Source organism: Lepidochelys olivacea (assembly GCF_965140295.1).
Source record: "Lepidochelys olivacea isolate rLepOli2 genome assembly, chromosome: 28".
In the NCBI taxonomy this organism is placed as follows: Eukaryota; Metazoa; Chordata; order Testudines; family Cheloniidae; genus Lepidochelys; species Lepidochelys olivacea.
The window spans coordinates 7,228,849-7,289,796 of record NC_140438.1 but is presented as its reverse complement, the minus strand read 5'-3'; the positions used below and the strand labels follow the sequence as shown (position 1 = coordinate 7,289,796).

At 48.0% G+C, this 60,948-nt stretch overlaps 2 protein-coding genes across 5 annotated transcripts; one reads left to right on the top strand and one right to left on the bottom strand.

The window, feature by feature from the left end:
* Positions 1-2,162: 2,162 nt before the first annotated feature.
* Positions 2,163-21,243, bottom strand: LOC311514103 (uncharacterized protein). Of its 4 annotated transcripts, none has more exons than XM_084616479.1 (5): positions 21,178-21,243; positions 19,501-19,583; positions 17,692-17,818; positions 7,225-7,338; positions 2,163-6,821 (listed from the first exon to the last, which is right to left on the bottom strand). In XM_084616479.1, exons 2-5 carry the CDS (start codon positions 19,564-19,566, stop codon positions 5,098-5,100), a joined length of 2,031 nt encoding a protein of 676 aa, XP_084472605.1. In that variant the 5' UTR covers positions 19,567-19,583; positions 21,178-21,243; the 3' UTR covers positions 2,163-5,097. The 4 variants fall into 4 exon arrangements, with proteins under 4 accessions (XP_084472605.1, XP_084472604.1, XP_084472603.1 ...); XM_084616478.1 differs by lacking the exon at positions 21,178-21,243 and adding an exon at positions 19,955-20,402; XM_084616477.1 differs by lacking the exon at positions 21,178-21,243 and having other exon boundaries at positions 2,163-6,818; positions 19,501-20,400.
* A 4,745-nt stretch (positions 21,244-25,988) lies between these two features.
* On the top strand, positions 25,989-51,939 carry LOC311513978 (uncharacterized protein; the record flags this gene model as incomplete). Its single annotated transcript, XM_084616194.1, has 6 exons — positions 25,989-26,155; positions 26,732-27,065; positions 32,910-33,036; positions 33,793-33,921; positions 45,263-45,376; positions 45,746-51,939. The coding sequence occupies 6 exons, from the start codon at positions 25,989-25,991 to the stop codon at positions 47,272-47,274; spliced, it is 2,400 nt and encodes a 799-aa protein (XP_084472320.1). The 3' UTR covers positions 47,275-51,939.
* Positions 51,940-60,948: the final 9,009 nt, after the last annotated feature.

Genomic DNA, 60,948 nt, shown 5'->3' with positions numbered 1-60,948 from the left:
ATGCGTTAGATTCTGTTTTGTTTAAATGGCTGATAAAATAAGTTGTGCTGAATGGAATGTTTATTCCTGTTTTTGTGTCTTTTGGTAACTTAAGGTTTTGCCTAGATGGATTCTCTATGTTTTGAATCTGATTATCCTGTAAGGTATTTACCATCCTGACTGTACAGAGGTGATTCTTTTACTTTTTCTTTAATTAAAATTCTTCTTTTAAGAACCTGATTGCTTTTCGTTGTTCTTAAGATCCCAGGGTTTGGGTCTGTGTTCACCTATGCAAATTTGTGAGGATTTTTATCAAGCCTTCCCTAGGAAAGGGGGTGTAGTGCTTGGGGGGATATTTTGGCAGGGAGATGTTTCCAAGTGGGTACTTCCCCTGTTTTTTGTGTAACACTTTGGTGGTGGCAGCGTTTAACCTAAGATGGTAAGAATAAGCTTAGGGGATCTTTCATGCAGGTCCCCACATCTGTACCCTAGAGTTCAGAGTGGGGAAGGAACCATGACAGCACCCATGAAAAAACTGGTTGCAAAAAACCAAAACTTAAAAAACGAGAAAAGCTACTATCTTGTACCCATCACCATTTTAAATTAAGGCACCTCCTGACAGACGGGATATAAACTTTGGTTTGCAAATAAGAGAACTGGAGATTTCAGTGATTGTTGCCTTATAACTGGGTAAAATGTTACACCACATGTCTCCTTATGTAATTTTTTCTCAACAGAAATATTATTTTAAAAGCTTATCAAAAATCCATTTGAAATAGTAATAATTAAAGTCTATACTAGGTCTTTATTTTGATATACACTATTTCTCCTACATACTACCATACACCAACCCCTTTTGAGTGAGGTTTTACTTTAGAACTCCTTAATCCAAAGAGGGTAAATTACATCAAATAAACTTTATAGGATTAGTCACCTTTCATATACTACTTGGAGGGAGGCAGGAGACAGAAACATAAGAATGGCCATACTGGATTAGACGAATGGTCCATTTAGCCCAGTATCCGGTCTTCTGACATTGGCCAATGCTGGATGCTTCAGGAGGAACGTACAGGTCAATTAGCGAGTGATCCATCCCGTATCATTGACTCCTAGCATCTGGCAGTCAGAGGCTTAGCCATCTTGGCTAGTAGCCATTGATGGACCTATACTACATAAACTTAATCTACTTCTTTTCTGAACCCAGAAGAAAACCCAGAAAACTTTCAGTGTTGCAAATAAATTCATAATCAGTATAATCATAATCAGTCTCTTATTCTGCAATAAACTTTCTGTTTAATTTCATTTTCACTGGTGGTAACATATCTGAAGGCTACACAATTTTATCATCTGTGTTAGTTTTCTCTGAATCCCCTTTTCCACCAAGTAAGTCTTGTGCAAAGTTGTGTTCTGTACTAACATAGGTGCCTTCTATTTCTGGGAGCTCATTTCTCTCTGGGTCTTCGGTCATAAGTGTTGGTGGAAGTCATCTCAAATGTGTTCTCTTGAGAAACAACACTTGTATTCTATTTTCACAATTTCTGATCTTTCAAAGTTGCAGGAGATGGAGAAGTAATGCAAATTCATAGGACATGGGAGCAAAACTGAGAGCCAGAACCATGGAATCAGGACTCAACAGTCATCAGTCCTGCAGTCTGAGCTTGGGAGTCTGACATTCATTCCCTCATTGGTTAACATCACTTGCACAGCATGGAAGTGCTTCTTCTCCAACAAGACAGCCAGATAGGGATCCATGGGGAAGGGCTGTCCTCTGAAGGCATCAACTGTTTGTTTCTTTGGCTCATAAAACTCTGGATCCAAATGGTAAAGGACAACTCCCCAATATCTTACCACAACATCATTTGAACCATAATCTGCCACCGAACTAGGAGATAGTGTTCTAACATAAACAGCTTACCTGAGCCTAAAGTTACCCTAGTTTCCATCTCTGGGGTAAAAAAACTAGTCTAATCCTTAGCCATGGTCAGGGTAACTTTACTTCTCTGGAGTAGACTACTTTACCACATCACAGAAAATTTCAGTAGTCATAGAGTGAGGAATCACTTCCCCAACCAGGCATGCCCAGTTTATTTATTAATCTGGTGGCACAGATATGGGCCTGGTTCACAAGCCGTGTAAGTTACCAAAGGTGGGGTATCTATTAAAAATAGATCGACTGCTGCAGCTCACACTCACAACGGATTTTATTTTATACATATTTGCAGCATCTATAAGGTGTAAACTCAGCAAAAATACCACTTCCATTTTCTCCATCTCTACATAGGTAGGAACTGTGTTCTGAAATAATACACAATATGCACTTGATTATGAAAGAGAGATCTTCAGAAGACACCTCCTGTTAGGTCTGGGCCACAACTGCCTTGTGACCCAAATACATGGGCATTTTGCTGAGTTCCAAGTCACTTACTGTGGAGTATTGAATCCTCTAAGACAATATTGACCCAAACTATATGATCACATTGTTATTCAATTCCATTCCTTAGTTAGATGTAGAATTTTTAAAATGCTACTGTTTCTGTGGTAGCAAATCCAATAGCTTTGAGTACTCATTCCTGATGACTGAACTGCTCTTGAACTTCCTCCATGTCATAATGGAGGAGTGGAAAAATAGACATACATGAAAAGAAATTATTGTTTTAGTAAATGGTCATTTGTCTCAAACTCCACCAAAAAACTGAACTTCACCCTATCATAAAGAAACTAAAGTCCAGTTGTTATCAAATGCCCTCAGGAAAGAGAAACCCAAAACACACAAGAGAATAAGACAGTATCAGTATCATATAAAATGAAACTCCAGAACATCTTACTCTCATGATGCCAAAATTAGAACAGATTTTCCTATTGCGCTGTCCTCTGATCCATTCAAACCTTCTTCACTCAGCATCACCTCATTACTATTCTGTCATGCTAGTTACAAAGGTTTTAGAATTATCATAATGGGGAATATCAGCCAACCTTCCCACCTGGAAACAATCCCAGCTCAGCTGGAAAAATCCTGAAAGCAACTTTGCCAATAGACAGAAACAAGGATTAAAGCACAGAAAGGTTAATCTGTTTGGGATCCTTTCAAATTCCCCCTGTAGGTCTGTGACACTCATTTCCAGCCCCAACGAGTCTGATTTAGGATCAGAGCATGATACCTAAGCACAGAGAGCTGAGAACACGGCTTCATGTGACACAAAAAATAAAAGTTCTGAAGGTTTCCACAGCCTAGTCTGAGGGTTAAATGGACATGCTCTAATAGCTAGCCTCCTCAAACTGAAAAGGGCCTTGGCACCTGTCATAAATATAAAGGGAAGGGTAAACACCTTTAAATCCCTCCTGGACAGAGGAAAAACCCTTTCACCTGTAAAGGGTTAAGAAGCTAAGATAACTTCGCTGGCACCTGACCAAAATGACCAATGAGGAGACAAGATACTTTCAAACCTGGGGGGGGGGGGCAAAGGGTCCTCTCTGTCTGTGTTTTTTTTTTTTTTGCGGGGACCAGAGCAGGAATGCAGAACTCCTGTAAAGGGCTAATAAGCAATCTAGTTAGATATGCGTTAGATTCTGTTTTGTTTAAATGGCTGATAAAATAAGTTGTGCTCAATGGAATGTTTATTCCTGTTTTTGTGTCTTTTGGTAACTTAAGGTTTTGCCTAGAGGGATTCTCTATGTTTTGAATCTGATTACCCTGTAAGGTATTTACCATCCTGATTGTATAGAGGTGATTCTTTTACTTTTTCTTCAATTAAAATTCTTCTTTTAAGAACCTGATTGATTTTTCATTGTTCTTAAGATCCAAGGGTTTGGGTCTGTGTTCACCTGTGCAAATTGGTGAGGATTTTTATCAAGCCTTCCCCAGGAAAGGGGGTGTAGGTTTTGGGAGGATTTTGGAGGGAAAGACGTTTCCAAGTGGGCTCTTTCCCTGTTATATATTTGTTAGATGCTTGGTGGTGGCAGCAATAAAGTCCAGGGGCTAAAGGTAAAATAGTTTGTACCTTGGGGAAGTTTTAACCTAAGCTGGTAAAAATAAGCTTAGGGGGTTTTTCATGCAGGTCCCCACATCTGTACCCTAGAGTTCAGAGTGGGGAAGGAACCTTGATATGGGATACAGATTGATCCCCGAATTGATGCCTGTACTTCACCTCGGCAGGAAAAGTAAGCAGAGTCAACGGGGGAGCTGCCGTGGTCGACTCGCCACCGTGAGGACGGCCAGGTAAGTTGAATTAAGATACTTTGACTTCAGCTACACAAATAGCATAGCTGAAGTTGTGTATCTTAGTTCAACCCCCGCCCCTGCAGTGTAGCCCAGGCTGAAGAGTGATGGAGATCAGGTCAGCACAAGGGGAAAGCTAACCACAACCATTGCACCTGGGTTATGTCTGCCCTGAAAAGAGTTGTGTTTTTACATCAAGATAGCTAATTTGAGCAATTTAGGCGGTGTCTACATTAGAGACCTTATAGTGGCACAGCTGTACTGATGCAGCCATGCTGGTGTAAGATCTCTTGTGTAGTTGCTCTATGCTGGTGGGAGAGAGCTCTCCCGTTGACACAATTAAACCACCGTCAATGAGCGGCAGTAGCTATATCGGTGGGAGAAACTCTACCGTCGACATAGCGCTGTGCACGCTGCCCATTATGCTGGCAAAACTTATGTTACTCAGGAGCGTGGGCTTTTTTCACACCCCTGAGCGACGTAAGTTTTGCTGACATAAGTGGTAGTGTAGACATGGCCTAACTCAATGTACAGTTCTAGTGCAGGTAAGGCACAGATAGTTTTTATCTCACTGTAGCTAGATGAGGTCAACCCTCTCTCTCCCAACTCGGACTGATGGACATTTCTGCCTGGAGGGACACACACTCCCATAACTCATAAAATTAAAGAGTTGAAAAAAAGGATCACAGGATTCACCCCAAAGTAAGGTGAACTGCAAAAGGTAGAAGACAGCAACTCACCTGAGGGGAGCTGAGAGACGACAGTAAAGGAAATGGTGCAATCAACCTTAAAGACCAATATGTGGGAATTAGCCATTAAAAAAACAACCAACCAACCAAAAAACCCACAACAAAAAAGAAACAAAAAATCTTTGGGTAGCCCTACTGAATACAAATATAGTGTTATTCTCCTGTGTGGATTCTCTGATGCGAGACAAGCTGTGAGCTATAACTGAAGCCTTTATCGCACTGAGGGCATCTATAGGGTCTCTCTCCAGTGTGGATTCTCTGATGTATGATAAGCTCTGAGCTCCGAATGAAGCTTTTCCCACACTCACAGCAAGTGTAGGGTCTGTCTCCTGTGTGAATTCTCTGATGTATGATGAGCTCTGAGCTCCGACTGAAGCTTTTCCCACACGCAGGGCAGCTATAGGGTGTCTCCCCTGTGTGGATTCTGTGATGTGCGGCAAGGTTTGATCTCCGATTGAAGCTTTTCCCACACTCAGGACATGTGTAGGGTTTCTCTCCCGTGTGGATTCTCTGATGTGTGATAAGGTTTGAGTGCCAACTGAAGCCTTTCCCACACTCAGGACATGTGTAGGGGGTCTCCCCTGTGTGGCTTCTCTGATGTGTGATCATCTGTGAACTATCACTGAAGCTTTTCCCACACTCAGGGCATGAGTAGGGCCTCTCTCCTGTGTGGATTCTCCGATGTGAGACAAGATGTGAGCTATAACGGAAGCCTTTCCCGCACTCAGGGCATCTGTAGGGCCTCTCTCCAGTGTGGATTCTCTGGTGCTTACTAAGATCTGAGCTCCGAGTGAAACTTTTCCTGCACTCTGGACACGTGTAAGGTCTCTCTCCTGTGTGGATTCTCTGATGTCTGATCAGCTCTGAGCTCCGACTGAAGCTTTTCCCGCACTCAAGGCAAGTGTAGGGTTTCTCCCCTGTGTGGATTCTATGATGCATGATGAGGTTTGAGCTCCGACTGAAGCTCTTCCCACACTCAGGACATGTGTAGGGTTTCTCTCCCGTGTGGGTTCTCTGATGTGTGATAAGCTGTGAACGATGAGTGAAGCTTTTCCCACACACAGGGCATGGATAGGATCTCTCCCCTGTGTGGATTCTCCGATGTGAGACAAGCTGTGAGTTAGAACTGAAGCTTTTCCCGCACTCAGGGCATGAGTAGGGCCTCTCTCCAGTGTGGATTCTCTGATGCGAGACAAGCTGTGAGCTAGAAGTGAACCCTTTTCCGCACTCAGGGCACGAGTAGGGTCTCTCTCCAGTGTGGATTCTCTGATGCGTGACAAGCTGTGAGCTATAAATGAAGTCTTTCCCGCATTCAGTACATCTGTAGGGTCTCTCTCCAGTGTGGATTCTCTGGTGCTTATTAAGCTCTGAGCTCCGAATGAAGTTTTTCCCACACTCACAGCAAGTGTAGGGTCTTTCTCCTGTGTGGATTCTCCTATGTATCCTAAGCTCTGAGCTCCGACTGAAGCTTTTCCCACACTCATGGCAAGTGTAGGGTTTCTCCCCTGTGTGGATCCTGTGATGTGTGATAAGGTTTGAGCTGCGACTGAAGCTTTTCCCACACACAGGGCACATGTATGGTCTCTCTCCAGTGTGGATTCTCTGATGTATGATAAAGACTGAGTTATGTTTGAAGGTTTTCCCACACTCCAGGCAGATGTACGGTGTTCCCCCAGTGTCTATTCTCTCATGTCTAATAAGGTCTGAGCCTCTACTGAACTTTTCTTCTGCTCTGTGCTGACTCTCACAGGCATTTGCCTGCGCACAATTCGAGGAAACATTCCCTTTGGATCTTTCCGATAACGTCTCATGTGCTTCTACTTGCTCAGAATCGTCTTGTTGAGGATTCTCATTCTCATTCACCATCCCATCATCTGCTAGGATAGAGAGAAACCAGACATAAGTCACTTTCCTTTGCCAGAAAAAAAGGGAACCTCAGAGAGAGGAGTGGAAGAAAGGGGGGAACAAACAAAAGTAAGTGACAGAGAGATCAAACAAAGAAAGAGCTGAATCTCCCCCAAGCCTTTCCCCACAGGAGAAAGAGGAGGGGATCAATTCTGGGTCTAAATCTCAACCAAACATACAGGGAGAAAGTAGACTGGAGAGGGAGCTACTGTCAGGCATGAGTCAGGACAGGTAGGAAGCCGTAAGTGAAGTCTGCCATGAGGATGCCACATCTCCTGAAAACAATCCTGAATTCAGACAGCTCACAAGGGCTTAGTAGGAATCCCAAATATTTCCTTAATTCAGGGACAGATTTGGTGCTGGTTTAACTGATACCTGTGCAGGTATCTCTCGGGGTCTCTCTTTCCTCAGAGTCCTGGAGGTCTGGGACCCATGGCTCCTCCCCTCGTTCCAGGCAGGAGATCACATCAGGTTTGGAAACTGGAAACCCTGCACAAGTGACAGAAAACAAGCAAGATGAATTGAATTTGTGGGAAACTTATGTCACATTCTGGGTGTGCAATCCAGACCTCCGAAAGGTTGTGTCACCACCTGCCCTGTAATCCTGGATGCCTCACATTGCTTTGGTGTTGTAGCTCCCAACCTGGGCCGCTGACAAACAGCTTACCAGCATGCTGGTCACACCCTGAGTGTTTGTGGAAGGCTACAGCCCTGACCCAGCAGCCTGTGAGAAACAGTCCAGTCCCACTTTGGCCTCCACCAGCCTTGGTAACTATGTGCAGGGTGGCCCCAACATACTCCCAGTCCTTTTCCCCAAAATGTGTGTTCTGCACTGGCCAGCCCTCTCCTGGACAGTTCACATCTGAGAGGTCCGTTGCCCCTCAAGGGACCAATATTCAAGAATTTGCTACTTTAACTGGAGTTACTAAACAGTTCAATTTAAAACACAACACTGGGTTAGTTTTGATTACAAATAAAACAAGTTTATTTAATTACAAAGAGATTTTAAGTGAGTAGAAGCATAAATATTAAAAGTTAGAAATGGTTACAAGAGAAATAAAGATAAAAATGCTTTCTAAAACTTAACAAGCACAACTTTGTTCAAGGTAAAATCCTGAGCACGTGTGCCCACGGTTGAGCAAATTGTCAGGTCAGGATCTCCACCAGAGTCAAAGGGCTGGTTCCTTTGTCTTCTTCCTTTCTCTCTTTCACCTAAGAAGTACCTTGGGGTGGTTTTGCCCCTCACTTTTATAGTGCGGTCACCCTTTGAAGTGGATTCTACTCAGGATTGCCCCTCAAAGCAAAGTTTATTCAAACAGCAAAGAAGGTGACATGGAGTCTAGCGGTGAAGGTGGAGCCAGGCTCATTCTTCTCTCCTGTGTATGCTGAATGCAAATTTGCCTTGGCTCCTGCCATTTCCTCCTCTTGCTGTCTCAAGGACCCTATTACTTATATGCAAATTGAGGTAAATACACATTCCGTTGTTTAGGTTAGACTGGGTTAACAACTTTTACCTAGTCATGGCTGTGTCAGTTTGAACATCTACTAACATCATCATGCTCAAATAAATTTGTTAGTCTCTAAGGTGCCACAAGTACTCCTTTTCTTTTTGCAAATACAGACTAAAACGGCTGCTACTCTGAAACCTATCATACAGGGGGAATTCATAACTTTACATACAACTTTGTTACATAAATTTCACTGAATTATTGACCAGTAAGTTATTGGTTTTCAAGTGATACCTCACAAGGCATATTTTGTACAAAGGCTATTACAGTGGTGTGTAGGGTGTGATTACAGGGGTGCTTTCACTCACATCTTGTCACAAAGGTTCTGTTTAACCCCAGTTTATTTTAAGGAGTAACATCCCTAGGCCAGCTTCCTTTGCTCAAAGCAGCAGGACAGTGAATATTATCAGTCATATTTGTTGGGATGGTGCTGAATTATTATGAATGACTTAATATGAATGTAGTAAGGCTGGAGACGTCTGAATTTGCTAAAGGATTCTGGGAGCAGGGTTCTCTTAGTATCAGATGGTATGCTGAAATTGCACTTGAATGCTGACACAACTATGGATTATGAATGGTTACAACCAGGGTGTGTGTGTGTGTGTGTGAGAGTTAGCTGGAACTTTGGTCATGGTCAGTTGATGGCCAGCTCACTAAGTAAATGCACAGAAAACACCTGAACGGTGAGCATGGTACTAACTGACCTGGATCAAGATGACCCTTTGGGATTGCACCACCTTAACAGCTCGAGGGAATGATTGATGAGAAAGTATACACCAAGTGATCTTTGGTCTCTGTCTCTCTTTAGCCCTCTTCCAAAAATATTAATTAGGAAAACAAGTAATGAAATGCCCACAGGGCATATTTCGGGGGCATGCGACTTCTTTGAGAGCGAGTGGTGTAAGTACTAAGAATATGACAGGTATATTAGCAGTTCCCAATTAATATCTGAAGAGGCCTGTGATGCTGTAGAACAGGCAGGGTAGACAAAACCTTGCTACGAAGGACTTTTGGACCAGAGGATCTCCAGGTAGCCAACACCCTGCTTTGGGGGGACATTTGACAGACCAAGTGCCTGAGAAGAGAAGAAAAGACATCTCCATCGAGGCCTGGTAGCTATACCTGCTTTGTTTACCAACTGTGTAGGGCTCTGATAAATGAAGCAGGGGAAGGGGGAGTAGCTCCCTTTTATGGACACCCAGCTAGCCAGTTAGCTATAAAGTCCCTCTTGGTGGCTGTTCTCTGCTTGCTTTACCTGTAAAAGGTTAAAAAAGCCCACAGGTAAAAGGAAAGGAGTGGGCACCTGACCACAAGAGCCAATGGGAGGGCTACAACTTTTTAAAATTGGAGGGAAAACTTCCTTTTGGCTATTGTAATAAATAAAGTGGGGGGATAGCTACTTTGATGGACACCCAGCCAGCAAGTTAGCTGTAAAATCCCTCCTGGTAGCTGTTCTTTACTTGCTTTACCTGTACAGGGTTAAAAAGTCCCCCAGGTAAAGAAAAAAAGTGGGCACTTGACCAATGGAAAGGGAGAACTTTTTAAAATTGGGCAAGAAACTTTCCCTTTGTCTGTTCTCTCTGGGCTGAAGGGTCAGAGCAGCCATGCTATACGCAGCTAAGCCAGGTATGATTATAAGTCATCAGATCATGCCTAGAACTACTTATCTGAACTCCAATGTGTCCATAGATCAGAATGTTTAGCTAGACGCGATCAGGTTTATTTCTTTTATTTCTCATTGGCTTGCAGACTCCTCTGTGCTAACCCCAGATGAAGTGAGCTGTAGCTCACGAAAGCTTATGCTCAAATAAATTTGTTAGTCTCTAAGGTGCCACAAGTACTCCTTTTTTTTTTCCAGATGTTTTTGTTTGCTTGTAACCTTTAAGCTGAACCCCCAAGAAAGCTATTTTGGGTGCTTGATTTTTGGAATTGCTCTTTTAAAATCAAGCAAAAGCCTAAGTTCCAGATGTATTTTCTTTCTTTTTGTTTTTAATAAAATTTACTTTTTTTAAGTAACCTTGATGGGTAGATGCTGCCACCACTCATATGCATGGCGTGGCTGAACGCAGAGTCAAGTGAACCTAACCCTGACAACAAAGTCATGGATGAGGAGGTGGAGTTAGCAGATGGAGATGTAGCCGTGGGCTACACACTATGTGGGATGGCGAGTCAGGAACTCTACTCCATTCCGGAGGTGTCTAGCCAGTCCCAGGAATTCCACTCCAGTGAGCAAGAAGCAAGAGAGGAAACCCCTGGGAAGTGATTTTTTGAGTTGATGTTGCATGGTTATGATGGCCAACCTTCCTTTGCTTTGTTTAGCGTGGAAGTGGGTGAGGGGATAGAAATGTACATGACTGTGTTGCTGTGTGCTTGGTATGTTACAAGAGATGCATTTTACTGTAATGATTTGATGCTGTGTGTGAACTAAGAATAATATGTCCATGTAATTGTTGTGCTTCTGCAGATATGGCCTTCAGGGGAACCCCCTGCACACTGGCGGAGTGCCTCTGCCAGATCAGAAAGTGACCAAGACAGAGCAAAGACTACATATTTCAGGAGGTGCTGCAATCCCTCCTTGTGATTTACTGCCCCTTCCCTCATCCTTCACAAAACCTGACCCTAGTTTGGGTGGCAGGGGTCAGCACTGACCTCAGAAACAGCAAGCTTGAGGCACCGGAGAGCAGCAGTGGAAACAGAGGGTGGGGGCTGGGGGAGGAAAATGTTGTAGTGGCCACACACCAGCACAAGCACCCCCCCCCCCAAGCCACTTCTGCCAAGGCTTGCAGTTTGGGATGGGGAAGCCTGGTTCCCAGCCTCCAGACAACATCCATATTACAAAGGGGAGGTGAGCATGGTCCCCTGGCCACCTCTGGTTCCGCCACAGGTGGCTCCCCTCCCGCTGCAGATGGTCTGGTGCCCCTGCCCCCATGCCATACTCACCATAGCTGGGACAGCAGACCGGCTCAATAAATACCTTGTAGAAATGAAAATGTTATGCTTTATACTGGCATGGATTCAGTGGAGTGATTTCTCTATAGAAATCCTGCACTACATCCTGGGTCTGTCCTGACAGTGGTTCCTTTGTGCTCTGGATGTGTTATAGCTGGAAGTGTGGCCTTCAGCTCTTCCTCCACACCGGCAGAGAGGCTCTCCCAGACAAGATGGAGACAAAAGAATATGAGATAACGAATGCCTCTGGAACAGTGGACACAGCAAAGGGTGTGGAGGACTGCTCTCAGAAAAAAGGACATGGCGAGCAGGTGAGCATCCCAAGAGAAAGAGCATGGCCCACTGCAAGAGAAGCTGGAGATTCTGAAGGAACAAACATCTGGTTGACCTTCGGGAAAAAAACCCTGAGGTTTGACTCCCTCTTCGGCCCCTGCAGAGCAACATTCCAACATCACTCTACTCCCCCACCTCACGTTCCACTAGGCAAAGGGGGCACTGCAATATCCCTTCCACTCAACCCCAGAGGAGGGTGTCAAGAACAACAGCTGCACATGTGCTGATGTATGACAGGCAAGGCCGCTGTACTTTTATAGAGAGAATGTATGTGTTTTTCCCACTCCCAATTTTATTCCATCATCTTTCCAAGGTTAATTCTTAGACAGATCTTTCAGTGTTTACATCTGTGTGCAATAAAAGTATGTCTTGAAAATGAAATCATCTTTATTCATTCAAAGCACGGGGTGAGGGGAGGTGGAGGGATGTGCACGAGAACAAAGCACAGCAATCACAGCAAGGTTCAGACTATGGGTAGGAATGATACAGAATAGCAGCGCACATTATTGTGGGTCATTACTAAAATGAGTTTCAATCCCTCCCTGAGACACATTGTCCACCCTGAGCTCTTCTTATAGCCCTGGTATTTGGCTGCTCAAAATTAGCAGATGGGGTGGGGTGTGGAGGTGGATCGTCTGTGGAAACTTCTCGCCCTTTGCTTCACATATATTATGAAGCAAACAACAAGCAGCTATAATCATGGGAGATGTTTTTCCCGCCCACAGAGGTCTAACCTAGTGAGCAAAATGCACCAGTGACCCTTCAAATGGCCAAAGGCACATTCACCCACCATTCTGTACTTGCTGAACCTATTATTGAACCGATCTTTACTGCTGTCCAGGCGTCCGGCTCCATGTGCCACAGGAATAAGGGATAGGCTGCGTCTCCCAATATCACCATTGGCATTTCAATGCCCCCAAGGGTGCTTTTGCAGTCTGGAAAGAAAGTCCCTGCTTGCAACTTTCTGAACAGACCTGTGTTCTTAAAAGACGTGCGCATCATGCACCTTCCCAGACCATCCCACGTTCATGTCAGTAAAATGTTCCCAGTGATCCACCAGCGCTTGTAACACCATAGAAAAGTTTTCCTTTCTGTTTATGTACTCTGTGGCAACGTGGTCTGGTGCCAAGATAGGGATATGCAGGCCATCTATCACCGCACTGCAGTTAGGGAACCCCATTGCGGCAAAACAATTCAGTATGTCCTGCAGATTGCCCCGAGGCACTATTCTTCTTTGCAGAAGGCGTTTAATGGCCCTGCCTATTTGGATCGCAGCAACCCCCACGGTGGACTTACCCACTTCTAATTGATTCCCCAATGACTAGTAGCAATCTGGAGTTGCAAGCTTCCACACAGTAATCACCACTTGCTTCTCCACTGTCAGAGCAGGTCTCAGTTTCACATCCCTGCAATTCAGGGCTGGGGAGAGCTCCACATACAGTTCCTGGAAAGTGGCCTTGCACATACAAAAGTTCTGCAGTCTCTGCTCGTAATCCCATACCTGCACAAAGATGCAATCCCACCGGTCAGTGCTTGTTTCTCGGGACCAGAACCAGCACTCCATCATATTCAGCTGCAGGGCAGCTGCCGACAGCAACCGGAAACTTTTGTTCCATTGTTTCCAGCAGTGCTATTTGAAGGACATTGAGAGGAACTGCAGCACAGAATGTGACACAGCTCTGGAAATATCCTATAGGATAAGACACGTGTGGTGTTTGCAACGCTCACCACAATAGTGCACAGCTGAGTGGAGTCCATGCTTCTCTGGAGATAGCATACCCAAGGCTATGCCAGCCTTTTGAAAAAAAGGCGCAAAATACTGTGGGCTGCAGATGAAATCAGTGGAGAAAACTGCATCATTGGATGTTGAAGCCATGATTCCAGTCACTCCTGTGAGAATGTTTTGGTCCCATGAGGCATTGCAAGCCCTTCCCAAAAACCCCTGAGGCGAGTTGCACTGCTCTCTACATCAATGCAAGCACTGCTATGAGGATGCACTCCACCAACACAAGGAGTGTGGTGTGGACATGCACAACCAACTTAATAACTGTGGCAGTTGGATGTCGAGTTAAGTTTGCAGTAAAGACATGAATTATGCCTACACTGGAATGTATACACTGCCACACTTTGTAGCATAATGAGAAGAAAAGATGTGTATCCAACTCCATGTGGTCACCTTACATATGTCCATAAGGGGCACGTCACGGAGCGTGGCGGTAATCGATGCTGGCTCTCTTGTGGAACGGGCCCATATCCCACCTGGTTGGGACCATCCTGACAATTGATAACAGAGCTCAATTCACCCTGAGACCCACTTCGAGATTCTCTGTGTGGATATGGCCTGCCCTTTAATTCTCTCTGCTATGGCGACAAATAGCCGAGGAGATTTCTGGAATGACTTTGTCCTTTGTAAGTAAAAGACCAGGGCCCGACGTACATCCAGGGAGTGAAGCTGCTGTTCCTCATTCAAAGCATGTGATTCGGGAAAGCAGGTAGGTTGAAATAGAAGCAGGAAACCACCTTTGGTAGAAATTTGGGATGCAGGAGAAGTGAGACGGCTCTCTGCTTGCATTCAGAAATATAGCTTAAGGGCAGACGGTGTTGTGTGGAGGACTGCTCTGTCGGAACAGGTGGATGGGATCTGTGGACTATAGGATGTTTCTGAGGAGGTTCATAGGCCTGTTGGTGGTAAAACTGGGGATTCTGTAACACTGTGAGAAGATGGCAGGTGATAACACGTTTGCTTTGGTGCTGATGTATATATGCCTAAGGATCGCAGAGAGGCTATGGAATCTTTCAGTGAGTACAAGGGGTCATCCGTCTTTTGATTGAAGAGGTGTGATTCATCAAAAGGGAGATCTTTGATCATATTCTGAACTTCTCTAGGGAAACCAAGATTCCCTCCTTATGACGATTACAGTTGCCAAAATGCGCAAGGATGTGTCTGCTGAATCAACCGCAGCTGAATCAACCGCAGCCTGAAGTATGGACTTTGTGACCAACTTGCCTTCCTCTATACTTGATAGGAATTGGGCATGATACTGTTGAGGAAGCTCATTTGCCATATGTCCACACTGTAAGAAGTCGTACTTGGCCATCACTGCCAGGAAGTTCAAGATCCATAACCGGAGGCCGTCCAAGGAGAAAACCTTTCAACCCATAAGGTCCAGTCTCTTGCCCTCATTGTCAGCTGGGGTGGAGCGTGGGTGCTGTTGTTTAGCTCACTGCATAGCAGCCTGAATCACCAGGGAATTGGGCAGAGGATGAGAGACTAGAAACTTGGAACCCTTGGGGGTGGGGGCGGGGGAAGCACACTGTACCTCTTTTCTTTGTGCCATCTAACAGTGTGTGTCTGTTGGAGAGTGCCCTCCTTTGATAGGGCCACCCCGGCCAGTACCAATGCGTGCAAAATGTCCAGCAGGTGGTGCTGCGTGTGCTGCACTTCCTCCAATGGTATTTCAAGAGCATGAGGTATCCTTCCTAGCAGCTCTTGAAACTGACAGCAGTAGTCTGGGGGAAGGAGAGAGTCGATGACACCGCCTCGCCTCAGGATGATGGGAGAAATCCCTCCGGATCTGGCAGTACCATCAGGGCCGGGCTGATCCCTGTTTCAAATGCCTGCTTGGCGAAGGACAGGTCTGTGCTACAGGAGAGGATTCCCATGTTGAACAGGACTGTTATGAAGACGACTATTGGGGCCACAAGCTCCCATATGGCCAAACCGGTTAATCCTGCTGTTGCAGCGCTGGTGCCCAGGGACTCAGGTACCAGTAGCTCCTGGATTCAGTCCGATGTACTGGGGTGTTCCATGGCCAGGATTTGACTGTGGCCCAGTGGTGACCTCCACAAGGTGCTTCTTGCAGGGGAGAGGGGGAGAGGGGCTCTGTCTTCCTGCATACAGGCAGGGAAGTAGAGATAGATGCTGCACCCGGATGTGGTGTGGGTTTCCCACAAGCAGTACAGACAGCATTGGTGCTCGTTGTTGAGGGAGAACAAATGACACTGAATCCTGTCCTCTTAGTTATAATCCAGCATCCCAACCTGGGTGCTGAAGGGAGAGAGGGGGGAAGGTTTGGAGGGGAACTGCATCCTGAGCCTTGCGGAACTTTCAGAAACAAGAAAAATCACTATAGAAACCAGGAAAAGCCTGACTATAGAGAGTACCCAGACACAGCTGCTGGGGGTGAAGTGGGGAGTTGGGGATTGTTTGGTGGGAAACTGCCAGAATGGCGTCCCCAGTCCTTAATCCTACGAAACGTTCAGAAACCAGAAAACTACTACATAAAACCAAGTCCTTGTAATGAGAGGCCTGGACCTAGCATAACCCACAGCCATCTTGTAGGCTCAGCCACCATAAATTGCAAACAAAACTACAGAGTCGGGGAATTCGGCCTTGTCATAGGCAAACAGAAAAGTATTAGCTGCAGCCCTATGAATTGGAGATAGATATTCACAAAGTCGAGAGAATGGATAAGTTAGCCTTGAGTTTCTGCAGTTTCTGTCTGATAATAAAAAGTAAGAAGTTTTGCTGTTGCTAAAGAAATCGCAAATAGTTAGAAAGTGTACTTTCAATAGGCAGAGTGTCCTGGTCTACTGCTGGTTAAGCAATTCTACCCTGACAGTGTATTCCACTAACAAAGCATAGAGATAAGTAGACCTTGAGAAGTTTTAACTAACTTTGAAAAAAAAAGAGCTAATGTGTAGGCAGTCTTAGGCATGTGAACCTCTGTATAGTGAAAATGATTGGATAGTAAAGTAATTGGTTAAAGCACAGATAAGAGAAATCCTCATTTTAACTATATAATGAGGGTCAGAAGACATGCTCATTGTAACTAAACTCCGAGATGCAGCTCAAGGCCAAAGGTGCCAGGTCTTTTATCCCTGCATGACCATACTGCACAGAAGTCAGACCCCTGGACGAGAGCAGATCCTGACTGCCCACTGGGAGACATCCAGCTGTCTTTGCTGGGAGTGGTGAGCCTTTGATGCTTGGCGTGTGTATTCTATTGATTTGTTGCTAATAAATACATGCACATGTTTAAGGATATTACTGTGTTAGTCTCTTTCACCGTGAACAGGCTCTGCAGACCTGTAGAACCCGGAGACCACTAGGAAGGGATATTGGCCCCGAGCCTAGGGAGGGATAAAGTTGGGCCTCTTGTCCCTGCGTATACACAAGAACGGGTAGGGGGTGGGAGCTTTAAATTGTGCAGGTTACACCCTGACTAAATAAAGAAAATGCATCACCACGGATGAGGGGACAGCAGAAGCTCTGACTTGGAACATGTGGCAGTGAAAGGGAACTGAAGACGCAGGCAAAACCACAAGGCAATGCAAGGGCGCACACGTGAACCCACAGACACTACTACTGTAAAAAGCTCCAGCTCCGGGAGCATGGCGCATGCAGATTAGCCTCAGTGGAATTCAATAGGGATCATCACGCAAAGAAGAACCTGCTTTAATCAACACACACGGCACTGACGAAACTCTGTAGTGTAGACGTAGCCATAGTTAGATCAGCCTAGCCCTCACTTTAGACGCAGCTAGGTGTACGAAACAGTTCTCGGCTGGTCACTTTCAGCCATCGCACTTGTAGTGTAGACATGCCTTTAGTTCCAAGAGAGCTCTCTGTGTGAACTCCATGACAGCTATGTAACTAAAACACCCCATGTGTCCTGGTCTTTACATTCAGATTATAGTAATATCAAGCACAGAGGGAAACTGAGGTATGTACTGGAATCATAGAAATATTTCCAAAATTCCCACATCCAATGGTCATAGCCCTGGGAGAGAAAGCAAAGTGTTGGGTTTGGACTTTAATGCATCCAATAAGGATAAATTAAATAATTTAAAAAAAAATCTTTCTGTGCCATTGGTCATTTAAAATTTGTGTATGTCTAAAAATGATACTGGGACGTGACATAAGCCAAGGGGGGACAAGACATGGAAACCAGTGTACACATGCATGAATAGTAAAGGTATAGAGTTATCACTACAGAGATTCTTTAGAGAACCCACAGCTTCCAATAACCAAAGGGACAGGAATTCTTACCCAGCGAGGCCACAGACTCATAGTTCTCCTGCATGACATCTCTGTAGAGGGCTCTTTGAGCGGGGTCCAGCAGAGCCCACTCTGACTCGGTGAAATACACAGCCACCTCCTCGAAAGTCACCGGCCCCTGAAAGAGCAAGAGCCCCACACTTAGTACTTTAGTACAACCCCAGGATTCATGGGAGAGCAGGAACAAGAAAATGGAAGCTCTGGGAATGACATGGTAGCACAGTCCCACTCCCATCCTGAGCAGCCAGGAGGCACCAGGTTGAGGGAAGAAAAAGAGAGCCCCTCACGCTGGCCAGTGGACAGAGGGGACAGGGGTCTTCATATTCATCACACACCTAATAGCCAGAGACTGATACAGGAAATGGAGTCCCCAGGAGGGTCAGGGACAGTCTCCTGGCGGGAATCCCAATATCCTCCCACAAAATTATATAACATATATAAACGAACACCTGGAAGGAAGAGAAAGTTGACAAGAAAAATGTCAGAAGCTTAGAATTGTAGAAAATTAGTAAGGTGAAGCAAAGAAACAAATGGAGAAATCTCTGGCTAGCAGAATTAAGGAAATATGAAGGAGCATTGTGTTTATTTTAGTATATTAATAACAAAAAGATCCTAACAATTTTATTGGCCCATTACTAGATGGAAAGGGCAGAAACATCAATAATAATAATACCGAAGAAGTAAAAATGTTCAGTGACTATTTCTCTCCTGGATTTGGGGAAAACAAGCAAATGATGTTGTGATATGTTTATGATGACAACGACAGTCTTTTCATTAAAATAGTAATTCATGAGGATGTTAAATAGTAGCTATTAATGTCAGACATTTTTAAAAATAGCAGTTCCAGATATCTTCCATTCAAGAGTTTTAAAAAAGCAGCTGAGGAGCTCTCTGGACCATTAATGCTGCTTTTACATAGCTCTTGGAACACTGAGGAAACTCCAGAACACGGGAAGAAAGCTAAAGTTGCCCCTATATTTAAAAAAAGTGTAAAAGGGATGACCAAGGTAATACCCCAGGTTTGATGTCAGGCAAGATAATGGGGGGGAAAGGAGGGTATTATTAAAGAATTAAAAGAGGGTAATATAATTCATTCCAATCAACATAAATTGAGGGAAAACAGATTCTCTCAAACTAATTGGATTTTTTTTTTTTTAAGGAGTTCAGAAATTTGGTGGATAAAGCAATAACATTAACGTAAAACACTTTGATTTCTCTAAGATATTTGACTTGGTACAGCAGGATACTTAAACAACTACAACAATACAAAATTAACATGACATACACTAACTAGATTCAAAACCAGCTGATACATTTCAAAATGTAACTCGAAAGGGTCACGTGGGTGTTTCTCTATTGGGGACCAATGGGGATCGGTTATTGGCCTGTTGCTAGTTAACTTGCTTATCAATAACTTGGAAGAGAACACAATATCACTGATGAAATTTGCAGATGACACGAAGTTTGGGATAGTGGTAAATAATGAAGTGTGTCAAATTATGGAGTGTGTCAGCTGGTTCGGGCTGCAGCACTGGGAGCCTGGGAAGTTTTTGTAGCCCTGGCCAAGGGGTTATTTCTTGTTCCACAAATAGGGGAAAGTTCCACACCCAAACCCAAGGAGTCTTCTCCTTCAATGTGGGGCCTAATCCGAATTCATTCTGTCAAATTTGTTCCCTCCCTTTCCCCACCTTGGGTATTTCCTGCCCTCTCCCATCTCCAGCAGCTCCCACCCTCCTGTACATTTATTGACCATCTCCCTCCAGCTACAGCCCACCAACCATGTCCGTGATAATCCCATACCTCAGATAACTCTGCTGCAGCCATTGCCTTTCCTGTGGAACAGTGGGACGATCCAGAGCAAAACATCAACGTTATTCTGTAGTCTGTCGGGGCAAAAAGAGCAATTGGAGAGTTTTCAGAAGGAGCTTTTGTCCATTTCACACACAGAGTCCCCCCCCACCAGACTTTTTCCCTGGAAACTGACATTCTAGGCTCTGTCACACAGCAAAACAGTGATTTTATTAGAGGTAGGTCTTCCCACCAGGATTAAACCCCCACAGGCTTGGTCTACACTACAAAGACCTGGTCTACACTGCATTGCAAGTGTAGCTGCATTGTATGCACTTAGTTGCGTGTGTCTCTGCACTTAACCTAGTCTCCACCAATGTAAACGGTCCATTATGCCAACCCGTAACACCAGCTCCCCAAGCAATGTTGAGCCAGGGTCAATGTACTGAGATCAACACAGCGTAACTGTAAACACGGCATGCATCCGATGAAGTGGGCTGTCGCTCAGGAAAGCTCATGCTCAAATAAATTGGTTCGTCTCTAAGATACCACAAGTCCTCCTGTCCTTTTTGCGGATACAGACTAAGAGGGCTGCTGCTCTGACACCTGCAACCGCCGCGTCACCCTACCAGGTCTCCGGCAGCTATCCCACAAGGGCTCAGGGCAACAGTTTCCCACCTACACAACGAGAAACTGCGGCAGGTAAAATGGGTGGGAAAACTCCCCAAGTCTGAGGAGACTGTGAACTGACAGTGGAGAGAACATGGGGAAAAACCTGAGGCGGAGAGAGAACTAGCCCACAGCTTGGGAGAACACAGGGAGTTTACACGGATTTCCTCTCCACACCGCCCAGGTGGAGAAAAGGGGAGAAGGCTGTTGCCAGGTTTGGGGGGGGGGGAGCAGAGGAGATTTCACCCCCCCGCCCCCGCAATCCCTGCCCTGGGGAGAGGCGCCGAAATCCGCCACGTCCCCTCCCGGCAGGCCCAGGGCGGGCCCCAGCCCGGCCCAGTCTCTCGCTCCCCGGGCAGAGCCGGCAGGAGCCGGGCGCGCAGGCGGCTCCCCGGGGGGCTCGCAACAGGGAGCCGCTGCCCGGGGCGGCGAAGGCTCCGGCCCCGGGACCCCGGGGCGCAGAGTCACGGCCCCGCCCAGCGCTTCCCCGAGGCCGCGCCCCCGCCCCCGCCCGCCCCGGCTCCCCGCCCGCCGGCGCCTCGGGGACCAGCCACGGGCGGGCGCGGGGCCGTTAACGGATAGAACGGGCGGGCGGGCGGGGGGGGCGCGGGGCCGTTAACGGATAGAACGGGCGGGGGGGGAGGGGCGCGGGGCCGTTACCGGATAGAACGGGCGGGGGGGGGGCGCGGGGCCGTTAACGGATAGAACGGGCGGGGGGGGAGGGGCGCGGGGCCGTTACCGGATAGAACGGGCGGGGGGGGGGGCGCGGGGCCGTTAACGGATAGAACGGGCGGGGGGGGAGGGGCGCGGGGCCGTTACCGGATAGAACGGGCGGGGGGGGGGGCGCGGGGCCGTTAACGGATAGAACGGGCGAGGGCGGACGCGGCGCTGGGAAGGGGGGCGGGGCCTGTCATACGCGGTACGGGGGGGGGAGGGGAAGGGAGGCTCCACGGCGGGGGGAGGGGCGGGCCAGGCTCCGCGGAGGGGGGGCGGGGGAGTCCCGGCCCTCCCCGCACTCACCCGCTGTCGGTCCCCGGTCCCGGCTCCCTCCGCGGACGCAGGCCTAAGGGCGGGGAAACAGCCCCCACCCCCCGGCGCGAGCTGCGCATGCCCGGAAACTGCGGCGCGCCGGGCCTGCTGGGAGATGGAGTCTCCACCGGCTCCCGGCGGGCGCGGCGCATGCGCAGCGCTCAGCGACGGCTGGCGCGGGGGTGGGGCGGGTTCGGCCCCTTCCCCTAGTGACGCCGCTGAGCCCGCGAACCCCAGGAGCGACGGCCCCCCCGCTCCGCCCCCTGCTCCGCCCCTCCGCCAAGGCCCCGCCCCCTGCTCCTCCCCTTCCCCGTGGCCCCGCCCCCTGCTCCTCCCCTTTCCCGAAACCCACGTCTCCTTCTCCTTCCCTGGCCCCGCCCCCTGCTCCTCCCCTCCGCCAAGGCCCCGCCCCCTGCTCCTCCCCTTTCCCGAAACCCACGTCTCCTTCTCCTTCCCTGGCCCCGCCCCCTGCTCCTCCCCTTTCCCGTGGCCCCGCCCCCCGGCCAGGAGTGGGAGCTGGGCTCTGGTAAGAGCCGCCCGGGGAGTCTGGGCCACTCTGGGGCGCCCCGGACCCCGCACCTGCCCCGGGCGCTGCGCCCTGGGGGGCGGGACACGGGCCGGGGGCTGCTGGGGCCCGGGGTGCTCAGGGAGGCAACCCCCGGGCAGCTTAGTTTGCCTAAGAGCCTTTGGGGAGGGCCCTTGTCCAAGGGTTTCTGAAAATCTGAGTCGACGGGGTCCCCTCGGTCCCCAGCTTGTCGACCCCCCCAGACAATTCCAGCCGCTTGGTGAGGCTGATCCCCCCCTTCCTAAAACCCCCCTGACGGCTCCCAACAAATTCTGTTCATCTCTGTGTCTGGCCATATTGTTCTTTATGAGAGTTTCAGACAGTTTGCCCGGCCCGGAAGTCAGGCTTACGGGCTTGTCATGGCCGGGGTCACCTCGGGAGCCCTTCTTAAAAATGGGCATCACATTAGCTCTCCTCCAGTCATCTGGTACAGAAGCGGGTTTAAATGATAGTTTACAGACCACGGTTAGTAGTTCTGCAATTTCACAGCTGGTCCTGGTGGCTTATTGCTGTTTAATTTATCGATTTGTTCCAAAATCTCTAATGATACCTCAGTCTGGGACAGTTCCTCAGATCTGTCACCCAAAACGAATGGCTCAGGTTTGGTCTCTCCCTCACATCCTCAGCCGTGAAGACCAATGCAAAGAATTCATTGAGTTTCTCCGCAATGGCCTTGTCGTCCTTGAGTGCTCCTTTAGCTTCTCGATCAGCCTGTGGCCCCACTGCTTGTCCCTTACGTAGGAGTAACTGCTACCAGTAGCAAATTCCTACAAGGAGCAGTTTCTCATAAAATAATGTGCTTATAACACAGTGTGACTGAAATGAGACCAATTTCAAACAAGGGGGACAAAATGCAGTACTGCATTGGCTGGGAATCGAACCCAGCTCAACTGCTTGGAAGGCAGCTATGCTCACCACTATACCACCAATGCACTTCAAAAGAGTGTGTCACAAAGGTGTCAACTGTGCAAGCAAAGCAGTGACAGCCAGGGAGCGAATGAGGAGGCTGGGTTTGAGTGGGGGGCAGCATCTCAGGTCTGGGCGGAGACAGGGGCCCCCAGGGACTGAACAAGGGGGGAGGGGAGCTATATCCCAGCAGGAGTTGGCCCCAGCTCCACTCCTCCCCTAAGACACGGGAAATGAAGATAAATTCATCTGACTCAAGAAGGAAGGCGGCTGCTCCTTTTAAAAGAAAATCTTTGTGTTCCTTCCTGCTTGGCACAGAGGGGTTTCCTCATGCAGCTGCCGATCCTGGGGAGAACGAACAGTAGCGGCCACTGAACCGAAGGAGGGAGATGATTGTTTGACAAGGACGGACGCCTCATTCTATGGGTGTTTGGTACATGCAGGCAGCCCCTGTTCCTGCATCTTTCCCGGCGAAATACAGTTTCCGTGCCAACTCCCAAAACTTGTTACAGAAAGGTGGGGAAAGGAGATGGCCACACGATGGCGCCAGGACATAAGGAATGAAACACAACACAAATAAATTGCTTAGTCTCTAAGGTGCCACAAGTACTCCTTTTCTTTTTGCGAACACTTGTCTTCTGTGCGCAGTTCCTCTTGAAAAGTGACAGGTTGACCTCCACCCACTTGTATGTGAAGCAATGTTCAGTTTCGCCCTGGGCAAACTACAAGGTTGAAGCAATTTCATGGATTGTGACACTGGGATTGAAGGATTATTTAGTGTTATAAGAAATTGTAAAAAAACAAAACAAAAAACAGTTCATCTACACTTGAGCTGCTTGTTATGAAAGGCCGGTTTCCCCAGTTCAGTTCCAGATGCTCTTTGAGGCTTGCCCCGGGGTTCCCTGCATGCCCCAGCAGGAGTGAAAGCAGAAACCCCTGCTCTGCCCTTAGCTCCATGCTGATTTTTCACAGTGGGTGGAATTGGCCTTTTTGTGGCCTGTTCTCTGAGCACCAGAACTACCAAATCAGCTGCAGCCTGGCACAGGGCACTGCATTCAATACGCCAGACCATTCGCGTTCGCTCCGGGTTAGGGCATTGGAATTCTGATGTCAGGCCATGTTGATTCTGAACTTTCACCAATTTTATTATTGATGCCTTGCAAAGGAAACTTTCCTGAGGGGTCTCCTGCCCCGGGGACTCTGCAGAAGGAGCAGAAATGGCAGTCTTGGGAGGACGCTTTTCCCCCTTTTGCTGAAGGTTCTCCCCACACACGCACACTCTCCCCTGACCTACACTGCAGGGTTATGTCAAGTGTTATGGGGTAAGGCCTAGTGGCCGGAGTCTATAGAATTGCCCTGATCCACAGAGCAATAGGGCCCCACGGACCAAGTCAATGGGGACACCCTTCTCTGCAGGGCAGCAAGGCCAAGCAGCCAGAGTCAATTAGGCTATCCTGATTTGATGGGCAGCAAGGCCTAGTGGCCTGAAGGGGGAGGGCCACCACCCCAGGGTGGGGTGGCCAGTGTAGGGGGTCCCAGCCCAGGGCCCTGGTGGCACCGAGTGAGTTCACCACCGAGTCAGCGGGCATCCAAGTGCAACACACTGACTATGCTTGGGACTATGGGTAGTCCCTCCCTTGGGCTACTTCCTACCCTGACTCCTGCTGTCTCTGTGGGCTGGGTGACGTCGGGGTTCCCAGGTTCCACTGCCTGGACTGGTGCCGGTGGCTCCGAAGTCCCTGAGGTGTTCGCAGGTATCCAGGCATCTGCCGGGGTCCCCGCACCGCTGGCTTTCGTGGGGCTCCTGCTGCTCCGAGACAGGCACCAGCAGCAGACATCCTTCCTCACTGATGGTCAGCCCAGACTGAGCTGGGATGCTCCCTTTTCTATTTGTAGGGCACTTGGTGCATGCCCAGTAGGGACGGGGGCATGGCTTCCTCAGTGCCGTGCAGAGCGAAGATAAAGGAGCAGAGGAAGGTGCACCAGAAGGCAAGGGAGGCAAACTTTCGCTCCGGTGCTGCACCGTAGACCTGCTGGTTGTATAAGGAGCTGGACGCTATCCTTGGCTGCAACCCCACCTCCACCACCAACAGCCCCGTGGATACTTTGGTGTGGCTGGACAAAGTCAGGGATGAGGAGGTGGAGTTAGCAGATGGTGTGTAGCCCCCGGCTAGGTCGCCAGGTGGGGTGGCGAGTCAGGAACTCTGCTCCATTCTGGAGGTCTCTAGCCAGTCCCAGGCGTCCCACTCCAGCAAGCAAGAAGGTAGGTGATTTTTTTGAGTTGATGCTGCACGGTTATGACAGCCAACTTTCCTTTGCTTTGTGTAGTGTGGAAGGGGGTGAGGGGATAGAAATGTACAAGACTGTGTTTCTGCGTGCTTGCTATCTTACAAGAGGTGTATTTTACTGTAATGATTTGATGCTGTGTGTGAACTAACAACCATGCTTCGGTGTAATTCTCATGCTTCTGCAGGTGTGACAGAGGATGTGGAAAAAGCTAATGAACTCAATGTTTTTTTTTGCACTGCTGTCTTCACGAACAAGGTCAGCTCCCAGACTACTCCACGGGGCAGCACAGCATGGGCAGGAGGTGACCAGCCCTCTGTGGAGAGGGAAGTGGTTTGGGATCAGCGTGTCGGAGCTTTACCGCGTTGTATGCGAACCCGCGTTATGTCGGGGTAGAGGTGTATGTCATATGCTTATGATATGGGGTTGATTGATACATGTATTATCGATAAATGTGGCACTTTGCCTTATTCCCCCCTGTGCAGTACTTTAAGTACAACAGCCGTGGAGGTGGATGGGGGAGAAAGCCAAGGCGAGGTGACGATGGTGGCCAGGGGTCCCCCTCCCTAAGTCTCTCCCCCTTCCACCCCCACAAGCGAAGTGCCCGGAGTGGAAGCCTCACACATGGCCGAGTCAGGGTCCACCACTGGGGACAGGTGGTGGGAACAGCCACCGGCAGGGAAGGTAGGAAAGAGGCAAAAGGAAGCGAACCACTCCTCCCCACTAGGCTGGGAGGGGTGGGAGGGGAGGGCGCAATCAGACCAGGGCGGGGGGGGGGGCTTGCCAAGAGAGGCAAGGAGGGTGAGGGACACATCTAGTGTCACCACCTTTGAAATGCCAAAATACCAGCAAACCCCCTCCCCTCCCGCCCCACCAGGCAAGCCTGCCGCAACCCCAACCCCCCAGGCAACTCCACCACCCTCCCCTTCAAGAGCCACTTACAGTGTCTAGAGAGAAAACACATCCAGCTACAACTGGCAACCTTGCCCGACTCCTCACTCTCGCATGGCCCAAACCCCCTCACACCCGCGCGTGGGGTGCTTGCATGTGGGTGGGCAGCGTGGGCGCCAGGTATCGTAGGCCGGTGGCGGCTGTGTCTCCCCAAACATCCTGGTGTAGCCGCACCCACGCTCCAACCCCAGGCCCCTTCCTGCAGTTGCAGTTCCTCTTCGTCCTTCCCGCCCGGCTCTTCCCGATCGCAGGCTGGCTGGGGTGTGGGTGGGCTGTCGGGACTCGGGGCGGCTGGCACTGGCCTGCCCAGAGCTCCGAGGCTGGGGGTGCTTGGGGTGCCACAGAAGTGGGGTGCTCTGGGCTGGGCTCATGGGGGAGCAGAAGGGGAGGGCGAGGGGTGGGACCTCGGGCAGAAGGGGAGGGGCCGGGGGCTAGCCTTCCTCTCCCCAAAGGCCGGCTCACTGGCCACCCAGGGTGGGCAGCTCCCTGTGTCTCCCACTGTTTTGATCTGTCCCTTAAACTGCGCGAAACAGGACACAAACTTTCACCATGCGCACCGTGGGAATAAGGCAGAACTTTAGACCCACCTAAAAGCTAAAAAAGAAACTGGCTGACTAAATTATTTTTCTGGCAACTGGCAAATCCATAGAACAACCGACCGAGCTGGTCAAATGCCATCCTGGTGGTAACCCTAGGCACACAACAGCCAGCGTGTGTGGGGGGGGGGGGCGCCCCGGGCTCCTACCCAGGCCTGGCCCCTGGGGGGTTTGTGACTCGCGGGGACTCGGGCTCTGCCCGGGGGCACCCCAGCTGGATCGCTCCCCCCGCCCCCAGCAGGATCGGGACCAGCTGCTGCCTGGGTCAGTCGGGGCAGGGCGGCGGGACGCGCAGGCAGCCGGGGTGGGGATGGGCCGGCCGGGGCCAGCCCCTGCCCAGCGAGCGCTGCGTGGGGGTGGAGGACACACAGGCCGGGCTGGGGCTGGGCAGGGGGGCGGGATGCAGGGAGAACAAAGGGGCCAGGCACGCTCCGCAGCAACTCCTGGGCTGTGTGAACACAAGGGGGCTGGGATCTGCCCGGGAGCCGGAGCCGCTGCGGCTCCCCCCATCCCATGAGGTCTGTGCTGAGGGGGAGACCTTCATTAAGCCCTCGCCCCCGGGCCGGAGACTGCAGGTGAGTCCGTGGGACCCCGGGGGAGAAATGCTGGCGACGGGCAGGAAAGCGACTCTCTCCACCGGGGGCTCAGCTCTGCAGCCCCCGGGAATCGGCTCCCCGCTTGCTAAAAGCGAGAGATCTGGAGCTAGTTTCATGTCAGGGAAGCCGCTGCGCAAAGCCCCTGCCAGGGTCTGCTCCGCGGGGCGTCGGGGGGATGGAGAGCGGGCCCCAGCCGGGTGTCCCCTGGGTGTGTCTGGGGTGGGGGGTCAGGAAGGGAGGGAGGAAAAATGAGCCAGAGATGGAGGGAGGGGAAGACAGTTCAGCGCCCCCCCCCCCCAATCACACACTGTCTCTGTGCAGGCAGGAGATTCCAGGGGGGTGATGAAATCCTTCCTGGTTTGCCATTTCCCTGTCAAATCCCGATCAAATTCTCCCCAGTTCTTCCCTTTACTGTGTAACTCTCACATAGGGATGTAAAATCCCCCTAGATTCCCCCTTTCTCTCAAGTTACTGGCCCTTTCCCCCATTTGCCCCCTCACAAATTACCCCGTTTCCCCTCTGGTTCTCAATTAAAAATCGCTCCAGCTTTGGGATATTTTCCCACCCACTTTATCTGTGGGAAACTGTCCTTTTTCAGGTGGGAAATTGGTATCCTGAGTCCACCCCTAACTGGGCAGGGGGTTAGTGGGTGCAGCTTGGGGGAGCCCTGAGACATGGCTGCCTCTAGGGTAGGAGCAGGGGCTGTGTGGGTCCCAGGATAGTCCAGAGACCAGGCCGGTGAGGTCATGTCTTTTATTGGACCAACTGGTCTCTCACTAACAGAGCTGCTCCAATAAAAGCCATGACCTCACCCACCTCGTGTCTACAGTGGGGTGGCTGCCTCTGCATGGAAATGGGGTGCTCATTCCCTGCCACCGACAGGGCCTGGAAGGGACACAAGCAGGGCTTAATTTGTAATGACAGGAGTGCCAGGGCAGGTGGGGGCTCAAGCAATGATTTTACTTTCATAACTGACGCAGCAAGCCCAGGGGTGCCCGGGCCCTGAACTGCCGGGGCTCAGCCCTGGAAAGTCCTGGCACAAATTAAGCACTGGATACAGGAGGGAATGAGAGAAGCAAGTGTCCCCAGGGTGGTAACCAGTCTCAAATCCCCATCTGCCCAGTGCAGCTGCTCAGACACCAACTGCCTGTCACCGTGTCCTCTCCCATTGCCCTGTTAAAGCAGCTTTGCAAAGGGCTCCCTGCTGTCATGTGGATAGTGCTGGTGGGGGGGAACCGTTACTTTCTGGTTGTTTATTGAACATTCATATACAATCTTTTCCAACTTTCCCACTTTTCCCTCTCGTTGTTTCATATGGATATAAAATCCCCTCAGATCTCGCTTTCCGTCCCCCACCCTCGTATCACCAAATATTTAGTTTCAGACCCATTTTCTCACATATTTTTTTTCAAAGATTGATATAAAATACTCTAAAATGTTGCTCCATTTTCTTCCTAATTATCTATTACTGTTCTAATATGCCTTGGGATTTTCCCTGTCTCTCTAGTTATAAAATATTAACATAAAAACTCTTCCAATTTTGCCCTTTTTTCAAATTCTTGAATATTGATATGAAATTCTTGCAAGTGTTGCTCCTTTTCTACTTATAAAATATTGAGAAGAAATTAACTCAAATGTTACCTTTACTTATTATTGACTATTGATATCAAATCCTTCACACTTTCCTCTCTAATTTGTGAAAATTGACCCGAAAATTCCTCAGATTTCCATAGTGGAGATTACAGGGGGTTAAATTCTCAAATGAGCAACTTTCCCCTGTCATTGGTGTCTGAGAATTGCCACAATACTGAAGAAGTGGGGGTTTTTACCCACGAAAGCTTATGCCCAAATAAATCTGTTAGTCTTTAAGGTGCCACCGGACTCCTTGTTTTCACAATACTGTATTGAGCCCTCACATTCCCATCACTGATTTCACAGTGGGTCCATGGTGACTGTTATTTGTCAGTGACAGGCATGGAAATTGGTATGGATTTTGGCCCCCCTGCCCCTGTGCACTCCATTCTCCTCTTAAAGAACCATCCCCCCAGAACTCCCTCTGCCTGTGTGAATACCCTGGCAGGGGGTGCTGATAACTTTCTATGCATTTGTCCAATACAGAAACAAACCCACCAAAGATCTTGCTTCTCCTCCCCCTTTCAAAACTACAGGAACACCAGGTTTTGGAAGGAAAACTGTGTCCCTGACCCCTTCATGGGGAGTGAGGGAGCAGGTAGGAAGTGGGTTACCACGCCCACAAATATCTGTTGAAAAGGATTCTGACCTCATCCCTCCTGAGCCATGTTTCTGCAGGAGCTAGTCCAGCCATTGCAGAGGGAACGACCCTGGAATGGAACTTTCCCAGCCAGAGGGGGAAGGAGAAGGGACGGGGAAAGGAGATAGAAGGGGAAAGAGGAGAGAGAGACTGAAAGGGGCAGTGGGAGAAATAAGTGGGGAGAGAAATTCCCAGATCTCTAACCTGCCCAGATACACTTATTGCTGCATCCCTGGGCAGATTTACTTTCCTGTGGACAAGGTGAGGAGCAGAGACAGGAAAAGCCAATTTCTGGGGGTGCTGCCTTGGGGACAGTGTTGGGGGAATGCCACTAAGTGATTTCTTGGGTTCTGCTCTTTTCTAGCATTTGGTCCAGACTCAGAGCCTGTGTTACTGGGAGGATTCAAAAATGTCTCGGTGGGTTTAGTCCTAGAGGAAGGGGCCAGGTCTGCACTGTAATAAAGTGGCCGAGTGTTTCCCCAAAATAAAATCATAGAAACATAGGGCTGGAACGAACCTTAACCAGTCATCAAGTCCTGCCCCCAACACTAAGGCAGGATCAAGGAAACTGATAGATATGTCCAACCTGTTCTCAAAAACCTCCAATGATGAGGATTTCACAGCCTCCATTGGTAACCTAGTCTAGTGCTTAACTAGCCTTTTTTGCAACCGAGTCATGTGTTTGACTTAGATTTAATTTGTGATCCACTCTAACCCCCAGAACCTTTTCAGCAGTACTGCTGCCTAGCGAGTTGTTCCCCATTTTGTAGTTATGCGTTTGATTTTTCCTTCTGAAGTGTAGCACTTGTCTTTATTGAATTTCATCTTGTTGATTTTAGACCAATTCCCTAATTCGTCAACATCGTTTTGAATTCTAATCCAGTCCCCCAAAGAACTTGCAACCCCTTCCAGCTTGGTGTTTTCCTCAATTTTTATAAGCATCCAATCCATTGTCCAAGTCATTCATGAAAATACTGACTAGCACCAGACCCAGGACCTCCCAGTTTGACAGTGAACCATCGGCAATTACTCTGAGCATGATCATGAAACAAATGGTGCAGCCATTTTATTGTAATTTCATCTAGACCCCATTTCCCCGAGTTGGTTTATGAGACTCATGTGGCATTGTGCAAAAAGCCTTTGCTAAAATCAAGATTAATCATGTCTACAGCATCCCTCTTAACCATGAGGCCAACAACCCAGCCAAAGAAGGTAATTAGGTTGTTCTGGAATGATTTGTTCTTGACAAATGCATGCTGTTTATATGTTGTCACCCTGCTATCCTCACAAATTGATTGTTTCAATAATTTGTTCCAGTATGATTCCAGGAATTGAAGTGAGGCTTGACTGGTCTTTATTTCTCCATGTCCCTTTTTGAAGATAGATGCTATATTTGCCCTACTCCAGTCCTTTGGGATCTCACCTGCCTTCCCTAAGTTCTTGAAGATAATTGCTAATGGTTCTGAGATTGCTTCAGCTAGTTCCTTAAATACCCTAGTTGAATTTCATCAGGCACTGCTGACTTGAATACATCTAACTTCTCTAAATATTCTTTAACCAGTTCTTTCCCTATTGCGGTTTTTGTTCCTTCCCTCTCAAAGTTAATAATAATTGCTTTAAGTATCTGGTCATAATTAACGTTTTTGGTGAAGACTGATGCAAAACAGCTATTAAACTTCTTAGTCTTCTTCATGCCATCTGTTATTAGGTCTCCTTCCCTGGTAAGCAGAGGACCTACACTTTCCTGTGCTTTCCTCTTGCTCCAAATGTAGTCATAAAACCCATATCTTATTGTCTTTTATGTCCTCATACTAAGGGATGTCTTCACAAACCGCTACAGGGTTAGTGCAGACAGTACCTGCACCGACGGACGGGGTTCTCCCGTTGGCATGGGTGCCCCACGTCTCTGCAGTAGCTAGGTTGACGGGAGAATTCTCCTGTCAACCTAGCACGTCCACACCGGGGGTTTGGTCAGCTTAACTGCGTCACACAGGGGTGTGGATTTTTCACATCCCTGAGTGACGGAATTATACCTACCTAATTTCCTTGTGTAGTCCAGGCCTAGGTGTAACTCCTTTTGTATTTGAATCTTTCTGATTTTTGTCCCTACCTGCTTCTTCTATTCTTTTGTACTCATCCTCAGAAGTTTGTCCACATTTCCACTGTTTGTTTGTAGGAGTCTCTTTCATATTCAGATCACCAAAGAGCACCCGATGGAGCCACATTGGCCTCTCACTCTTCTATCTTTCCTTCAAAGAAGGATAGTTTGCTGTTGCTCCTTTAATATTGTCTCACTGAGAAATTGCCAGATCTCCCAAACTTCCCCCCTCCACTTAGATTTTATTCACAGGGGACCTTACCATCCAATTCTCTGAGTTTCTTGAACTTTGCTGTTCTGAAATCAATTGTCCTTATTCTGCTGCTGTCACTCCTTCCTTTCCTTACAGTTATTAAATCTGTCATTTTGTGATCATTTTCACCCTTCCACCTTCAGATTCATAACCAGTTCCTCCAGCTTTGTCAGAATCAAGTCTAAAACCGCTGACCCCCGGTTACTACTTCTGTCTTCCAAAACAAAAATCGTTCCCAATATATTCCATGAATTTACTGGACATTTTGTGTTTGGCCAGATTACTTTTCCAACAGACTTCTGGGTAATTAATTCCCCCCACACACACATTAATACTTGTGTTTTAGCTATTTCCATTGTTTGTATGGCAGAGTCTAGAATGTCTGTCTTCAGGGAAAGACCCTGGGAGAAATTGGGCTATGAAACAAACTAAAGCCAGTTCTGCAGGCAGGCTGCAACATAACATCCATGTTTTCCTTCAGTTTGTCCCATCCTCCCATAGGACAGGAAAGGGAAATGGCTGCCATGGAGCCAGTTCAGGGAGGGATTCCTGGGGGGTGGCTGGTGGGTTGCTTTTGGAGAGAGAGAGAGGGGCAGTAAACAGCTAGGAGGTGGGAGGAAGGGTGGGAGACAGGGTGTGACAAAGCTGCTGGGACTTGTTTAACCTGGGGGTTTAGATTCTAGGAATAGACCCACAGGGACTGAGGCAGGAAATTCCCCTATTTTTGGAACAGGAAACAAACCTCCTCGACAGGGCTAGGAAAATGTACCAGATTCCCAGTGCTGGATCCTAAACCTTCTAGCCAGAGGTTGCTATGAAATATGAAGGGGCACCCACCAGTCTTGGGGAGATGCCACCCACCCCCCCACATACCCAGCTGCTGTTATTGGGGGAGGTGTTGGGATTCTTACTGGGGGCTGTCCCTTGACATGGCTGGGGGCTACGTCTGCTGTATCGGCCCCTTGTCTAGTAGGTGAGCGATGAATGTGCAGACCCTGCCCCCTCTGTCTGCTGCAAGGGGCAAGGGGTTCTCTTTCTCCCCCCACCCCAATGCCTCTGACTGCTCTGAGCGGGGTGAGGATGGGACTCTGCTGACTGGGTGCATGCCAGCGCCTCCATCTGATGGGCTCCTTTCCCCCGTGATTTGTGGAGCTGAGAATGGGGCAGCAAGTCCTGAGTATGGGACTCTTGCTCTTTCAGAGGCCGGTGACCTTCGAGGCGGTGGCGGTGTATTTCACCAGGGAAGAGAGGCCTCTGCTGGAGCCCACTCAGGGAGCCCTCTACAGAGACGTCATGCAGGAGACCTGTGAGAAAGTGACTTTGCTGGGTAAGGATTCCTGTCCCCTCAGTTCCTAGAAGGGGAAATGCAGAGTTAAGGTTCACATCACCCCCACAATGCCACCTCAACTCTGCCCTGTTTCAGCAACACCCTGACACGCCAGGGACACACCCTAGCACTCGCCCCTCCTGGAGAACACTTTGGGAACAGGGCACAGGAGCAACACAGCACAAAGTTGAAGGTCTTCTCTTGGCTAAGGCAAAACTTGGGTCCAGGTCTGGCATAAAGAACAGATGCTGCCTGCCCCTGGCCAGCCCTCCAGCACCGAGCCCACTGCACCCAAACCAGCTCAGATGTACAAACTGTTACCCCAGCTTTACCCTCTCCCTGAGATTCCTTCTGAGTCGTTGCCTTCACTTGCTCCTCACGAAGGCCTGGAGACCACTAGCATGTCTGCCACCAGAGTGCTGACAATCCCCCTGGCTAGAACGCGCCCTGGTGCACAGTCAGACACAACCTACAACACTGAGCGCTGAAATGGGGCAGACTCGGTCCCTCGGGGTTCACCTGCACCTCTCTGCATATCACAGTCACAGCTCTGCCAAGCTGCTCCAACTAATCCCTCCACTGTCCGAGTACAGCTACACCTGGCCCAGTGCTCACAGCTGGAGGGCATGTGGAGAAATGCTGGGATTCCCGTCTGTGGAAAACACAAACAACGGCATGTAGATATTATAGATTCACAGATTTTTAAGGCCAGGATGGGGTGTTAGATCATCTAATCGGATCTCCTGTATAACACAGGCCACAGAATTTCTCCCAGTGACTGCTGTGCTGAGCTGGATACCTTGTGTTGGAGAAAATCATCTTCCAGAAAGGCATCTGCTCTTGACTTGAAGACTCCAATAGAGGGAAAATCTGCCACTTTCATTGGTAATTTGTTAAAGTTGACACCACCCTTATAGACCTATTTCCGCTGGCTATTGCCAGCTCCAGGATTAGGGGGTCGGGGCAGAGGTGGCATGTACTTTAGCTCTTTTCCTGGTTTTCAGTGGTTTTAAGTTTAGCCACTATCCACATAACTGGCTATGAGGGCATGAGGCAGCACTGGGCAACCTTAATGCTGCATTATTGTACCTTATGAGCATTTAACTTCTGTGATTTTAATAGACTTTTTTTGCTACTATGACTGTCTCTACACTAAGGCTTTTGATGGCATAGCTGTGTCAGTTAGAGATGTGATTTCACACCACTAACTGACAGAGCTATGCTGGCAAAACTTCTATGTAGAGAGCAAACCAAAGTCTACATGTGGATGTTAGAGCACTTCAAAATACTGCTCTTAACCCAGCAGTTTTGGTATCAGGGCAAAACTTCCAAGAGGAACTCCTGCAGAATGCAAGACAAATCCACAGCACACACTGTGTGAAAGTTAACACAGGTAGGGCTCAGGTCTAATGGCCACAGCATGCCCTCTTGTGCCAACCAATTACTGAGAGAGCCGATTGCTGGAAACCCTCTGGCTGTTAACAGGGCCTTAGAGTGAAGTGCATGTGTGCAGCAAGACTCACCCATCAGTTTGGCGAATTCTACAGTTATTAACTTTTCAATACTGCTTCCCCATAGAGGCCTTGAGTGCCATGGAACAGCTGAGATAAATGACAAGGGATGGAGATTAGTCAGGAGACCATTAGAACCATAATATAAGCCCCAGGCAGATGCAAGAAAAGAAGAACACAAGAACGGCCATACTGGGTCAGACCAAAGGTCCATCTAGCCCAGTATCCTGTCTTCCGACAGTGGCCTGTGCCAGGTTCCCCAGAAGGAATGAACAGAACAGAGAACCATCAAGTTCTAAGAGGAAAATGATTTTTGTAAACCGCTGCTTTGAGGGGGGGCTGTATCTGAGGAACCTCTTGATCAAATTAATGCTACTTTTGGGCCAATAACCTCGCCCTCCACCTCCATGGTGAGCAGTATATTTCAAGACTATGTCAATAAGCATGTGAATTTTAGCAATAGTAGAATAGTCAACCTTAAAAGAGAAAGTAATACTCAACCAGCACTCTATCATAAAATCATAGAATATCAGGGTTGGAAGGGACCCCTGAAGGTCATCTAGTCCAACCCCCTGCTCGAAGCAGGACCAATTCCCAGTTAAATCATCCCAGCCAGGGCTTTGTCAAGCCTGACCTTAAAAACCTTTAAGGAAGGAGATTCTACCACCTCCCTAGGTAACGCATATCGGAGCTGGCAACCTGCTATAATAACTTCCCAGAGGTGGGGAGGGTGTGACAATCAGATGAACCCACCTGATGACGGGAGACAGTTTGATGTTCCTATTCAGGAGTCCCTGGAAGAAGGGAGAGCAGGGAGCAGTGGGAGGGGGGGAAGAGGATGGGGAGCTGGTGCTTGTGAGATGCTGCAAAGCAGGGAGGGCTGAGAGCAGTGGGAGGGAGTCAGGGATAGGTGCATTGGGGAACTGGCAATGGGGAAAAGGGGCGGAGGGCCCAGCAGTGGTGCTGTTGGTGGGGGAGGATTGCGTAGAAGATCTGGGTTACCGGGGAGTGGGGAACATGGGATCATGAGGAGGAGAAGGAAGGGGTTGCTCTAGGGGTCAGGGAGGGTCTGGTGGAAGTGGGAAGGGAAGGTTTCAGGGAGGCAGAGATTTGGGGCACTCTCTGGGCTAAGACTGTCTGCTCTTTGTTCAGATTCAGCTTTTCCCAGCAGCTCGTCCATAGCTGCATTCAGAGACTCAGCAGCCTGTGGGGGGGGAAGACCTCTCCTCTGGCTAGTTGGGTCATTGGCATTCTCGCAAAGAGCCACCACCTGTAAACTTCCTGGTCTCAGCTTCTCTGCTGTCACAGACGTGGGGGCTGCCTCTTGATTTAAAGAGAGACAGTTACTTTCCAAAAAGCCTATCAGGACCAATGTCCTGAAAAACTAGGACCTACTGTCCTCTCCCAAGTGAGCAGTGAGGAGACATTCCTGTACTCCCACTATTTCTTTCCTAGTTTCCCATTCTGGGCCCTGTTCTAAGACACATCTCTGTGCTCTCTGGAGTGGGGATTCCCCCTTGTTCAGCTGCAACCTGCTAGCAGCTAAAAACCTGGATAGTTTTCTCACTGACAGGCACTACACAAACACCCCTTCCCTTCCTGAGACGGGTCTGCCTTTAGCTGCAGTGCAGGAGCTGGTCTCAACCACTCCCAAAGCTTCCCCCTGCTTCACAGGAATTAAAGGGCTTCTCTCCCATTCCTTCAGCAGTTCCTGGGACTTTACCCTTTTCCTCAAGGGGTCCCAGTATAATATTCCTTAGACTATCAGGGTTGGAAGGGACCTCAGGATGTCATCTAGTCCAACCCCCTGCTCAAAGCAGGACCAATTCCCAGTTAAATCATCCCAGCCAGGGCTTTGTCAAGCCAGACCTTAAAAACTTCTAAGGAAGGAGATTCTACCACCTCCCTAGGTAACGCATTCCAGTGTTTCACCACCCTCCTAGTGAAAAAGCTTTTCCTAATATCCAACCTAAACCTCCCCCACTGCAACTTGAGACCATTACCCCCACAGTCAAAACACTTTCCAAATCTCCCCACACCACATGAATTCTAGCTAGCGGCACAGGGTATCTGGTTCTGCCCACATCTACCATTTTTGCCATTTGACCAGGTAATATGCTGCCATGTGGGGCCAGTCTGCTTAACCAGAGAAATTGGAACCCCAATATCCCTCCTTCCTAAGCATTCCCTGCCGTGACCCCTGACAACCCTACTGTCCTCCATATCTGGTTCTGCAGAGGCTAATCTCACAAAACCAGTATAAGTGACAGGTACCTGAGGAGGTTCTGTGCTCAGGGCAGGAGCCTTCACACGGGTTGTTGGCTGCTGGCTTCCTCCCAGCACAGGGCATGTATTCCTCAGATGATCAGTGAAATGACAGTGATAGCACCTTTGGGATTCTTCTGTTTTCACAGGAGATTTGGGATGGGGATTAGAAGAATGGTTTTGGGGAGGCGAGTGTCCTTTCTTTCCAGGGGTAAGACAAGAACCCTGCTTCTCACCAGGTTTAAACCCCTCTTTTTGTGATTTGCTCTCAACCGATGGCCGAGTTTGCTCAAAGTCATCATCCAGAGATGCCATCTCATCCACAGCTTTCACATTTTTGGCTGTTTCATGTTCTCTTTACATATGCTTTGAAAATGCTCCTGAGAAACAAGGTCAAACATTTCTTCAAGGCTTGCAACCCCTTTCCCCTCACCCACTTTTCCATCAAATCTTTCGTCTTGTTCACATATTCCCCATAACCCATACCAGCACCCCTCTTAAGGTTTCTAAATTTCACTCTAAGTTTCAGGGGTAATCTGAAATCATTTCAAAACTATTTATTTGAATTCATGATAATCTAATCTGAATTAGCATTTCGAGGAATATACTCAGAGCTTTACCAGTTAATTTTGCAACCAAAGTGGGGCTTCTCTTATCAGGAATCTGATGATTTACACACAGCCTCTCAAAAGGACTAAAATATTTAGTAATATCTTCTATCTCTTTGTATCTAGGTCATAATTGTTCCCATTTGTGGATTTTTGGAAAGGTGGGAATCAGTGGTGTGGGAGGGTTCTGGTTCTGCTTTTCCAGCAAGTCCAATTGGTGTCTTCACCCTCTCTCTCGTCCGTCAGCTGCTTTTGCTTGCAGTTCTACGGCCCTCTCATGTGCTAACTTCTGGGCTTCATCTTTTTGGCTGCCTCCTTCTCTTTCTCCTTTATCTCCAGTTCTTTCATTCTCAACTGATGCTCGTAGTCTTTCTGCTATCCGTAATCTGTACAGCTCTAATTTTGCTATTGCTTCACTGCTTTCACTCATCTTGAAGCTTTTTCTGCTCCTATTTCCCTTTCCCGAAATAAGGGAACAGAAAACTGGTAACCTTCTCTTTGACTGTTTTCAGCCACCACACTTAAAGTCTCACTTAAGATCTCTACGTCAGTGCATGCAGTGCAAATCTAAATCAGAACAAGCTGTGCATGTCACCCTGCTCACTTGGATCCCCAGGATGCAATCTGGGGCTGGGATACCACTGTGTCCCCTTAACTCTCTAGCCTGGGCTGTCTCACAATGCTTTGCTAGTGAAAAGCAGCAAACCCCTCCAGGTGCTATCACCTAGCCCAACAGCATGTGGGGCCCCACACTCAGCTAAATTGTGTGTATGCTCCCTGAGCCACTCACGAATCACACACAGAGAGACACCAGCAAATCTCCCAAGCCTCCAGCCTTGCACCCCAGAATGGTACCATCTTGCCCTGCTCAGAAGGCTGACCAGTGTAGGTTCATTACCTAGTCCACCCCTTCCTCACTGTGTAGAGGACACACACAAGCCTTTGTAAACTGAGCTGAGATTTCCAAAACACTTCAACCAAAACACACTGTTTTAGGTAAAACATAAAACAGATTTATTAACTACAGAAAGATTTTAAGTGATTATAAGTGGTAGGGACAAAAGATCAGATATAGTTACCAAAGAAAATAAAAGAAAGCACACAGTTTAAATCTTAAACCTTTTAGACTAAGTAATATTTGGATCAAGCAGTTTTTCACCCCACTAGATTACAGTTCTTAATACACAGGCTTCCCCTGTAAGCCTGGGACCAGTCTCCTTAGTTCAAGCCTCTTCTCAACATTCTTGCTACTTCCAGCATAGATGGGGGAGGAGAAAGTCCAAGGAATGATGCCACTGTCCCTTATTTTATATCCTCAGTCCATGGGCCTGGAAAACACAAGCCCACACATGTCCTGGTGGGTTTTGCTGAGTCACAGAATTGAATGTGATGCTTGCACATCCCTTTTACAGCATTGTAAATCCCTTGTTCAGAACTCCCCTGCTGCTTAATTGTCTCTTAACACCCTCCTGCATGTGGATTACCTCCTTTGTTATCACTGGGGAATTACCAGTAGAGACTCTCAAACTTACAACTTATTTAAGTAACAACCATATACAAAATCTCATAACTTCATACACACTAACGATATACATATTTGGACAGAACAATGGGTTTCAGCAGATCATGACCTTGCATATGGACATAAAATATCATGTTGCCTCTATATAAATCCATGGTATGCTCACATCTTGAGTACTGTGTGCAGATGTAGTTGCCCCATCCCCAAAAAAGATATATTGAAATTGGAAAAGGTTCAGAAAAGGGCAACAAAAATTAGGGGTATGGAACTGCTGCTGTATGAGGAGAGATTAATAAGACTGAGACTTTTCAGCTTGGAAAAGAGACGGTTAAGGGGAGATATGATTGAGGACTATAAAAGCATGATTGGTGTAGAGAAAGTAGATAAGGAAGTGTGGTTTACTACTTCTCATAACACAAGAACTAGGTGTCACCAAATAAAATTAATAGGCAGCAGGTTTAAAACAAATAAAAGGAAGTATTTCTTCACACAACGCAGTCAACCTGTGGAACTCCTTGCCAGAGAATGTTGTGAAGGCCAAGACCATAACAAAGTTCAAAAAAGAACTAGATAAATTCATGGAGGATAGGTCCATCAATGGCTATTAGCCAGGATGGGCAGGAATGGTGTCCCTAGCCTCTGTTTGTCAGAAGCTGGGAATGAGCGACAGGGCATGGATCATTTGATGATTCCCTGTTCTGTTCATTCCCTCTGGGGCACCTGGCACTGGCCACTGTTGGAAGACAGGATACTGGGTTAGATGGACCTTTGGTCTGACCCAGTGGGACCATTCTTATGTTTGTATGTACATGGCATGCTTTGTATGAAATATATCATAATTACATGACAGGGATGAATATGGGGATTCCAGGTGGCTGCTTTGAGGTACAGGGTGCCATAGTCCCCTTCTAGTCTTCCTCTACACCTTATCTCTGGGTAATCTCATCCACAATCATAAATTCAACTAACATGTCTATTCTGACGACTCACAGACCTACCTCTCTACTCCACACCTGTCTGCTTCTGTCCAAGCAGAAATCTCAGCCTGTTTCTCTAACCTCTCCTCATGGATGTCTAGCCATTAACTCAAACTCAAGAGCTGAAATGACTGAAGGAGTGCTCTTAATATTTCCTGCAAGCCAGAGACAACCCATGCCTGCTGATAGTGAGGGGGAGGGGACAGAGTGAGGGAGGCTGGCTTCAGCAGTGTTACTGAGCATGCTCAGTCCATGTGAGTGCACCTCCCCCCCCCCCATGTATTAAAGACTATTGTAAAGGAGACAGTAATCAATTGTTCTCCATGTCCACTGGGTTAGGACAAGGAGTAATTGGTTTGATCGGCAGTAAGGGAGGGTTGGGTTGGCTAGTAGGAAAAACTTTCCTACTATAAGGATAGATAAGTATTCAAATAGGTTACTAAGGCCTTATCTACACTGCAGAGTTTTGTCGACGATCAGAAAGCTCTATAACACAAGTGGTATTGCATATTCACACTACGCTCCCTCTGTTGGCAGGGTGCATCCACACATGGGACGATAGCATCGACAGTGAGAGCAGTGCACTGTGGGTAGCTATCCCACAGTTCTGCTCGTCACCTTCTGCTGCTAGGTCTTCTGGGAAGGTGGTGTGTATTACAATGCATCATGGGTCCGGGCTCAACTTCCCATGATGCAGTGCTTTCCGTCCCAGCATTCCATGTGCTTCTGTCTTTGGTTCGTGGCATTTTTCAACGGCCTTTCTTTGCTGTTCACCCTGCCATCTCTATGTGAAAGGATGATTCCCACACCCCATAAATCCATGACAGCCTTCTCTGACTCCCTCCATGGGCTCCCCATCTCTATAACTGAATAACTTCCCTGGCAAAGCCCATCAGGGCATATTCCCACCTTGCATGTCATCTCTCACGTGGTATAGAGATGCTGACTCCCACCTCTGAACAGCACATGTCACCAGACTCTATCACTCACATGTTAAATTTTAAAACCATCCCCTTCATGGTTTTTCCCATGCTGGGCCTTGTGCTTGATGTGGATGTCCCCATGAACATCCACAAAGGCACCTTGTGGTGTGGCCTGTGTATTCCATCACCCTTTGGGGTGGGGAGAAAGGGTGTTTGGGCCCCATGGTTGTATCAATGTGACTGTCTTTAGCCTCAGGGTTGCATGGCTTTATGGCCAGAGTCAATAAGGGTTAGGTGGGCCACCCCGCAAACAGTCTAGGGTGGGAGGCCCTAGCCTGCAGTCCAGGCAGAGCAATTAGTCTAGGAAATCAGCTTTCTGGCCAGACAGACAGCAAAGAGCCTGCTGTCCTAGCTCTGGTGGATGTCAGACAAACACAGTCATCTTGGTCTCAGGTGGGGAAGCTGCCTCGGCAGGGCTGGGGCAGCAAGGGGTAGGGGGACTTGGGCTCACCCAACTCCACCAGGGCCCTGCTAGTGGTGAGTGGGTTCACCACTGAGTCAGCAGGGGATTCTGACAGAAACAGGCCCACTCCTGTGTGGACAATGGCTAGTTCCCCCCGGGCTACTTCCTACCATGACTCCTGTTGTTGTAGTTGGGGTGTCTCTGGTATCGCCGGGCTCCGCCACTCCCTGCAACTGCACCCTCCCTGGGGCATCCGCCAACACTTGGGTGTCAGTCTGGGGCTCAGCACCTCTGTGGTCCAGGATTCTGGCTGCTCCTGGGCTGGAGCCAGCAAGGTGCATCCTCCCTCCTCAGTGGGCAGCCCTGACTGAGCTGGGCTGCTCCCTTTTATACTGCAGTAGCCTTTGGAGCATGCCCAACAGGGGCGAGGGGGTGTGGCTTCTGATGCCAAGAGTGCTGCCTTAACCCCTTCCTCTCCAGTGCAGGGCCTGTATACCTTGTCACACACCTCCTCCCCCTCCTTCACACCCCTCTTTAAATTTCTTCTGTGCCATGAGGCCTACAAAACACATGCCAATAGCTCAGCTGCTGGTGTGCTGAGTGACCGCCGGTGACCAACACCGTGTTACTGTTTCCTTGCACTCCCCCTGTCTGTCTGTCTCCGCCTCTCTCTTGTCTTATTCTCACATTGTCAGCGCCTTGGGGCAGGGACTGTCTTTGTGCTCTGTGTCTGTAGGACATCCGGCACATTGGGATCCTGGTCCCTGGCTGGGTCCACTAGGTGATATGGTAATAGAAGAAATAACAGTGGTGGGTGGGTCTGGGGAGTAGGAAGGACAGTGTTAGTGAGCTGAGAAGGGTCCAGGTCAGGGTAGGCTGGGGGGTGGGTTTGGGGCATAGAGCTGACAGCTGGGAAGGCAGGGGGCAGTGGGGATGCCATGGAGTGCCTGCTGTGGGAATGCCGGGAAATGTTGGAAGCAATGGGAGGGGGTTAGATCAGGAGCTTGAGGAGCTGGGAGGGCTGGTGGTGGTGGCGGAAGCAAAGGGAGGGTGGGTGCCGGGTAGCGGGTGCTCCAGGCAGCGGGGGTGCTAACAGTGGGAGGGAGGGAAGGAGGGGACTATTTTTGGCAGGAGCTCTGGGGAGTCAGAAGCAAAGAACCCTTGGGACAGTAGGAAGATGGGGTGGAAAGTGATGGGGGTGGCAGGAAATTTGGGCCAGGAGGACAGCAGACAATAGGAGGGGAGGAGAGAACACATGGAATGGGTGCTGCTGAGCTCCCAGGAGGTGGGGAGGGCTGAGAGCAGCAGGACGAAGGGGTGTGGGTGTCATAGTGAGTGACAGGGATGCCTGCAACTCTGTCCCCTTCCTGGTCTCTCTGAGAGGCCCCCCCACCACCCCGCCTCCCACGTCAGGCCTCGTGCCTTTCCCTCTCCTGGCATGGAATTCTGCAGTTCTCCCACTCCTAGACCAGGCCATGGGCCGCAGCCCCCTGCGTATGCGCCCTGCTTACTCTGCCGGCCACCTGGGATCAATGGTGCACAGTGACAGAGCAGCTTTCTGCAAATTGAAGTCGTGCTCATTGTGCCGTAGGAAAAAGGGGTAAAATATTCATGCCTGTCTCACCTAAAGGCCCATCCCCTGACAAGCAGCTAGGCAGGCAGAGCTTCTTCAGACACCCCAGCAGGATTCCCGTGTCCACATGTCTTTCCCCCAAACAATTACCTGAACAGCCACCTCCCTCTCTCGAGGGAGTCCCTTTTCAAACTGTCCAGTTCTTTTGACCGTCTGGGTCCCAGGCCCTGGCCCGGCTCATCAAATGAATGATGTAAGGGGGCTGGAGCAAGGCGGGAGAATATTCGAAGCTAAGAGTTTGGGTGTTGTCTCCTGTCATAACCATAAAGCCAAGGGTAGCTTAGAATTCCTCCTTACCTGTAAGGGGTTAAGAAGCTCAAATAACCTGGTTGGCACCTGACCAAAAGGACCAATGGGGAAAGAAGATACTTTCAAATCTGTGGAGGGGGGCGAAGTTTGTTTGTGCTCTTTGTTAGTGTGTTCTCTGGGGAAGCAGAGAAGTATCAAGTCAGAAAAACTCCTTCTTCTAAAACCATCCTAAAATGAATCTCAATATTGCAAAAAGAGTAAGTAAATAAGGCAAGGCATGTTAGATTATCTTTTGTTTTTAGCTTGTGAATTTTCCCTTTGCTAGAGGCAGGTTTACTCCTGTTTTTTGTTACTTTGAAACTAAGCCTAGAGGGAGCTCCTCTGTGTTTGTGAATCTTTTGTTACCCTGTAAAATTATCTTCCATCCTGATTTTACACAGGTGATTCTTTCACGTTTTCTTTAAATAAAATTCTTCTTTTAAGAACCTGATTGATTTTTCAGTGTCCTATAGACCCAAGGGGTTGGGTCTGTACTCACTTTGTAACCAATTGGTTAGGATATTATTCTCAAGCCTCCCCAGGAAAGGGGATGTAAAGGCTTGGGAGAATATTTTGGGGGAGATAGGGCTCCAAGTAGCCCTCCCTGAATGTTTGTTTAAATCACTTAGTGGTGGCAGCATACCATCCAAGGACAAAAGGAATTTGTACCTTGGGGAAGTTTTTAACCTAAGCTAGTAGAAATAAGCTTAGGGGGTCTTTCATGAGGGTCCCCACATCTGTAGCCTAGAGTTCACAGTGGGGAGGGAACCCTGACATCTCCTTTCAGCCCTTTAGTGTTTATCAAGTGGTGGCTCATCCTGTCTTCTTCCTTTTCTGCTTATTTTCTTTACACCCCCCATTAACTGAAATCAAATCAGACATACTGTAATCACCCCCAATAGCCCAGACAACACACAGCATTCATCAGTATTACCGAGCAGCAGCAACTCCCTCTCAGGGGGTCTGGAGAAATGGGTCAAAGAGGAGGTGGGGGATGGGGTCAGTGGAACATAGGAGAGGGGAGGTTTTGGGGGTCAGGATTGGTGGGGGAATCCCACCCAGTTAACACATGATCCTTGCTGATTTGGAGCCGGCACTCCATCCGTATTACATTCCACTTTCACTTGGTTGTACACATTTTCCCCCAAAATTATTATTTTCACTCCTCTTCTCTCTCCGTGACTGAGCGCCTGTCCCCGGCCCCACCACATGCAAACACCTCTCCCCCACCCACTGTGACCCCAGCCATCATCTCTGAGTCCTTATGTTCCTCCCAGCCACAACGCGACCCCTTCCCTGGCACAAGTGTCTGTGTGTGTCCCGGGCGATGTCATAAGTTGGTAGTGAGACTTCTTGAGACACAGAGAGTCCCTTCCCATCTGCAGCAGCCACAAACTCTCCTCCCAGCAGGCTCCTTGGATCTTTGAGTCCATCCCTCCTGAAGTCACATGGGCTGATTCTTATTTTTCACATTCTCCTTTCCTAGAGGCATTAGAGTCTGTTGGTCCTAAATTCCCCAGCCTCCCCCGCACTGGGGGATGTTCATACACCCCTCCACCCCCATTACACCTGATTTGCTAGATTCCCTAGTGCCTCAAAATGTGCTCTCTTGACATCTACTGCTCCTGACAGCTCACATTCAGTGTCATCCCTGCTCCCTCCTATTCCTCGCTACACTGAACCCCACCAGCCCACACTCACCAGTCCTAGATTCCCTATCTCTCATTGTCTCTGGGCCTCTAAGGTCAGCAAGAAGCATTTGCAGGGGATCTTCCATTCTGGCCGGAGCCTTCACTTTCTGGGACATGGGGTTACCATCTCTGTGTTCTAGGAGCCCCTTGATGATGAGTGTCTGCCTGTTGTGTGTTCCTGACAGAGGTGGGGACAGTTGAATCCCTCATAAGCAGAGTGCCTGGCACCTTTGAGTACCTGTTGAACTGGCTCTGGGATTTTAATTCTTTAAAATGGGCTAGGGTTAATATAATGGAGCATTTTCTTGTGACAAATATCTCCCATGTTTTCTTTCCCCTGAGCAGGGTTCCAGGTTTCCAGACCTGATGTGAGCTCCCAGCTGGAACGAGGGGAAAAGCCATTGGTCCCAGATCACCAGGGCTCAGAGGAAAGAGAGATCCTGAAATGTACCTACCCTGGTGAGGAATCATTAAACAAACTCAAAAACGGTCAGTGCCTTAAGGAAACAGCTGGGATTCCCTACAGAAACTTTGTGAGCTCTCCGTGTTCAGTATTATTTCCAGCAGGTGTCATTTGCTCACAGCCAATACCACTCATGGCTTCCTACCCATCCCGACTGACACCTGGCAGTAGCTCCCTCCCTGACCTCCCTTCTCCCATGAGTTTTTGGGTGGGATGTGGAGGCAGAATTGATCGTCTCCTGACTTCCTTATGGGGGAGATTTTGGGGAATTCAGCTCCTGATTTTTCCTGTCTCTCCAGCACAGACTTTGGTTTGCTCTCTCTTTTCCATTCCTGTTTCTGAGGTTTCCCTCTCTCTCCCAGCAGGTGAGGGGACGGTGAGTGGGAGTGTGGAGCAGAATCCTAAAGAGGAAGATACTGAACAAGTGGAACTGCACAGGGTATTATCACGAAGATCCAAAGGGAAAGTGCCCAGGAGCTGTGAGCAGGGAAAAGGTTATGAGCATCAGCAGAGGCCAGAGCATCAGGGAAACCAGACAGAGGAAAAAGTGGGTAAATCCATTAATTGTTGGGAAACTCACAAAGATGTCAAGGGAACCACAGCCCAGCAGAGCATCCTCAGGGGAAAGAGAAAAAACACAGGCACTGAGTGTGGGGAAAACATCAATAGATGCTCATTCCTTATAAACCATAAGAGAATCCACACAGGAGAGAAACCCTATGAATGCTGTGAGTGTGGGAAAAACTTCACTCAGCGCTCAGCGCTTATTAGACATCAAAGAATCCACATGGAAGAGAGCCCCTATGGATGCTCTGAGTGTGGGAAAAAATTTTCTGATAGCTCAGCCCTTATTCAACATCAGAGAATTCACACGGGAGAGAGACCCTATGAATGCTGTGAGTGTGAGAAAAGCTTCGCTCAGAGATCAACCCTTATTACACATCAGAGAATCCACACAGGAGGGAGACCCTATGAATGTTGCGAGTGTGAGAAAAGCTTCACTCAGAGGTCAACCCTTATTCAACACCAGAGGATCCACACAGGGGAGAGACCCTATGCATGCTGTGAGTGTGAGAAAAGCTTCACTCAGCGATCAACCCTTATTACACATCAGAGAATCCACACGGGAGGGAGACCCTATGAATGCTGTGAGTGCGGGAAAACCTTCACTCAGAGATCAACTCTTATTCACCATCAGAGAATCCACACAGGGGAGAGACCCTATGAATGCGGTGAGTGTGGAAAAAACTTCACTAACAGCTCAGCCCTTATTACACATCACAGAACTCACACAGGAGAGAGGCCCTATAAATGCTGTGAGTGTGGGAAAATCTTCACTCACAGCTCAGCCCTTATTAAGCATCAGAGAATCCATACAGGGGAGCGACCCTATGAATGCTGTGAGTGCGGGAAAAGCTTCACTCAGAGCTCTGACCTTCTTATACATCAGAGAATCCACACGGGAGAAAGACCCTATAAATGCAGTGACTGTGGGAAAAGCTTCACTAAGCGATCAGTCCTTATCGCGCATCAGAGAATACACATGGGGGAGAGACCCTATGAATGCAGTGAGTGCGGGAAAAGCTTCACTCAGAGCTCTGACCTTCTTATACATCAGAGAATCCACACGGGAGAAAGACCCTATAAATGCAGTGAGTGCGGGAAAAGCTTCACTCAGAGCTCAGTTCTTATTGCACATCAGAGAATCCACATGGGGAAGAAACTCTATGAAAGCTTCACTGATAGATCAGCCCTTATTAGACATCAGAGAATCCACACAGATGAAAGACTCTATAAATGCTGGGAGTGTGGGAAAAGCTTCCATCAGAGCTCACACTTTATTTACCATCAGCGAATCTGCAAGGGAAATAAGCACCATGAAGACCTTGCCTAGGGTTGCTAAACATCTTCTTTCGCCCCGTAATACTTTTGCTAATTCCCACATAGTGACTTTTAAGGCTATTTTGTACCCTTTGCTTCACTGTGGTCACTCAGCTCCCCCATTTCCGCCTTTCGCAGTTCACTCTTCTTTTGGGAGAATCCTGTGGTCTTTCCTATGTACTCCATTTTCCTATGAATAATGGGAGTGTGCATTCCTCCTGCCAGGAATGTCATTCAGACACAGGTGGGGAACCTCAGCTAATTACAGTAAGGGAAAATATACTAGGGTCTCATCTCCACTACGATTTTCATGGAGTTAGCCATCTGGAGTTATCTGTCCTGATGTAAAAACTGAACTATTCTTGCAGTAAAGACATAGTCCATGTTCAGAGGCTGGGATTATCGAACATGTTTCCTCACGACTTGACCTCACCTCCCACACTTTTCCTGATCTAAACAACCCTGGAGCATCGCTACAAAGCAATTGTTAGAGCCACTGAAACCCAACTGTCATATTTCCAAGTGTTCTCCTGTTGCTCAGAGCTGGGATGAACATTAATTATTTTTGGTACCCTTCTTCTCATTTAAAATAGAATTAATTATCACATGGAGCAGGGTCAGGGGAAAACATATTTGTTCAGCTTCTGTGATGCCTGAAGGAGACAGGATGAGTCAGAGAGATTCCCTCTTTCCCCATCATCCCATCACCGTTACTCTGTGCCTGAGCCCTGCAGACTTTTATCTTCTGCCCCATTCAACCCTTCTGTCATGCTGTCTAGAAGGGCTCACCAATGGGAGTGCTTACCTCAGGGCAGACTATCAAAAACAGGCCAGAAACCCTAAACCGGTGTGTGCTCGACAATTAGATTTCACCAAACCAATAACAGTTATGAACTCCTGGCTCGCTGTAACAGTCTTACCACAGAGTCACAGACAGGCCCCTTCGGCTCTCCAGTCTCTCTTGCCATCCGGACAAAGTCGACTTAGTGATAAATGGTCACTGACACCAAAAATCACACCACACTCAGGCACAGGCTCCGGCTTCCTCTGGGCCCCGGGGGTGCTCAACTCCCAGCTCTGCCTCAGGCCCCCTCCCCACCTGACCCTGTCCCCCAAGCCTCTGCTCCCGTTCCCACCCCTGCACCGCCCCAGGCCCTGCCCTCAACCTGCCTTTTCCCGCCCCCCTCTACCCCTGCCCTGCCTCTTCCTGCCCAGTTCCACCCCCTCCCCTGAGCCCGCCTCGTCCCTGCTCCTCCCCTCTCCCCCCAGCACCTCCTGCACACCTCGGAACAGCTGGCGGTGGTGGGCAGGAGGTGCTTAGAGAGAGGGGGAGGAGTTGATTGGCAGAGCCACTGGTGGACAGGAAGCGCTGGGGGGAGATTGGGAGCTGGTTGCTGGTGGGTGCTGACCATCGGCTAATTTTTTCCCATAGGTGTTCCACCCCTGGAGCACCCACGGAGTCGGCACCTATGCCCTCTGGTTCCTTCCAGTATGAAGAGACCAATCATTTACCCCAGATCAATTGGTGTTCTAAATCCTACACCAAAGACAACACCTGTAGCCAGTCCTGTAATAAACTATCTGCAGATTTATTAACTAGGAAAAAAGAACAAGAGAGTTACTTACTGGTTAAAGCAAGCAACCATAGACACACAAATGAGTTACCATCTAAATCCTCAGAGTCACAGAGTTGTAGTGATCTGTCTGTTCAAAGTGTCTTTCAGGGCAGACCCAGGAGTCAGCCCCTGGGGAATCTCTGCCTTCAGTTTAGAGTCTCTGGCCCTTCACAGTTCAAACAGCCTATGGGCCATCAAATCAAATTTGATGTATTCAGCTCAGCGGGGGGGGGGGGGGGGCTGATGCTATTCACCCCAGGGTGCTGAAGAAATCTTGGAGTCACTGGCAATAATATTTGCAAACTCATGGATGACAGAAGCAGTCCCAGAAGATTGGAGAAGGGCTAACATGGTGCCCATCTTTTAAAAGGGGGGAAAGGAGGCACCAGGGAACTACAGACCTGTCAGCCTGACTTTGATACCAGGGAAGCTACTAGAGCAATGTACAAAACATTCAGTTTGCAAATACCTGGAGGACGAAGGGGTGATCACTAGCAGCCATCACGGCTTTACTAAGAACAAATCATGCCAAACCAGCTTGATTTCCTTCTTTGACAGGGTAACTGGTTTGGTGCACAGGGGGAATGTGGTGGATATAATATACCTGGACTTCAGCAAGGCATTTGTCACAGTCACACATGACATTCTGATAAGTAAGCTGGAGATATGTGGGTTCGGTGGAACTACCATTAAATGGATTCAGAATTGGTTAAACAACCACAAACAAAGAGTAGCTATTAATGGAATGATGTCAGATTGGAGGGAGGTCTCAAGTGGGGTTCCACAGGGATCTGTTCTGGGTCTGCTGTTGCTTAACATCTTTATCAGTGACCTGGATGTTGGAATACAGAGCATATTGATCAAATTTGTAGATGACACAAAGCTGAGGATGGGTTCCCAACACTTTGGAGGATGGAGCTAAAATTCAAAGGGATCTTGATAAATTGGAGAACTGGGCTAAGGCCAACAAAATGAAATTCAACAAAGACAAATGTAAGGTGCTATACTTAAGGGAAAAAAACAAATGCAGAATGGGGGATAACTGGCTTGGCAGCAGCTCTGCTGAGAAGGATCTGGCAGTTGTGGTGGATCACAACTTCAACATGAGTGAGTAATGCGATGCTGTTGCAAAAAAAAAAAACAAATGCAATTTTAGGTTGCATTAACAGAGGCACTGCATGCAAGTCACAGGAGGTAATCGTACCGCTCTACCTCGCGCTGGTTAGACCTCAGCTGGAGTAATGTATCCAATTTTGGTCACCACTGTATAGAAAAGAGGTAGAGAAACTGGAAAGGATCCAGAGGCGAGCGACAAAGATGATCAAAGGGATGGAATGCAGCCATGTGAGCAAAGGCTGAAGGAACTCGGTATGTTTAGTTTGGAAAAGATGACCTTAAAGGGGGACGTGATAGTGGTCTTCAGATACTTGAAAGGCTGCTATAACAAAGACGGAGAAAAGTTCTCTCTTGTTACAGAGGGCAGGACAACAGGCAATGGGTTCAAACTACAGCATAGGAGATTTAGATTAAATCTCAGGAAAAACTTCCTAACTGTAAGAACAGTAGGACAATGGAACGGACTGCCTAGGGAGGTCGTGAAAACTCCTTCACTGGAGGTTTTCAAAAGGAGGCTGGATAGCCATCTGTCTTGGGTGGTTTAGATACAATAAATCCTACATTTTGGCAGGGGGTCAGACTAGATGATCCTTGTGGTCCCTTCTAACCCTGTGGTTCTATGATTCTTTGGTTGGGCAGGAGATAAAACATCCTGTGGAAAACCAGTATTTCACACTTGGTAATGTTTCTCTCCTGACTGTGGCAGTTTGCATTTTAAGAGCCAAAACTTTAACAACGACAGAGCAAACATTCAAATACTACCTCACAACATGGAGTACAGACATTATAAGTGAGATTAATACATGCAGCAGTATACAAGCATTTCATAGAGTCTGAACACTAAACACATTCTTATAAAACCAATACCTGGTCTGAGCAAAACTAACACAAGTGAACTGGTCTGGTCTCCAGCTATGCAGTTGTGAGTTCTTAGCTAATGCCTGCAGCCTGGACAAGAGCTGGCCACTGGCCGGCCAGGATCACACCCTCCCTCTCCCAAAGTGGCACATGATGCAGTGTTCTCAGCTCTGTTTGCCTGAGATCACTCTGGTTTCTTTGATCCTAAATCCGACTCATTGGGGCTCATTGGGATAGTGTCATAGACCACAATGGGAATTTGAATGGATCCCAAACACAGTGTGATCATTCTGAGTTTAAATCCCAGTTTCCGTCTGTTGGCAAAGCAACTTCTGGGCTTTCTCCTGCTGAAATGGGAAGACTGGCTGTTTTTTTCCAGTTACGATATCAGAGAACAGGATGTGAATCTGTTGTCCTGATTCTGAGTCATGAGATGTAACCTGCTCTGGAATTTTACTTTATATGAAACTGAAAGTGTCTTATACCGCTCGGTGATTCAGGTCTTCCTCTTTCCTGAAGGCTGTTTGGTTATATAACTGGATATTAGTTTTGTTTGACAGAATGCTCAGATTTATTGGAGACTTTGAGACAAATAACTATCTGATAAAAATAGTCACTTCTTATTTTATTTTTGCTTTCCCTCCAACCCTTTCATGATGACATGGAGAAATGTGTAATGCACTTCAGTCAACAGGGGAGAATACTCTAAGCCATTGGACATGCTACCAAGGGAACAGAGGTGTTTTTAAATCCCCACTATGAAATGGTGAACGACTGCCCACCCCAGATTGTGCAACTTACTGATCATAGCTTTGTTCAGTTCTTTAGGTCCATAGTTCCACAGTATGTGACTTGGAAGTTTGCAAAATGCTTATGAAGTTATGACCCAGGCCCTACAGGAGATCACTCCTGAATATATCTCCTAGCTAATATTTTGACTTGTGAAATGTTGTGTAACTATGCAGACGTGGTGGAAACAGAAGTGGTGGTTTTTTGAACTAATCCTTTGTAGGTGCTGCAAATGAGTATAAAATGAAATCGGTGTTGAATGTAAGATAGCTGTAGAAAAATAACTATTTTTGAACAGAAATAAAATCAGAGATTCTGATTCAGGTCTGTGCCTCATTCTTAACTTAGGCCATGTCTACACTTACTGAGGATTGATGCTGCTGTGATTGATGCAGCGGGGGTCGATTTAACCGCTGTAGTGAAGACCTGCTAAATTGATCACAGAGTGCTCTCCTGTCGATTCCGGTACTCCACTGGAACGAGAGGTTTAAGGTAAGACATGCAACACAGTGTAGACACTGCAGTAAGTCGACCTAAGCTACGTTGACTCCAGCTCCAGTTATTCATGTCGCTGGAGTAGCGTAACTTAGGTCGACTTACCGTGGAAGTGTAGACTACAGAAATAGAGTGGGCAAGTTTGGGGAAGCCATCCTCCAGTGGTACTGCTGACATTTTGGGTGGTTTGGTAAAGGATTCTGCTCCAGAGAAAGGTAAAGTTACCCTGACCAATACCAAGGATTTGTCAAGAATTCAGGTAGAAATAGGCACTAATTTGTTGGTTTATAATGAACTATGGCCAGGTAAAGCTGTCTTTAGAATACCACTCCCCTAGTTCAGTAGCACTAATTACACTCCCAAGGAATGCCATGTTGAGGTTGGGAACAATTTACCCTTTGCCATTTGGATCCAAGGTTTCATGAGGCAAAGAGAAAAACAGTTCATGCCTTCAGAGGACATTCCTTCTCCATGGATCCCAGTCTGGCTGCCTTGTTGGACAGGAAGGATTTCCATGCTATGCAAGTGGAGGTAACCAATGAGGGAAAGGGTGTGTTAGGCTGCAGGTTCAGACTGCAGGATATATGACGTTTGAATCCTGATTCTACGCTTTTGTCTCTTCATTTTGCTCTTGTCTTACTCATTTCTCTACTTCCAGCTACTTTGAAAGATTAAAACGTGAAATTAGAATAAAGGTGCTTTTTCTCATGATGCAAACTTTTCCATATAGTGTGAGACCCTGTAGTGGGGCAGCTGCCCCACTCCAAGGCAAAAGGGCTTAAGAGCAGCTGAGGGAGGCTGGCGAGGTAGTTGGCCCCAGGTGTGGCTGGCTTAATCAGGCCACAGCTGGCCTGGATCAAAGAGCTGTGGAGCCAGGAGACAGAGAAGTCTCACTCTAGACCTGGAGTGGGAAGGGCCTAGCTGCCTGGGAGCACAGGGTATCTGAAGCAGAGCAGGGCTGGGGAAGGGCAAGAGGAGCTGGGGAGCTCCAGCCTGGCAACTCCCCAGGCTGAGGCCTTGGTTAAGGCCTAAAGGAGTATGGGGGCTGCAGAGGTGCAGCCCAGGGTTAGGCAGAGGCAGCTGGTCCTACCCCCTTGCCAGTGATGAGTGGCCATTACAGACTGCAGTCTGCCCCAGTGAAAGGGGGCTAGATGATGACTGGCAGTAACCACTGAGGCGAGCTGGGGACAGAGGGTTGGGGGTTCCCCTAGGAGGGCAGACCCAAAGTAAGGGGGTACTGCTGGGGGCAGAACCCTGAGGAAAGGGGCACCGGGGTCCAGGAGGGACACAGGGCCTAAGGCAGGCGAGGTACTGGCCAGAAGGAGGTGCTCCAAAGCTGGAGCTGAGCTAATTCCCAAGATGACCTGCAGGAGGCGCTGCACCGGTGAGTCGTTGCTTTGCTACAGACCCCTTCCACTAACACCTACGCAGACGACCCAAAGATAGATGAACTCACAGAAGTGGGACGCATGTTGGGGGTACCTTTTACACATTGGTTCACTTGCTGGAAATGGGGATTAAAAGAAATATTACATATATGATAAGGTGTTGTAATCTCAATATGGTATTGTTACCAATGAAAATAAACATGAAGTTAATTATTGATTAAAGAGCAAGAGACTGTGAAATCCCAAATTAGAGTGGAAAAATGAAAGTTATATATGTTTGTTAGAAATACAGGCCATGGTGGCTAATCCTGAAAAGCTTATTTGATGTGATTTATTCTTTTCAGACGAGGAGTTTTGAAATAATACTTCACTCCAAAGATCTGGGTGTAGAATATGTGAGAGAAATAAAATATGTGACAATGCAGACCCAGTATAGATTTAATTATTTCTATTTCAAATGGAATTTCTTTTAATAAGCTTTAAAGTAGATTTCTGTTAAGCTATTTAAGGAGACAAGTTGTATAACCATTTACCCAGTTAGACTGTCAGGGTCTGTAAGTGAGTTTCTCTTGTCTGCAACATTTCTATCCATCATGTTGTCATCCTGACCTTATCCTTAAGAGAGGTCAGCGTGTTCCTGTTATCTTTGGGGAATGTGTTTGTACCATTCTTGATATCAGTGTGTTCTGGAACCATCCTTCTGGAAAGTGTTTGCACGAATGTCCTGTGCCTAGCACCTCTCAGGAATGTGTGTGTTTTTGCAATACTGGCCCTGTTCTGGCCAGGTTCTGTGAGCTTGCACGCGAGCAGAGTGTGACTTGTGCTCACAGCCAGACCTTTGCTTTATATCAGCAAAGCTTGACCACTACTTTGGTTCAAGCCTCAGTCCCCACACAAGGCCTTATGTCTCAGGCTCATTTCCTATTTCAACAGGCCAGAGGCCCCTGTGTTACAACATTAATTAATACTCATATTTCACCTCTATAGCCTACGTCTCTCTGATATATCCCTGGCTACACTCCCTTCTTCTTCTTTTTTTTTTTCTTTTTTTTTTTTGTCTCTCTCTACAGCTCCTGTGTCTCTTCTCTCTAAGCACCGACTGTCCCTCCATTTTCTTGCCCTTTTTTCTGTGCGGATGGGACCGAGCTTGTCTACACTTGAAATGCTCCCTTGACAGTGCTGCAGCTTCACTATAGATACTACCTATGCTGATGGGAGAGGTTCCTGTTGGCACAGGAAATCCCCCTCCCCAAGAGGTGGTAGCTACATTGACAGACCTCTGTCTACGCCAGGGATTAGGTCGGCGTAATTGTGTCACGCGGCGGGGGTGAGAAATCCACACCCCTGAGCGACGTAGCTGGCCTGACGTGACTTTTCCGTGTAGACCATCGATCTTTCTCTCCAGGACTCAAAGATTCCCCCTTCTCCTTCAACACTGACCATCATCCCAAGAAACACGGTGGGTGGGACTTTCAGCAGCCCCGAGGCACATTAGGCTCACAAACCCCACTGACCTTCCCTGGCATCTGAGCTCCTAAATTACTTAGGTGGTTTTGAAAATTCCCCTCCCATTCCCAGCTGGGTGGGGATATTTCTGACCCTACTAGTGTTGATCTACAGTATCTACGTGAATGGTGCACAGTGGAGTTTCCTTGGGACAGAGAGAGTGAATTGAGACTATTTTAGGGGTTGTATCAATGTATTGCCCTGAATAACCCTGTGGCTTTAGCCACTGCTGTGAACAGAATTTGAACCGGTCCAGGGACAATCCATTGGTTTTCCAGGCCAACACCTTAACCACTCAGCTATTGTTACCCAGAGTTTTCTGAAAGCAAAGCAATGGTAACTTACCTATTTCTCTCCAGGAAGCCAGGAATAAATCAATGGGGACAAAGCTCCTCTGTCTGCTAAATGATTCATGCAACCAAGTGCTTTTATCTGAAACTATTCTTTATTAGGTCTCAAGCACACACACATATATATGCTGTAGCAGTAGGTTCAGAGCATCCTAAACTTTTATATTTACCAAAGTCTAAGATGGTTTAGAGGAATCAGCAACCAGCCTTCCAGGGGTCCCCCTTCTGTCCAGCTGCTGAGGAATTTTGGTGTCAGATCCTTCCCCAAAGGAAAGCTTCTTTGGACTGCTCCAAAGCACACTTTCTAATTAAACTCTTCATAGATTTTCTCCAAACAAAGCACATAACTCACAACAGCCCCCAGAGGCGCCAACTCCGGGAGCACCCATGGGGGGGAATATGGTATCCCAGCAGTCCCTCTATCAGCATCTCCCTCTCCCCCAGCGCGTCCTGCCCACCCACGGGCCCCTCCAATCAGTGCTTCCCCCTCCCTCCCCACGTGCCACAATCAGATGTTTCGTGGTGTGCGGGAGGCTGGGACAGGGGTGGGAGTGGGAGGAGCGAAGATGCCGTGCGCTCAGGGGTGGGGGCGGGAAGAGGTGTGGCAGGGGCAGGTTGGGGGTGTGGCCTTGAGGGAAGGAGTGAATTGTGGGTGGGGCCTGGGGCAGAGCCGGGGGGTCGAGCATCCCCCGGCACAACGGAAAGTCAGCACCTGGAAGGCTAACCATTTCCCTAGTAACACCCAATAACAATTCATTATTCTCTTTGTCAGCAAAGCAGCTTCAGCAAAAAAACCTTACAAACACAGACCACCAAAATAGTCAGTTGTCCACATTCCCCCCTCCGTTCTCATGCATCTGTCCTTTCAGCGTATCTATCCCCATCAGTAAAACTGCAGCGTGCAGCTGTTTTCGTTCTATCTGCCTAACTTTAAGCAAGGCCAAATTTTTTGTAAGTGGTTTCAGAGTAACAGCCGTGTTAGTCTGTATCCGCAAAAAGAACGAGGAGTACTTGTGGCACCTCAGAGACTAACCGATTTATTTAGGCATAAGCTTTTGTGGGCTAAACCCCACCTCATCGGATGCATGCAGTGGAAAATACAGTAGGAAGTATATATATATACAGAGAACATGAAAAATGGGTGTTGCCATACCAACTTTAATGAGACTAATCAATTAAGGTTTGCTATTATCAGCAGGAGAAAAAAAAACTTTTGTCATGATAATCAGGATGGCTCATTTCAAAGAGTTGACAAGAAGGTCTATTCTCAGTGGTGGAAGAGGACAGGACAAGGAGTAATGGTCTCAAGTTGCAGTGGGGGAGGTTTAGGTTGGATATTAGGAAAAACTTTTTCACTAGGAGGGTGGTGAAACACTGGAATGCGTTGCCTAGGGAGGTGGTGGAATCTCCTTCCTTAGAAGTTTTTAAGGTCAGGCTTGACAAAGCCCTGGCTGGGATGTTTTAGTTGGGGATTGGTCCTGCTTTTGAGCAGGGGGTTGGACTAGATGACCTCCTGAGGTCCCTTCCAACCCTGATATTCTATGATTCTAAGGTGTGAATAACAGTAGGGGAGAAATTAGCATGGGGAAATAATTTTACTTTGTGTAATGACCCATCCACTCCCAGTCTTCATTCAAGCCTAATTTAATGGTGTCCAGTTTGCAAATTCATTCCAGTTCTGCAGTTGCTCGTTGGAGTCTGTTCTTGAAGTTTTTTTGTTGAAGAATTGCCACTTTTAGGTCTGTAATTGAGTGTCCAGGGAGGTGGTGAGTGGTGTCCTCGTTTCCAGGTTGGGGGTGGGGGAGGCGCTAAGTGTACAAGTTGGCTGTGAGTTATGTCAAATCCAGTTCTCTCTGAACAAAACCGCTGCCACCTTCCTAGCACCCCATGCCCCATAGCTCAGCCACAGCCCTGGCTGCTGGTCCTCTTGAGAGAGAGTGAAAGGCGCTGACGCAGCAGAGGAATCTTCCCTGGGGCTGCAGACCTGAGGCTTTAGGGGAGAGAGATTGTCTCGGAAATCAGAGTGTTGTAAACCATGCAGCCACCCCCTAAAACAGGGGCCTGCTCCAGCCCTGAGATGAGCTACCAGGATCCCCCCCACAGAGCAGGGTGCCCCAGATTACAGCCTCACAAACTGGTGTTTGAAACTAACTCCTGCTCTCCCTGCATCAGAACTGGGGGTGGAATCACCCCTCCATTGCTATAGGAGACGTGGGTATTGTGCCGTAGACCATACACCCATTCATGGCATCCGCATTTTTACAAGCAGCGCTGGGCGAAGCACAAAACCCTGAAAGGGGCTGGGCTATTTACACCATCACTTGAAATGTGCAGCTGGGAAACCAGCCTTTTGTACCAGGCAGTTCAGGGTCAGTCTCCATTCCCTGTATAGCCCATGGGGCTTTTTATACACTGTGTTTGTTACAAGTGAAATCAATCCCACAGGCCCCTTTCATCAGCCCGAGAAATTCATTTAAACTTATGTTTGGCTCCCAGAGAAATAAACAAATGTGTCTGGGAACAGAGGGGAGCCGAGGTCAATCCCTTGTTTTAATTATCCTGCAAACCAGGAGCTTCTTGCTTTGCATTTCTAACATTGCGGCTCCATCGTGTGGCCATTCGGTGTCAGTCCTTTTACTAAAAAATGTGGTTGTTTTTTTTCATATAAACAATATTTTCCTCCTAGAGACACCGAAGCAGATTAATTTGCAAAGGGCCGGTGATCCTGAGGCAGTGCTGGAGGGAGAAGGGAACATTTTTAGCATTACTAACGTAACCCTCACATACGCAGAGAAAAATAAAAACAATTCTTTGAGCTACCCACACACTTCACAGAATGAAATAAATACCTTTTTGTGCAAGGAGAAGGGTGCATTTAAATAATTCTAGAAATATGTTCTGGGCAATGCATGAAAGTCATTGCAATGAACAAGCTGTTTGATATAGTTCATGTAATACATAAGATTTAAAGAAGTTAAGAAAAATGTGGTTATAAATTAATGTGCTGTGCCTTTTACACCCACACAAAGAATAAACTGAATTGTTTGAGCTACCAATGTTTCCTCATTTGCACAGTATTTTAGTTCTGAATTGTTTTAATTTGCTTATTTTCGTGCAACTCATAATGGGGATAAGAGTACACTGGAGTCAGCGAAATTACAACAGTGGGGGATTAGTCTCATTATTTGTCACTAACAAAAGGTTTTGTTAACACAGAATTAAGGTTGCCCGTGAGTATCTCGAACCCTTTCAGAATGTGGAGTTCAGCAAAACTCAAACCGTGGAAAAGCACAGAATACAAAGTGAAGGTACATGTCCACATAACCTTAACTCTGCCCTCTTGGAGTGATTCCCTTATAACACTTGAGAACAAAGAAAGGTTTGTGGACAAATTACAGCTACTTCCCAAGAGTTTGTTTCTTTAGTAATTGATTGATCCTGCCCCCATTAAGAATAGCTGATTTTATGCACAGTAACTTAACATTTCCATTATGTTGGGGTCTGGCATTTCAACTGACTGGTTTTATCTCAGCATATTTAAAGGCTAAACTACTGCATAAAAGCTTCTTTATTCTAGGGTCTATAAACAGGCCACTCCCCCACCTACTTCAAGGGGATGGTATTTTCCTGACCCGAGGGGAACTTAAATAAAATGCCCAAAATCACAGAGTACTTAGGAGAAAATCAAGGGGCAGGGGAACCTAGCTGATTCTACACAAGTGTTCACTGAGACCAGAAAGCGAGACTAGAGAAGTAAGACTGTGCAATTAACTATCCGGTGTTAGAGAGCTTATTCCTTCACTCTCCCACTTCCCTGGTCCTTCTCGCATGAACAGAGAGCAACAATACCCGAAGTCCGAAGGTGCAAACAATTCGATGTTTATTGGGGTGAACTTCCAGCAAGCTTAAATACAAGTTCCTTTTTCCTTATTTTTGAATTCCAACTTACTTCCTGTTTGCCCCTAATTTATATAGTAATATTCTTAGCTATACCTTAACCAATCATTCTACTGAAATTTAACTAACCAATCCTAACATATTGTAACATGATTACCTAACCAATTATATCCCACCACCTTAATTAGTTTACACCCAGCAAAATTAATTATACAGCAGACAGAAACAATCACAGAACCAGACAGAGACCATGCCAATAAACAATAGCAAAGTGGGAACTATAAGACAAAACAATACAGAAGTGAGGATTTCACAACGACATCTATAAAGACATAAGAGTTTCCCAGCTGTGTCTACTGATAAGTGAGTTCTTACCAGACAGAAAACTATCAACCTAAATTTCCTTTTACATCTTCTAGACACTTCCCTTTCTCTGGAGGCGATAGGCACTATCAGGACAGGATTGTATCCTAACAGCCCAATAGCACCTTCTTTCAGTGTGATTGGTTTGGGATGTGAGGAGGTGACTGGTCGCTTCCCAGCTTATGGCTGCCTCTGTCCCTTAGCCAAAGACCTTAGTCCAAGAACAGGGCCTCAGACTGTCACAGTAAGAGAAGGCCCTTACACTGGCAGACAGTGATTTTGATTCTTTCTTTTATACCTCTATAACTAGCCAAGTGATAAGAATACACCTAAATTCTTAAAGTACAGGCCTTTGCAGACAGGCCTGAATATCTATATCCTAACATCCGGTACTACACAAACCCTGCAATTAGTTAGATGCAGACACGCCCAGCTCTGTGGTTGGTAAAGTTACAGAAACTCTGCTGCTGATTATGAAACAGAATCACATGATCTTTAAACAGCTGCCCTTTCAATGCCTCTGAAAGTTACAAAAAACAAGGATCTGCGTTCAAGGAAGGTGGCCATTTCTTAGAGCCTCAATTTATAGTGTGTGCACAAAGCAAGGTTTGAACGTGTAACAGTTTGGTAAAGCTTGGCTATTTGATTTTTCTAACAGGCTCCTGCCCACCTCCAGCAGAGTTTTCAGTCGCATGCTATGGCATCTTACTTTCCACGTGTAACGCAAACTAGCCCATTCCTCCCCGTATTCTATCTGTGACCTGATCTGGGAATGAGGCAGAGTGCTGGGAAATTATCACAATAGGAAGGAATTAAAAACAGGGATTAATCAAAGCTGAGATGCAGACACAGTCTATTGTACAGCTGGTGAAGTGACAGGGACACACTCCCGCCAGGGCTGGTTCTGACTTTCCGATCAAAGAGAACGAGTTCATGTAGGACCTATGGACAGCCGCCCTGTCAGCGCATCACCCGACAGGTGTGTCACAAAACACAGCCCTTCCCCTCTGGAAGAGAAACACTCCCTGAGGTCACCGCCTCCCTTCACTCTCCGTGGGGCTGTTTGCCTGAGGGACCTGGCTCTCTCTGGGAGGCCCATGGTGATTCTTACAAGAGCCGTTGGGGGGCAGGAGTTATCCCCATGGAAATCTCTTCACTTCTTTCTCAGGGCCACCTTCTTAGCCCTGGCTTTGGGGTTGGCTTAAGCCTGGCTCTCGCCTAACTTGGTTTTAGGTGGGATGTTGACCACCTTCTGGGTTTGGCAGCTTAGACCTTTTCTCTGCCATTTTGGTCCCTGCTGCAGCCACCA

Coding starts and splice junctions, on each gene's coding strand:
- LOC311514103 (XM_084616476.1), bottom strand. CDS start 19,686: ATGTCAGTTTCCAGGGAAAAAGTCTGGTGGGGGGGGACTCTGTGTGTG. Junction 17,819..19,500: donor CTGCAGCAGAGTTATCTGAG/GTATGGGATTAT, acceptor TTGCTCTTTCAG/GGGCCGGTGACTTTCGAGGA. Junction 6,822..7,224: donor CCCGAGAGATACCTGCACAG/GTATCAGTTAAA, acceptor TCTCTATCCTAG/CAGATGATGGGATGGTGAAT.